Consider the following 50478-nt stretch of genomic DNA (forward strand, 5'->3'; position numbering starts at 1 on the left):
CTTTCCTCTGGCTCTTTCAATCTTTCTTTCTCTCTCTGTCTTTTATCGTGGTTTCAGTTTTTCACTCTTTGTTTGTGTCTTTTTTCTTTCTTGTTACTGTTATCGTAATTTATGCTAAGTGTTTAGTAAAAAACCGACCTTTGTTCAAACAGTTTTTGGTCAGTTTTGTGACAACAACATTCTACGTAATACATTATGATTATCCCTCTATCCACCTGTTGTAACGTACATTTGTATATCGTTTTTGCATGCAAATTTACGCTGAACACTTTTAAAACAAAATACAGTATGAGCTTTACCAGGACATAAAGCTGAATCCGTGTTTGCGTGTGTCAAATCAACGCAAGGTAGGCAATTTTTCGTCAGTTAGGACTGTGGTAGACCTGTCACAAAAGCCTAACGTTTCATCTTGCCACTAGCACACTACAGGCTGAACAGGGTAACCTCATTCCTATGAGGTAAATCGTGCAATTTCATGTCGTAACTTCTATGCCTCCTCCCCGCGGCACATTTTGATATTGCCTAATGGGGTAATAATTAGAGGGTAACAACAGTGACAAAGTCATAGAAGAAAATCCCAGGTAAGCCGAGATAAACGATCTTCCTTCAAGTCTTACAGTTGGTACTATCACACTTTCAGAAATGACGGCCACTGATTGGTCGATTGCAAAAGAAAGAAAAGTTCCAGTGACTCGGAAAAAGACGTTCTAAAACCGCTGACAGTGATCACAGTAAAATGACGTCATTGGAAAGAAGAAGGAAAATCAGAACACCTCAGTGAATGCTGGGAGAGGCGTGTGTTTCAATGGTTCGACCGAATACTGCCATCGTATAGCTTGGATACAAGCAACAGACGATCAGTTTGTGTGTAGGAGCCTATGCCGGCGGCTTGCGAGCTATGAATTTTTGTGATTCATGTCAGTGCCCAATAATTTTTTTTCGTATCATTTGGTTATGCATGTATATCGATTGTACATACTACTTTGATATTGGTTTATGTTACCAAACCCAATCAGCAAATCACGATGAACTGACATGCTATGTATGACCTTTGACTCCGCCTCGGATGTCACAATGTGTCTGCTGGAATCATCTTGGGTTAAAGGAGTGTACTACATGCCCCTCACAGCGGTAGATATTTTGTATGCAGTCCCCCCCCCCCCCCATTCTGAAAGAAAAAAAAAGACAAATCTCTGTGTTCCCGAGCAGAAATATACTAGAAAATTGACTCTTCCTCTACATAGGTATTCTTTATTTCATGGCTATTTCACCACTGCGAGATTGGGCCATTAACATTTTCTTCAAGACATGGGCTTCTCATATAACAATTTTTTTTTCTTTAAATAAAGAAAATGGGTTGTAACATGGTAAAGAGCCAAGTTCTCCGAGCATTCTAGCTAGGAATGATGATGATGATAATAATAATAATCATCATCATCATCATCATAATCATAATGATAATACTAATGATGATGATAATAATGATAATAATAATACTAATGATGTGTATAATAATAATGATAATAATGATAATAATAACAATGATGATAATAATAATAATAATAATAATAATAATAATAATAATAATAATAATAATAATATAATAATAATGGTAATAATGATAATAATAATAATAATGATAATGATAATAATATGGCATCATCATCTCCCACTCACTCCTGTCTTTCCCTCTGCCCCTCCACCCCCCCTTTTTTTTTTTTCTCTCTCTCTCTCTCTCTCTCTGTAAATGTCTACAAAACATTATACAACTGTATTTGAACACAGTATAATCCAAGATCTGTTTTGTTTCTTTGGGGATTTTTTTTTTCCAAAATCAAAATTTTGTATATAATAATTACATTTGCTCCAAGAACATTTTAGGATATATCTTACATGCACTGGAATTGAAGCAAAACATCTTAAGCTGTACATGGTCTAGACTGGACAATTCACACGATGGCATATCTTATACAACGTGTCACAAGCCTGCCATTGTAAGGCATGTTTTGTACATGTATTACACTTTTACAGCTATATCATCAATTTCATAATTTTGTACACAACCACAACAAGAACAATGTATTTCAAAAATGGTTCAATAACAATATATTGCACATGTTTAATTACATGTCTTACATGCTAGAGTTACAGCATTTTTTTTAGTCTCTGAACTGTGCTGAAATAAGATATTATTACATTGATATGTTCATGCATATGATATTACAACAGGTACTTACAATATTGAAGTGGGGGTTTTTCGAGCTGTTAATTAGCATAGAAACTGAACATATTGTATTAGAGAAAGAATTATATATAGTATCAAGCATTGTATTGGCATTATACTGGAATAAGAAACTAGCATTCCATTCATACTGTGATTTCTAGATGGTATTTGTAGCTTTTGAACGTGTATTCAAGAGGAAATTTGAAGTTCGCAGTTGTACCATGTGCTTCATGATTTTTAAAAAAAAATGCCTATTAAGTATTCTTTGCTTGAAAAGTTCTAAAGAAAGAGAAGTATAGAATGAACACCATTCCACTCTACTATTTTTCTTTTTGTTTTCATGCTATTCGTTTGGCAACAGTTTCAATGAATAAATGGTTCAACAATCTTCCCCCCCCCCCCAAAAAAAAAAAAAAAAAAAAAACTATGCCAAATGGCGCCATTGCAAACTCAAAATTTTGCATGATAGCTGATAATTCCAAGTTCATGTAATATTGTATAGCAAAGCTCTTTGACTGATGTGATGTACACTCTGGTACTAGAATGCAATACATAAATTCTAGATGCAAACATCCCCTTGTGTAACTGTGAAATACATGTTCTTCTCATTTCAAAGTGTGAAAAAGTGTGCACTGTAAGTTGTGTGATGCAGACAGCCGGAACATTTCAAAGGCAGATGATGATTCATCTTTGAAGCCTTACATTTCTGTGAGACAGACCACTTCGCTGATGGTCTACATCTCAAATCTGAGAGTCAACCCCCATGTTCAAGTCAATTTTCATTCCCCCGCCCCCATTTTCAAACTGCACATGTTCACATGGCACAACAATGTAAATGATGATCAAATTACACACACATCAAATGAGGAGATCATAATATACAGTGCCCTCCTGTTATAACGAACACAGTTATAACAAAATTCCGGTTATAACGAAGTAAGAATTCAGGCTGCAACATTATCCGCTCTTTGTTTTTTATTGTTTTTTGTTCGGTTACTATGAAATTACAATATAATGAAAGAAAACCGCCGGTTCCGAGGACTTCCTTATAACGGGAGTCCACTGTACTACAGTATATCATCATCTCAGGAGTCACCCATTGACCTGCTGCCAGTTCTCCAAAGTCCTGGGGTTTGTTTGTTGGTTCTCAATTTTTTTTTAACTCTTTTCAAAGAAATCCAAAGACTTAATCGTACCCTGTACATCAATGTAATTTATGCTTTCAAGTCGAACAGTGAGAGATTGATTGAAATTGGACAGAAATAAAGTAATGGAACTCAGAAGCTTGTTTGCATGTTTCCATGAAATACAAGTATCGCTGACAATCACATCTACATAACTTTGGTGAAGTCCTGATGTCTACCCTCAATGGTGTCCCAGCTGCTTATGGATAAAATATCTTCACTTAACTTTCTTCTTTGAAATGAATCCAAAAAAAAAAATAAAATTGTGTCTTTAACAGTTTATAAGGTCTATACAATGTAGAAAAAATGATTCGGCAATAGCATGAATACAATTCTTTTAATGGAAGTTATAATATGCTCAGTGTAATCATCAAAGTGTGAGAAAAAAAGTATGTTATGTTATCTTGTGAAAAGCAATGAGAAAAGTTTGAGACAATGACATCATTACCTATGCTTTTGTGACACTGAAAAAAAATATCACCAATTGGTGAAAGTGTGAAGCTATTGTATTCCAGGACTTTGTGGATCACCACTGACCCTAGGATTACCTTTCCTTGGTGTTTGTTCAATCTATTACTTCAATCTCCCTTCCATACTTGATCCCCCCCCCTTCTTATGACACACAACCTACCCCTTTTAAAGCCCCCCCCCCCAAAAAAAAAAAAAAAGAAGTTCTATGTTATGTCTTTGTATCAAAGCTCATGCCCCCTTTAATTCAATCTTACTCCACTAGTTTGCTGTAACTGGTAGAGCAGTTTTCAGCAGCCCTTTTTCTTTTCTTTCTTTCTTTTCAGTCCATAACTTTCTTATATTTTGTCCAATCATACTTACAGTATTAATGGTCTGTTTGTTTGACTCCCCATATAATTTAGGCCAACTTGAACTTAGAGTGAAATTTCAATTTAAATCTATTCCCCATTTCACCATTTCACATGGGTCTCCACAGCTTACAGTTGTTCATAGATATTGTACTACACCAGACATGCAAATAACCATACACAATGTCCAAAGAAAGATAGTATCAATTATGTCATACTGACATCAACTAGAAAGTATGTAAGGCACAAATCATGGAGCTTGCCTGTACATGTACAACTCCAGTTTAAAACTGCCTTTTGGCACACATTGCATACAACCGTGAATAACAGGACGTGTTGCAAGATTTATTACCCGCACTTCCTTCAGTGCATGGAGGACAATCATTAAAGGACAAGTTCACCTTCCTATACATGTGGATTGAGAGAATGTACATAGCAATATTAGCAGGACACATTAGTGAAAGTTTGAGGAAAATCGGACAATCGGTTCAAAACTTGTATGGATTTTTAAAGTTTCAGTGCCGCCATCACTGAATAAGAAGACTAATGCAGCTTGTAAAGTCATATGTGTAGAATGATATAAAGAAACTATAAAGAAAATTCAACATTTTCACTTTTCTCACATAATAAGAGAGTACTTGACTTGCCTCTCTCAGAAGCAGCAGAAATAATATTACCTTTAATATACGTCAGCAACATGTTGAGGAAATGTGTACTTTTTCAAAGGTGAAATTTTGTGGAATTCTCTTTATATTCCTGATATAGTTCTACGAATGTGACATCATAAACTGTAGTAGTCTTTCCGCCCACCAGTGACTGCACCAAAACTTTTAAAGATTCATAAATTATGAACAGATCATCTGATTTTCCTCAAACTTTCACTGATTTGTTCTACTAATATTGCAGCATGAACTCAATCCAAATGTATATTAAGGTGAATTTGTCCTTTCACCACTACCCTCCCCCCCCCCCCAAAAAAAAAAAAAAAAAAAATTATACAGATATGACAATAGCACAGCTCACTTCCTTATCTCAACTATAAACCAAAGGCTTTAGCCAGGTTACTTTAACAAATTATTATTTTTGTTTGATGCAGGTTTGAAACCCATCAGTGGTTAAGTCTACTTCTTCATGTTATATATTCATCAAATTGGGCTTTAAAAAACAACAAAAAATCAGTACTGGGGAGAACTTTATGAATTCATATGATTGTGCAAAAAAAGAAGAAGGGGAAAACAGCTTCAAATGACCTCACACCATTCAAGAAAAAATAAATGTTCATGCTTTTTGTTCAATCTCCATTCATATTTGCTGCAGAATATATGAAATTTGTTTGAGAAGTTGAAGCTTAACTTCATCAGCTTCTAAAAACAGGAACCCTTGTCACCTGTGATGTAGTACTTTACAGACTCTACACTTGGCACATATGAGAGATACAGCTAACACCGACAGCCAACAAGTTCTGTTCATTTCCGTGATGGTTTGAAGGTTTTTACCTCGTGGCTCTCAATACCATAGTCCCTGTGTCCTTCCCTGTAGAAAAGAAACAGCAAAATGTTGCAATACATGATATTATGGATTGATCAAATACCACAGTGATTGGATGAACATAATCATGTGATAGTGGACTGTTTGTAATGGACAGAACATTCTGGTATGTTCTACTGTGAGAGAACAATTTTATATGACAAATGGTGAATGATCTCACACAACAGAATAGCAATGTGTTATGAATTATCACACTCAATTATTGTGCTCCATGCAATTTACACCAATGAACAGTGATCAATATGTACAGAGATGCAACTTGGGTAGGCAGCTTATTACAAAATTGGATACACACTGCATGTACGAGGCACAAACGTTATCCATCACATGCTGTGTCTAAGCTTGGGGATGATGCTGATAAGATACCTTACACAGAAAATTCAAGTTGAAGGCACAGGCATGCATTGATCAAAAAGTGTTTTGACAAAAATCCCTCCCATGCAATAGAACTAATGGTGATCCCTGTTTTGGGAAACATACACATATTCATATTCCGTTTTCTAGGAAATCTTGGGGGAACGGGCTTTCGCTCACGCTGGACCAACACTGTGGAATTCACTTCCTTGTGAGCTGAAAGACTCAAGCTCCATAACATCTTTTAGGAGTAATTTAAAATCCTATTTGTTTAGTAGTGTATTTTGAAGACAGACTTTCATGTCTTCTTTTTCATCTTCTTCTATTACTGTGTATGTACTTGTATTTTCAGTCTTTTTGCTTGATGTAAAGCGCCTTGAGCATTTAATCAGAGTGGAGAATGGCGCTATAGAAATCATATGTATTATTATTATTATTAATGATCTAACCTCAAGCTTTAAAATGCTAGTTTAGGGCAGTTTCAAGCCCCTCGACTTCCTCTCAGAACTCCTTATCTCCGTAATCGACATCTTGAACTCTTTGGGTGAGCTGGATCATTCTAAATTTGTAAACACGTACAGTGGACTCCAATTAAAATGAAGTCCTCTGGATCGGTAGTTTTCTTTTGTTATAGCAAAATTTCATTATAACCTAACAAATAAACAATAAAAATGCATTGAGCCGATAATGTTTAGGCCTGTATCTTTATTTTGTTATAACCGTGTTCATTATAACGGGAGTGCACTGTATTTGATTAAATATATAGTGAAACCACCCAATTATTTAGCATGAATATTCAGATCATTTGTGATTCTGGAAGCGCCAACATCTTGTGGACAGGAGGGTGAAGAAAGTGAAAGATTGGAAAGTTATACTGGTTTCCAACGACCCCTTGCAGCAAAACTGACTTGAAGTAGAGGGATAATTTCCCCAATTGTGTGTAGGTCAGGAAACTTTACTGAAGCCTGAGCCAGTTTTGAAGACAATTGCGGCTTTTGGGGTTGGGAGGGGAGGAGGGGAAAGATTAAATTTCTTGTCAGACGTACGAGAACAGCCCATTTAACCCGTTGAGGACAAGTCCCAAGTTTACTTGGGCAAGTGTCTATGGGAAATGCATGTTGAAGCAAAATCAGTCCGTCCTCGATGGGTTAAAGACCCGTAGTGTGGGGATTCATGGAGTGGGAAGGCGGGCCCCGCTTGGGCATATTCGAGAATCCCAATATCGAATTGTGTAATATATTTATCACTGATCTCTACACACAACTGATGAATTTAGACTGGAGTCGACCGTTACCAATGAGCATGCGCTTTGATGCACACATTCACTGACACATGGTTGACAGTTGCTATTTGTGGTTTCAAAGGTACCTCAGTGGACAGTGAATGAAGACCAACATGATTGGACCACCCATGTTTCCCCACACTACCGGATCATTAACCCGTTGAGGATGAGTCCCAAGTATACTCAGGCAGGAGTCTATGGAAAATGCGTGTTGTAGCAATATCAGTTCGTCCTCAATGGGTCAAAAAGGCACAAGGAAAAAAAAATGCTCAGTCTTTACAGATAAGGTCTTCAGCCCAAGACAGTCGACTTGACTCACAGGCTGCAAGGTACATCTCCACTGCCCCCTCCCCACCCCTCCTCCTCTTCTCTCTCTCTCTCTCTCTCACCTGAAGCAACGCTTGCAGTAGAGATCACCATCGCAGTCAAGGCAACGCAATGTGGCGTCCTCGTTACAAATGCAACACCAAGGGAGCTCATCCGGATCTGCTGCTGGTTGTGACCTGTCTGGGTCGGAGTCTACCATTTTGGACTCGGGGACATGGGAAACAGTAGTCTGTAGCATAACAGTGATAATAAAAAAAAAACCAACAACATCAAGCCATCCCTTGGTGCTTTGAGAGGCAAGCACATGCTCGCATAAATTCCTGTAAAAGTGTCATGAGATGATGCATACATGTAGTCAATATGAGTTTATGACTTATAAGCTGTTACTCTCAAAAGTAAATAAGGTTTTCAAGTGAGTGACAAAGCATGAAAGCTTTAAAGTCAGGCGGATATACTGTTTTGGGTATGATTTTTAGACAAATTTGCAATAGAGGAGGTATGCTCTGTTTACCATGGGAATCAAATCTAGGTTACAACTTGATATTGCATAAACAGATGAAGTGAGCAATCACTTTAAAAAAGTAGACTACAAAACATTACGATACTTCAGCATGTTACTTGTTTCTCTACTTTGTATCCAGTTAAGAACAGAGATGCTGCCTGCAGTGCTCTCTAAAACGACATGATGGCTACTTATATTTTATTTTCTACATAACAACAGCTTTTTTAACAGTAGTAAACAACTAAAACTCACATTCTGGCTGCTTTTATTGCTATCTTTTGGTTTCCTCGTAGGCACATCAAAGCCATCAGCTGCTACATTGTTATCCAACTTGCTCTCCTCAAGGAGCTGGGGGTGTGAAAGTTTGGAGAAATATGAAAATGCAACACCAACAATTGAGAGCAATGCAAGATCAGACATCAAAACATTCAAACAACTATTTCATGGAAAACTGATAGTGGAATCACAATGCCAAAAAACTCCAAATACAAATACACTGCTTAACAAATAGATATACAGATCACTCCTTATAAAGCCATGTACGGTATATTCCATTTTCAGAAATGCACTGGGATGGATCTATTTTACATTTTGCATAAAATGAATATATCAAAAATACCCCCCCCCCAAAAAAAAAAAAAAAAGAAGACATAAAATAAAGGTGCCATTCATATGCTGATATCTACTTACATGCATGACATGGTATTACTCTCCTTTTTTCTTTTTTTTTCTTTTTTTTGGTTATATTGTAGATACTGTTCACAAATCTGTAAGTCTTAAAATCTACATTTTTACACATTAATCATCATCAGTATTGACTTGATGTTGACTCACGATAACTAGTCCTGTGACAGCGTTTGTATACAATATTGTGTGAGAATTCCAATACTGTATCAATTCAATTTTTACAACTAATTGATCCCCCCACAGGAGATAGTTACCTGTTTGATGAGCCTTTGTGAGGCTTGCTCTTCATCTTCATCATCCATCAAGCCAGCATCATCTGGTAAACAGAATGGATGCAAACGGTATAGATATTCATGATGGTTTGTCATCACACTGTCATAGAGCTTGTAGAGGACGTTACCATAAGAGATACTATATACTTTATACTATACCATAAGAGTTATTTGTATCATAAGGTTGTCTCTCCAAGCTCACTCCAACACAAGGGATGCAATATTGGAGTGGTGTTCCCATAATGCATACTACATTTTCAACACTTCTAATGCTTCTTGCAACCTACGTCATTTTCACAGTGAGAGTAAATGCACACATCATGTAGTAAGTACATGTACATGCCTCAAACAAGTCAATGTTAGTTACAAATGTGTACAAAACAGCAACAGAATATTACATCAAAATTTTCTGTGACAAGAACTAACCAAATACACAAAATGTTTATGTTCTGGCACTGATTGAGTCAACCTAACTATGTACATTGGGGCAGAGGATAACACAGACGTTCCAGAAGACTTCCCCGTTACTATATTATAACAGAGGTTTGAATTCACAAACATTTGACTGGCCAGTCTAATACTTTAATGAGACAACCTTTAACACTGCCCCTCACTGTACTTTATGCAATATCGCCCTCTGTTGGTCAATCTCGCACAGAAAGAGACAGTGTCTCATAGAGCAGCAAAACATGAAGCAATAATAAATGACCATTCTAGATGACATTTACAATCCTGACTATATAATCACTAATACAAAGCATTTACTCTACACCAAGACTGAAAAAAAAAAAAATGCATGCTTGGAAAGATAATCAAAATATTTCAACAATTTGTCAATCCATAGAATTGAATGAATTAAAGTACAGGTAGATGAATTGTGACCCATCATCCTACTGTTAGTTTCACAGATTCTTTTGAATAGACCAATGCAACAAAGAATAAAGGAGGAAAATGAGGGGAAGAAAAATCCCCCATAGGACTATAGGCCAAGGAGGCCAGACGACTCACAAGAGGCTTCCGATGATTTGTTGGATGACGGGTCTCGCTGCTGGAGCTGTGCAAGTCTGTCGGAGATTGCCGCATCCTTCTTGGCACTCTCCTCCTCCTGGGCAATCTCCATCTTCGCCTCCTCCATCAGTTTCTTGGCCTCCTCCGCAAGTCTCTTGGCATCCTCCTCTGGATCTCTCTTCTCACCTCCTCCTCCTCCTCCTCCTCTTGCCTCATCATCTCCATTTGCAGGCTGTGACCATGGCTCTGAATTGTCTAGTGATTGGTCATGAACACACAATACACAGATTCTCAGAACGAGTTGATAAAAAAAAAACACAACTTCAATCTTTCATACCTGCACTGATTCAAAACTCAAAGCCAAATCTCCCTCTCATCTGCATGCAAAACATTGCAATTCCTTCAGGACACAGTCCTGACTATGAGGGACTACTAGTATACATCTATGACGGAACATCCCATTGAGCAGGAAAACAAAATCCAGCATAAGAATCAAACAGACTAGCCTAGATTAAACTGTCAACAACTTTTCCTCTGTCATCATACAATGATTTGCAGCAAGTAGCAAAGATCTTGGTTGTAGTTCTGGGAATAGCTCAGTGTAATCTGCTCAGGAATATATGTAGACAAAATCATTTAATTCATGCAATTCAAAAATTCAAAGATCTAAAGACTTATAACTGGACGAAACATGATCACAGGTTTGTGATACAATTACATGATTTGTTTTTATTTTGGAAGAGTAAAGAAACAATTATACTAGTATTCAATGATGATTATCAATATACTTTCTTGAACAAATTTATTTTGCCTTCTACATATTGCTCATTCTACAGGCAAAAGAATAATGTCTTGACAAACTGGACAAACACCTATAACATGTTTCTTCATATACATTCTATCATAGCAGAGATACCACACACTTGATTCAACATTAGTTATGCATTCAATAACATTGGACAAAAGACAGTTACTGTAAAACATGATATATTCGCGGCATGAATTTTTCGCGAATTGGAGCCGACGGCCTTTTTAGCGGCATGAAATTTTCGCGAACTGGAACTGGTATTCAATGCATATAGTGTAGAAAAGAACTTTCGCGTGCATTTTAATTTCGCAAATCTTCGCGCTCGCGAAATTCGCGAAATTAAAATGCACGTGAACATTTCTCGTTTTACAGTACACTGCAAGAGCTTGGTAAATATAATGTCCTTGCTGGCATGTCATGTTTAATTGTTTGCTTTCTTGTTTTCTGCAACTACATTTTGAGATGACTCTGCAATAATCCATTCACCTTCCAAGGCTGGCAAGGGCATTTCATATGTTTGGCAAACATTCCAAACATAAAACAGACATCTGTTCTATCTTCCCTTTGAGCCATGGCTCTGAGCCAAGGAATATCTTAAAGCTGCAAGGACATCAAACTTCAAGGAAGTTTACCAACAAATTTCAATCGATGAGGCCAAACATGGCATGATAATGACATTTTCAACCTCGTCAGACTTGCAACTGAGAAAATCCAACCTCTCTGAAGCAGGCATCACGCTGTCCCAAATTTGAGCAAAGGTGGACACAGGATAAAAGTAATTTTCCAAATTCAGCTCTTATAAACATAGCATACAAATACATAATATGTAAACAGTGGGTCATTCATTAGGGCATCTTGAGCCATTGTACGACTGCCAGTGGAGTTTTCCAGGCTCCAACAGCAACTTCGTGAGTGATGGCAAAATCTTGGTGTAGCCATTGCATTTTTTTTTTCTTGTGTCCTTTTGGTAAACTTCTAATAATAAAGATTCAAATATTTGTGTAGCCTTTGTGTGTGGTGCAGATGCCATTGTGTGACTTTCTGTGCTTGCTTCGGCTGCTGATTGGCTTTTTGACCATGTGTGGGGGGCCAACTTCATATTCAGGGCCAGTGCGATGGGGGGGGGGGGGGGGGGCTTGGCCTCCCCTTTTTTTTGCATAATACATAGAAATGCATAGAGTCTAATCACTTCGGGGCCCCTCCCCCACTGTTTTTACCTTGGAAGTGGCACAAGAATTTTTTTCTTGCTTTAACCCTGGAAGTAACAGAAAATTGTGCTGATGCCCTTTTCTGTTTTGTTTGTTTGTTTTGTTTAATTGTTGTTGTTGGTTTTGTTTTGTCTTGCTTTGTTTTTTGCTTGTGAGCTGATGAAACCCAGAAGCAGCAGCAGCAGAAAATGCAAAGGAATCGACACCAAAAATCAAAAGTGGGTCCCCACTTTTAAAAACGCAGCACCTACACTGCCATTGCCATGTTGTGTCAACTTTGGGACAGCGTGACACCATCTTCAAGAATGAAAAGAAGCCATGCATCCTACCAGGGTGACCTCCAAGCAGCTTCTTGGCATCCTCACTCAGCTGTTGCAACTCCTCCTGGGATGGGATGAGGGGATCCTGTGACAGGTGGGAGTGACCTGGATTGGGGGCGTGAGATGACGCCATGGGCCCTGGACAGATGTTGATGACAAGGTTGCAGGCGAAAGAATACATATGAAATTGTGAGACTGTGACTGAACATTGTAATATCATTTAAGTAAAAAACACACAACCAAGCAGAAATTGTAGTCATTTTAACAAATGAATCATCTTAAAATTATTAGTGATAACCATTGTTACGAGTAAAACTCTTCAAAATGCTAATTGGTTTTTGCTGTAACAATGGCAACAACCTGTTAATTTCTCTTGTATTAACGTGACATTCCACTCTGTGTGCATGTTGTCTTGAATGAATATTGTACAATTGCCCCAACAGAATAGTAGGAGCTTTATCAGCATTGGACAAAAAGACAAAGAAAGTTATGGAACAGTGAAATTTCATATATTCGTAACAAAATATCCATAATAAAATTTATGATTTTCATACTTTCATCTAATTTTGATGAAACTTTCAGATTTGAATGCATGATTGCACATTTGATCCCATCTGGTCAAAAAAAAAACAAACTACATTTCTGTTGTTTGGTGCAGTATCTTTTTTATTCTAACATTTTGCTATTCATTGTTTATGTTTCATACAGTAAAGAAACAGGTCCCTTTCATTTGAGTGCCCTGTAGTTGATGTATCGGAAATCACTAATTTGTTTCTGCTGCAGGATTGTCATAAACCTCTCAATCAATCACTACAATGATAAGAGATACCTAGATTGACAGCACATTTTAGAAGATTGGAGTTCCTGTCTAACTGTACATGCATTACAATAAATGACATATATAGAACATTTGTGTAAACTTCTTCCAGATTCTGAGTGGATTAAATGAAGAAAAAAAAATCAATTTCCTCTAATCTTTCTCCAAGATACATATAACTTTTAAAACATGGTGCAAATTTAACAAAATGATCCCCCCCCCCCCCCCCCGAAAACACCCCTAGGGCTGGATGTGTTATTCAAAAGTCAACTTAAACGATGGAGTGGAGTTTCCTTTCAATCTTATGCATGTCCACGCATGAAAACAAGCGCCAAAATTCTAACTGCCAACAATTATGTCAAATTTTTCTGCACACTTTCACTCTGACAAGAAAAAAAAAAAGGTCTTTCATGTACAACAAGATTGTACATTTGAAGACATAAACCAGTTCATACATAAACAGATTCATTTCCAGACAGAGAGGCTACAGATAAGTTTAATATATCCACAGTTATGACAATGTGCTAACCAAAGAATGATCAAAAACAGGAAGTAAAAGAACCCACAGACACTCGACGGATAAAAGAAAACCTATGGATGCACCTTATTTACATGACAATTTACAAGACGACGTGAATGCTGGTAAGATCTGGGCATAACAAAGGTTGAGCCAAGAACACATTGTAAGGCATGGTCTGCAAATATTCAGAGTAAACACCCTTGCATTCTAGCCTTGGCTAGCTTTCTGTTAGATGGTATCTGACATTTCTTTTCAAACTGAAGATCCTTGTTTGTTTTAGCTGCTGCATTGAAATAAATTCATATCAAACATAATATCATCCATAGATATGTTTTTCATAATTTGCTGTCACTGAACACACTCCAATATATTGCATTTTTACACAATGCCATGGCTCCTCTCACGATGTGAGTGCGTACTCAATTGCTAGCATCAGTACATCGTTCAAACGATGATGATATTCACTGTGACACGACATTTGCTCCTGCGACAGCTGCTCTAGTCTTACTATCTCCAAGGAATTTAATAGGGTTAGGGTTGTGACAGGGTTTCAGGTTTAGCTTGATGTGAGGATTAGGATTAGGGTTAGGGTTGTGTTTGTGGGTAGAATACATTTTTGGCTTATCGTGCAGGTATTTCATGGAAGCAATAAATTGTCATAGGAGCAAATGTCACAGAACTGATATTGAAGGACACAATTTCTGATATGACGGGACAGCATGCCTAGGCTGTCTCCTCCAGCATGCTTGAAATGTGTGAAGCTTCTGTCGAGCATACGCTGTTGATAATAAACATGTGATATTTGCATAAACTTGTACATGAATAGGCAATTTCAATGCCATACACATATCATACCCACACAAAGGTGACACAATAGCTTTTGTGTTCAATGCACTCTTTAGAGTATAGAGTGAGAGACTTCATTGTTCAGCACATGCAACTCATTTCTCACATCAGTGGGTAGGAATAAGGGTAGGCATTATTTTGGTGATCATTGTTGCAATGATTAAACAAATACACTATTCAGAGCTTTTCATACTATTTTGCTACTTCATCGTACTGAATTTATATGTAGTTACAACATACAAGTTGTAATAGCGTAGAGTATTCAAGACATGCATAGTTTTTTCTTCGCCTTTGAGGAGAAAGAAACTAGCAATTCAATAGACCACTACATATGGATTTCCACATTTGGATCCAGCATGCCAGCATTAATTGTTGGGGTATCATGTGAGTTAGGTCAATTCTTTTTTTTTTTCAGTTGCAAAGGAACAAAGGTATGCATTGAATCTATCAGTGTACTCATCTACCTGGTATTTAAATACATTTAAACTTGTCTTGGCAGCCATTTTTAACATATTGCCACTATTACCCACCATCAAATGATAAATAAAAAAAATGCATGAATAAGTAAAGCCAATATTCTAATGAATAATGAAATGGAAGAAAAAAAAATCAAAATATACCATAAATATTGATAATAATAGTCAACTGTCTTTATTGGCCAGCAGCCACCCAATATGTCTCTCATTGTCAAGACTGTATGAGTATAATTCAGGAATTGGGGCTTGTAAGACAATTTTGGGGTGGTTGAATTTACAATCAGGAACTACTGTGACTAAATGCAGGTTCAGTATCATTTCCTTTTAAGCAGAAAAGTTGGTGACTTCTAACCACAACAACGATATGTTGCGCATTTGTGTTACAAAAGTATATATTTTCACAAGATCCTAATTTTGCGAAGATGAATCAACTCACTAAATCTGAACTGATAAAAACATTGCAAGGTATAAAACATATACAGTATTTCAACATTTGTATATCAGCACAACTGATCTGGACTATAAGCCTTTAGTGCTAGTGCTGTGTGCTAATATCTCTGTGCTGAAGAAACTGAATCTCACATAATGTCATTTTCATGTTTAACAAAAGCACATGAAAATGAAATGAAATTACATTTCTAGCCCTACTCCTGTACCTGGCTGGGGGATTTCCCTCCCTTCCAGTTTGGCATCCAGGGCAGCCTCCTCTGTCATCTGGTCCAGCAGGTCATCGTACTGCTCCTCCATTGTCTTGGCTGCCCTGTGCTGGAAAGCCTTCAGGGCATGAGAAACAGGCACATAGAGGTTCATAACCTTGGTGGCCCATTTCATGAAGAAATTTGCGATCATCATTTCGGTGCAATAACACAGCTATCATGGTTGCATCACATACAATGTAAGCTCTACATAGGTTTAAAAGAGTCATGTTTAATCCAGCATTCTATGATTACAATCATAACATCTTTATCATGGCCACATGAGAGCCACATTCTCTGAAAGAAATGTCAAATCCATTTTACAATTTGTCTGCAATGTCAGTTCAACACGCACACTTTCATAATCATAACAGTTTATCTTTGACCCACGTACATCTTAAAGCACTCTACAACCCAAAGTAACAACATATTGGTTACAGGGTCTATGCACTGCAAATTCATGGTGATTTGTGTTGATTCATGATACTCTCATCACATCACATATGTTGCAAAACAAATATCTAGATACATCCATACATCTTATAATAATTTTTCTACTATTTTTTCTTCATACTGCTTAGATACACCACAAAAACCCTTCCAAACCAATATTCTGCCAGCGACCTCATCTGTCAATCATTGCTGAAGTACCATCATGTTTAAGTAACAAAAGACATTGGAATGTACCTTCATTCCACAGAGCATAACTTGCATGTTTCTGTGTTACTAATGTGACTAACAAAAGACATTGCAGGGGAACATACAAGTTATGCTCGGTCTAGGGGAAGGTGCATTCCAATGTCTTTTGTTAATCGTACCAGTACCTTAGCAACTTCAAAGATTATTATAGAATATATGGACTATATCTATATGGTGTTTTGCCACATAAGGATCTTGAGGGTATCATGAATCAACACCACCGAAGTCAACATGCTTTTTAATCTAAGTGTCACATTTTTTAACCGTGACTGCTGAATGTCCTGTACTCACTCGTGCTGTCCTGTCTGGAAGCTGGGGGAAGGCCTTTAAGCTTTCTTAGTCTCTCTTCTATTTCAGACTCGGAAAGCACGGGTCCTTTGAGCAAAGCAGTGGAAGACACAATTAATGTGGCATATTTGCAAGATTTCCAACAAGCGGACATCGCTTCAGCATGACACATGCAGGTTTTTGGTTGAATCAGATGCTCTGACAGCTACATGTTCAACCTGATTAAAATAAACTATGCTGCTTCTCCTAACTCAATCTGGCATTATACTATTATCTATGTCCTCTCAACTTGTTATATTCATTCATACCAATAGATATCACCAGCAATTATGATTGCTATAACAATCAAAAGAATAGTATATATTCATAACATATTGCATTTAGCTGTATAAAGTTGCTGTAAAACATACCTGTATGTGAGCGAAAAATCAAAGTAGAAAACCCTTATCAGAAGTGGAGATTTTTCAAACTCTGTGATCTTTTTGGATCACACACACACATACACACACACACACACACACACACACACACACACACAAAGGTTTTTCCCATTCCCAGTGGAAACATTATCAGGCACAAAAATTACAATTATATAACCAATTAGTTACCTGAAATGACAGCGTGGTGAAATGTCAAAAGTGAACGTCAATTTAAATCAGATGCCATTTTTGGAAATTACTTTCCTTTAAGTCAACAATCGAGAGTCTTACTGGTCTTATAAATGTGGACCCCTCCCCCAACATTTGCACCATAATTATGCAACGCGCAAAGATTTTGCCACACCATTTCATGACTTTTTTCATATAAACAAGCAAATGAAACAAATGAGTGATAAAGACGTCCAGTCAAGCTTTCATAGCTTATGACGATCCACACAAATGTATTATAACATATTCCGTGTACAAACTGTGTGCATATTTGTGAATAAAATAATGCATACGCCATATATTTCGCGAGTCTAAATGTTTGCGAATCGGGAATTCACGACAGATTTCGCGATGTGGTTAAATTTGCGATAGTGGAGTCTTGTAATGAATGGCGAAATGTACATGTGCACGTCACATCCACATCAGGTGATCAGAGTCAATATTGTTCGCGTGTCTTTAATTTTGCGAATAGCACCTGACTCGCGAAAATAATAAAACCTCGCGAAATATTCGGACGCATACAGTATGTACAGTGTATATATGCACTTTGTGAATAAATCATATCAAATCATGATAGATAACGATAATGATGACTGATATATTCACACTTCCTCACTTTCTTTCTTTTTCCTGTCTTCCTGAAGCTTTTCCAGCTCATGGCAATTTCTCGGTCCTGGGGAGACAAGTTCTTGTAGCTTTGCGGCAGGTTTTCCCTTGGGAGGATGACAAGTGGGGCTGGATCTGACCCTTGACCATTGATGACTTGCCCCCAGTTCCTGTCTGCTCTCTCTCTGCTGCAGAGCGCTGCCACCCTCCTACGTACATTAAAGAGAAATGCTAATATTCAAGGGAGACTGAATAAAGATGTTTTAAAAAATTACAAATTATATTCACAACTATCCATGCTTTTACATCACAAAGACATTTCAAGAAAGATTTGTCCATACTCATATTGGTATTCACCTTTAATATTGTATGATAACACATGTTCGCTACAATGATATAGTTTGTTCGAGAGAAAAACACAAGTTAGACCCAATATTTTTTTTAGACAAACAGGCCAGACCAAGTACACATTCTGGATAATGGAAATAGAATATCAAATCAGATCTCAAAGGATGTTTGATATTAAAATTCAAAGCATAAAACACAAAATCTTAATCTGATCACTTGTACATGCCTGTATTGTAGTTGTAAACATTGTACTTTTCACAAACGTACGACCTCACAGCTAAAAGCAAGCTCAATCATATTGTCCATCAAAAGGGTATGTATTAACTTTTTTTTTTTAGCTAGCTCTGCATATATTAGGTTGAAGCTGCTTGCTTGTGCATGATCTCCATTTTTCATCAGTTGCTTCAATAATGAATTACTATTTTATCCTTCAATTTGGAGGGATTGTTCCAACTAAAAGCAGTGATGCAATTAAAATGTTTTTTGAAATACACACACACACACACAAATCAACGTGAAACACAGAAGAAAGTCATCTACATGAAGGCATACTTCTTGAAGTTCTCTGGAGGAGAATATCTGGCTTCGTTGTGCCTGTTTTCTTTCTGCGGATCAGGCTCGGTGTTTTGGAGTAACTTGTAACAATCCCGGCAGACATTTTGCTTCTGAGTTGGATCCCGCTTGGGAATGACAGCTTTGTGTGGCAAGCAATTCTTACAGTAGATATGACCACAGTTGTGACATGAATGCTGAAAAAGAAAAGAATATATATTTGTGTAAAGGTGAGGAAGTAGTTTCACATGGAAATTTTCAACATTCTGACTTCTGCCCATCGATTAGTTTGATACTTTTGCCAACTGGTTGACATAGAGCAAAATTACAGTGGAATACATCCTTTTCACAGAAGTGTTTCATCAGCGCTCACTGGATACAATGTACATCTCATGACTCAAGAGGAACATTTGGGAAGGGGGGGGGGTGAGAATTAAAAAATCACTGGAGACATTTGCCTGTTATTTTTCAAATGATGTTAAGCAAGGGAATTTTTGTTGTTGATGTTGTTTTCAGAGAGAGTATAGTTACAGCGATTTCCTATTTTTGCTGTTACTTTCTGTGAATAAGACCTTGTACTCGGCCATACTGTATGCTTCTAATCCCAGGCTAGTTCCTTCTCTTTCCCTTGGTGTTCATAGCAGTACAGAATGAGCAGATCGTCTCATTCATGGAACTCTTGCGCCCCCCTCTGGATCCGCCACTGGTATCTGACATCACTCAAATTTGCTTAAAAAATCAACACCAGCCATCTCTGGCAAGAAGAAAATGAAGTTCTAAGCTTCAGTGCATGAAAAAACTGAGTAAAAAATCCTTGTAAACTTCATCTAGATGAAATAACATACACTGATGCTTGACATCATGGACATGCATACATGTACATGTACATGCATGTAGAAGCATACAACATTTTTCACATACATTATATACAATGTATCTGCTGTAGGCTTTATTCACTGGACACTTTCTCTACTGATTCTCTCTTACCATAGACACTATACCTTATATGTGAGCCAAGTCAATTGTCGAATATATTTATTTCTGCCCAAAGTCCTTGCCCCCATTCGGTGCTTTTAATATCTACCTGTATATCATTTATGACAATCTTACCTCAGATTTACGTAATGTGACAGCGAGAATAGCAAGCAGTCATATTAGTTACCCTTTGAGGTTTAAGCTCTTGTGCCAAAATTTGATCGAGCACAAAAGCATAGGTTTCTACACATGTAGGGGGCGGTCAAATTTTGGACGCCATTATGGTCGAATTACTATGTATGGGCAGCTTGCTTTACAGTGTACATTGTATGCTGCTTCATCATTTCATAATGGCTCACAATGACATCTCACAAGATGCAATGATACTATCGATATTGACCGAAAGATCGGTCTGTATCTGGTCATCGGGGAAAAGTTCTGCGGAGACTGCATCTGGCTTCATGGATCCTCTACGGAAGAGAGCGATAATGTCAAAAAAATAAAAGACTCCTCCGGACAGACAGATCTTTCTGTCTACTATAATTGATAATAGTCATCAATACCATGCATTAGTAGAGAATTACAATCTCTACAACTATGTCAATCCCAAATAACCCTCCCCACCACCACTGCCCCCCCCCCCCCACACACACACACAATATGCAGGGCTCCATGCTAACTTTTATTTTTTGTGGCCCAAAGGCAAACATCCAGCCTTTTTGGGTGGAACGATCAGGCCATCAAATTCTTTATTTCTGAAATTTTGGTGGCCCGACGTGCGTTTATGGTGGCCCCGGGCCACCGGGCCACCGTTAGTGTCGAGCCCTGCAATATGTGTCATAATTATTATACAGGATACATGCACATTGTACATGTAAGACCTACACACTGTGTGTAGCTGGAAATTACATTATTATTACATTAACCCCTGGGCGCTGTGGATGTAAACATTCGTGTTGGGGTCGCTGGTGTGGTTAGACATGACATTGTATCAAACCGTGTACATAGAAATTCTTCTTTTGCTAATTAGGGTGAGCATAAGGGAAATTCTATGGAAAAGGGAATTCTTTCCTTAAACTTATAAAAAATTATGTGGATTTACAAATCAAATGAATGCAATGAATGTAGCTAATGGCAAAATAGAGTACCGGTACCGGTACTAAAAGTAAAATTTACTACAAGTTACAACTCAAGTTAGGTTTAGCTAGTCGATGGCATTTACAAATATATAGGAATGGTGTGAGAGGCTGGCAAGGAAGTCTCACCATTAATCAGTACTTAATACGCTGCTAATATGACACAGAGTCTAGAAAATGAAATCTAGTGCAGAGGGTTGTCTAGATCTCTTACTTAGTCTATTAAACGTTAACCGCGACCGTTAATTGGAAATGAGAAAACGGCACAACAAACATTAGCATGAATATATGGGACTACATATCGCGTAAATTAACTGTTTCAAGCAGTAACGTTTACCACGACTAAACATAACAAAATGAGACACTTTATCAGAACTACGCGTGAGCACTTGATGTTATACTAAATACGAGTTGAAACATCAGCAAAACACCAATGTCTTTACCTCCTTGGTGAAAAAGCCAAACTTCGTTGCACACCCAAAACAACGCCCGTCCATGATGTTTTGACGCAGCCGCTGATCGTGTACAAGAGGAGGTCATTCACCTCTACTGCCAATCCCAAGAAGCAAACATGTATAGCACGCAATGTTGTTTCGCAGACTTCTACTAGTGGTGACCGGTGACTGGTGGTGGTGGTGGTGGTGGTGGGGGGAGGGGCGAAAATGTTGTCTTTTCTTTGTCTAATACCAACAAAGCATGGTTATTTTTGCAAACAAAATTATTACTTCCCACCTCAAGCCGCCATGAGATATTCAATTTAACTTTCCTCAGTACATGTATATCGAAATGATGCTGGAAAGGAAACTCTATTGCATGCTAATCATGAAACCTCATTAAACTGTCAACCAATTGATATCAGTTCAAATGACAATACTAGTATGAATAAACAGAAATAGATATTGACTTTATTTCATTATTTTGTTTGTTTTTCTTTGGTTTTGTTGAATTTTTTGTTTGTTTGTTTGTTTGTTGATTGTTTTTTGTTTTTTTTTTGCTTTTTAGGTGGGGTGAGGCACCCAGCCAAAAAAAAAGAAGAAAAAAAAATCCTCCTCCTCCTCCTCCTCCTCCTCCTCCTCCTCCTGCTGCTACAACTATCATAATTTATTATCTTTGTCATCATCATCATCATCGTCATCATCATCATCTTCATCATTATCATCGTAATGAAGTGCAGTTATTGTCATTTTGTCCTACCATCATAACAATCTAAAGGCATATTCTAAAAGCATAGTTGATGTCAGTCATGATATCGCTGTTCGTATGTAGTTATGTATCTTTACTGTTTTTATGTATGGGTGTATTTATTTATTTATCCATTCATTCACTAAGTCATTCATTCATTGGTTTGTTTGTTTGTTTGTTTGTTTACTTTCTTTATAACATCCCACGGGGTTGGTCAGTTCAGTTTGACTTTAATAAGATTTATACAGCATATAAATAATACATGCAACATGAATTTATGTGCATGAGTTAATTCAATTAAATTCAATTCAATTCAATCATTTATTGTCTGATTTAAAAAATACAGAAAATCTTCCTCCACTGGCAAGATAACAGAGCATAACACGACAATAATAACAAACAGATCACATATATAAAAAGAAATGACTGATAATAATTCGACACATTATCAAACAATATATCGTAACTAATTAAAATGAAATACTTGTACTAATGAATTGAAAAGGTATGTTTGAGACTATAAAAATAGAACATTAGAATATACTATTGATGCATTGAATCTTTCCAACATGCTGACGTCTGACTATGACAAATATATATAAAAAATGCAAAGTCATAAATACAAAATTGCACAGGCCCTAAAAATATGTTGGGAGTGAAACATGTGTGATGTACATAATGTACATTATACAGAACCCAGGGATCACATGTCACATGTGTGCCCAAGAAGAGCAGGAATAAGAAGAAAAGAATAGAGGTGGAAAAGGATGGAGAGGGTTCCATAGAACAGCTGCCTCTATGGGCACACATTGTAATACAGTGTTGTTATGCAAATATGCATGCACACGTATGCGAAAACACAAATAAAGTTATATACAACTGGAGAGTGAATCAAACAATATGAATGTCCCATGCAGATGCAAAGTCAGAATATCAAATACATGTTTTGTGTAGTTGAAATGGGAAGAAAGCCAGCCAGTATCTGCATACACTCAACAAATGAACTAAAAGAGAAATGGCAAAAAAGAAGGCAAGAAACAGAAAAAAAAAGGATATAGTTTTTGAACATTGTTGAAGGTATGGACGGATGCATAATTTTGAACTTCACATAGAAGTGCATTACAAGATGTCGTCAACTATTTGAAATATGTTCTTTCCTTTTGTGCTTTTATGTTCCTTCTGTTATATTCTTTACATTAAAATGTCTTACATTGCAATAGTGGGCAAAACAGGACACAATTTTTATTTTAGTGGTAAACTGAAATTCATAAATAGAGCAAATTTACGTACATAGAATGTTGGTAGGCTTATAGTAGATTTCAGAAATTCCTAGGTTTAAAGACAACATTTTGGATCTTTGAAATTTCACATGATTTCATTTTCGCAAAACATTGATATTGTTGGAAACCGCAGGTGAGATTATAACTATTTGTGAAAAAAAAAAACCTGTATCCCACTTTAATGAGAAATAACGTTATCATTGCTCAGGTAGGCCTGCTATGATTCTACAATAAGGACGTCCTTATCATTTATCATCATTTTATCTTTTTGTTCATCAAGTGAAATAGTGAAGAGTATAATTTCTAGTGCTAGACTTGTGAGGACAAGAAGACCAGATCATCACCATCATTATTATTGTTATCATCACATCTATTATATTACTACCATGGCTGGCGCAGCCGTGGGGGCCGTGGGGGCGTGGGGGCCGTGGGGGCTCGGGCCCCCACACTTTCTGTGCACCATACAAAGGAATACATAATGTGTCATCACTTTGGGCCCCCACACTTTTCTTAACCCGGAAGTACGAAGTGGCGCTAAAATAGAAATAGATAGGGATCTTGAAGTATGGTGGCGGTAAGGTTATGTTTTTTCTCTGAAGACCCTTTTTTTTTTTTTTTTTTTTTTTTTTTTTTGCCTGTCATCTGAAGAAACCCGGAAGTGGACGGTGCTTGTTAGCTCATGAAACCCGGAAGTGGGCCCCCACACTTTTGAAAACACTTACTACTGCCTTGCATCATGAACATATCATTATTATCACCACCTCACCTAATTCGAATAGAACTTCTACCGTCATGGGCAGGTGATTAATATCATCAAAAGCATTCGATAAGACATGGAATTGTAGAAACTTTTCCACCTCATGTTAATATATAGCATGTGTTGATTTCACTTTATGTTTTCAATAATATAGTTTCCGTGAACATGCGTCGTGTTTCACCTTAACAAGTAATTGAGTGATACCCAGTAAATGAATGTTGATAACGTCGCGGATTCCTACATCAATCGAGCAACAATAAATACCAGTTTAGTCCACTCATGTGCCACTAAATATGGAAATCCTGAACACAGTAAAAAACTCGATGACGTCGCCAAACTTTGAACCAGTTTCTATGTTGACATTCTGCACAAGTATTACGCAACAACTGGAGGTGTGACGGAGGCTTGTATTCTCTGTTTACTGCCATAATTTCAGCGGTTCAGTGGTTCACGTGTATGCCCGCGCCCATATACTTTAGTACGTCGGAAGCGCACGGTCGCTATATTCATTGTCCAGCAAGCTGCACAACGAGTTCGTGCACCGCAGTTCATACGTTGTATATCATCGCATAGACCGCTAGATTCCTTCTCATCCAACTGCATCATTCGTTGTGTGCGCTTGAGTTCTGTGGTCGATCTTCGCTAGCTTCGATCATCATCCGTAGCTCGTGTAGTGTAGCGGTGTGGATCAACAATGGCGAGAAACATGCAAAGATACGTCAAAGGACTTACACAAGTGATAAGGCACTCGTTATCGCCATCATCTATGGCAGCTGCATCATCAGGCCGTGTATGGTGTAAACCATTTTCTTCCTCCACGCTGAGCGATGTTGGTATCCTTGGCGTTCCCATAAACAAGGGCCAGGTAGGTGTCTAATATCTTTTCTGTGTCCACGTAGATTCTAGGCTTATAAGCAGGTTAATGATAACGTTGCTTATCGGGAGATGATGAGATAGGTAGGTGAGTCTGTCATGGAACAGTTCATTTGAGTTTAATAGTAATTCAGTTCGGGAAACCCACTCACAAGGGGGGCCCCTCCTTATAAGTAACCCGTCCCCCTTATAAGTAACCCCGTCCCCCTTATAAGTAACCCCCGGGGCACCCCTTATAAGGAGTCTCCACGCTTTTTTGCAATGCAACACGAAAATGAAAGGACTGCGGCAATTCGCTTGATTATGTCCATGAAGCTTCACAAGTTTCCTAGTTACGAAATTTGAGCAAAATCGGTTTGAGGCATCATATCTAAAATCATGGATTTAAATGCGATGTCAAACGACCCATGCGAATGCTGAAATGCTTGAAATGAGCTGCACTGAACAACTTGCTGAATGCGGGAGCTGTTGGAAATTTCAAGCTTCATCGGCGAAACTTGCAAGTTTCAACTTAAAATTTTTGTTTAGGGACGACTTCAACTGGACAACCCTATGGGAATGTATCCTTTTGTATATATGCATACCAATTGCAAAGGTAGGTGGTTGACTATTTCGTTACTTTTGTTATTTTTCCTTCATTTAAAGCCACCTGAATGAACGAAAGTCTCCGTACTCAGTCGCCACGTCTGCACTCAAGCATTGCCGCGCCGCCGCGCCTGGCGACACTCACGCCAGTAATCGCTCGCATTTCAGCATTCGCATGGGTCGTTTGACATCGCATTTAAATCCATGATTTTAGATATGATGCCTCATCGCATTTAAATCCATGATTTTAGATATGATGCCTCAAACCGATTTTGCTCAAATTTCGTGAGTAACTAGGAAACTTGTGAAGCTTTATGGACATAATCAAGCGAATTGCCGCAGTCCTTTCATTTTCGCGTTGCATTGCAAAAAAGCGTGGAGACTTCTTATAAGGGGTGCCCCGGGGGTTACTTATAAGGGGGACGGGGTTACTTATAAGGGGGACGGGTTACTTATAAGGAGGGGCCACCCTTGTGAGTGGGTTTCCCGAACTGAATTGCATCATTACAGTGATATACAGTGGGTACAGGAACTACCATTTAACAAGTTAGTTAGACAACAAGTAACGTTAGTGTCAATATTTACTATCATAATGGTAATGGCAATGCTAGACTAGACTAACATTGTGTTAGAACCTAGTGGGATGGGGGGTTGGGTGTCCAGACACTTAAAAAGACTCTTGCGTACTGACTTGCTTATTTCACTTTGAATACGCATTTACGCACAGCTCCTCACTGACAAACAACTGTTTACATAGGCGCGTCATTGTCAAACCAGACGCACTTTACAGTACGCGTCCGGTCCCACAACCTGTCCGCACACCCAATGACTGGGTATACTAGTAGCCTAACAGTTAGATTTTATGTTACTTGTACCTGTTAAATCTGTAAGTAGGCCCTAACGTTAGATCTGGTGAGATGTATGCCTTTGAAGAAACGGAAGGCATTGCCGTGCACATTCTGTAGCTCGCTCTTTAACACATCGTCATCGAAGACGAACTGATTTATAGTATAACATGCATTTCCCATTCACCCAAGCCTGAGAATACTCTGGACTAGTCTTCACAATGGGTTACTGTACAACCATATGTGTGCAGACACTATGGTGTCGTGATAGCTGCATCATCTGAACTAACCCTGACGCGGGGCGCGGTTAACCAGTAACTTCGTACTTGTTGGGGTCACTGGTGCGGTTACATCTGCACTGACCATGACAGAGCGTCACAAGTGCTATTCGCATAGTCTTATGATAGTCATAATTTACTCCCTACACAATAATCCAATGTCATGTGTTTTGCTGGTTGCGACCTCACCAATTCATGGATGACAATATCTACGAAGAGATATTACGTACAGTAAACGGAGGAAGAAGAAGAACAACAACAACCAGGGAATGAGAATATGCAGTATGTACATGTAGATCTATCTATATCACTTGAATAGATCAAGATATTAAAGTGCACATACAGCTGTATAGACCCCCTATCTTGTGCAGAGACCATGTTACGTAGGTCACTAGCTACAGTGTAGTAGTAGTATTGTGAATCAACTGTGCTAGATGTTTCCCATCACTGTTATGAACCAGAGATAGTGTACAATCTATGGGAATGTCCCATCCCCTGGCCTTTCTAGACTACTTTTTCCCCCTGGATGTTATTGAGCATGCTCACCTAGACACCAGCAAACTGGTGGCAGAAAATGTCCATCATAGGGTGATAGCAGCAAGTTGTTGAAACATGGACAGCTGTCCTAAAGGGCTTTATTACTAGGGTCATCCCCTCTGTAAAACAGAATGTAAAAACAGAAGTTCTCTTTCAAACTTAATGTATGCTTCAGAATATCAACTACTACAAGAGCTCTCATCTGGATGTACATGTAATAGAACCTGTGTTATAGGTCCAGGTGTTCTGATTTATAACTGATTCACAGAAATACAATTGTACGTCAATAGTTCATGTTGTTCCAAACGATTGTCATATGAACCTCTGCATACATGTACAATGTATTTTGGGCTTCATACTGAAGATTAAAAAATCTTAAAGGCTATTTGTGCGAATGCTCTGGCTCGTTTACAACATGTACACATAGCTTGGTTGCTGCTTTCCCTTGTTTTAGTGTTTCCCCGAAAAATTGAATGTATTCTTTTACAACCTCTCACCCACCCCCGAATTCCCCTCCTCCTACTTACTATATTAAAGTAGGCTGCCTACAATCAAATTCCAGGAAATGCAGTCATGTAGTCTGTGTCAGGAAACCACAGCGTGTGAGAGTTGATTAGCCCTTTTTTTTTTTTTTTTGAGGGGGGGGGGGGGCGCTTGGGTTCTTTTAACGTGTTTTATATCAATGTAATCTTTTTGCTCAATAGGGTAGTTTCATAATGTTTCTGGTTCGTGAATGTACTTTTCAGTTGATCTGTGTAATTGACAATTCCTTCAACTTTAACATGCCTTGTAGCTGTTGTGGATCTTACTGTATGAATGTTTTACGTTAACCATAGTCCGGACCAGTTTGCAGTCATCATTTGCTGCTAGATAAACATAGATAATGCCTGATTTCATTCTGTCAAATTTCGATCCAATACTCAAACACACAGGACAAGGATGGCGTTGTCTATGGGCCAACAGTGATCAGAGATGCCGGGCTGGTGAATCAAATTCAAGGTTTAGGTAAGCATACACATTGATTTTACATGAAAATGTACTTGAATGTTTCAAACTCATCCATAAATGTAGAAAACCTGGGCAATATTGCATTTGTTTGTTTGTTTGTTTGTTTGTTTGTTTGTTTGTTTGTTTGTTTTTACCTAGTGACTTTCTGAACCTAATTACAAATTTGCCAATATCACAGTGAAACTGAAATATATGTCTAAACACTAGAGGATGATTGCAATTGTATGTAAATATGAAGAAATGATACATTGTACCATGCTGATATTATTTCTTTTTCAACAACTTCAGTGAGGTTAATAGCTTCTCCTGCAGAAAACTTTGTATGGCTGTGCTTGTAATGATTTGCTTTTTACAATATTAATGCTGTATTCTACCCTGTATAACAGGTACATTGTACAATGTACATGTACACTGTATATATTCGTACTTGAATCCTAGTGTGGGGCAACAGAGTTATCCCTTTTTCCCCCCAGATATTGCTTCTTCTAAACTTCTAAACCATGCTCCAAGCACCATTGATAATATTGGTTGATGTAATAGTACTAACACCGATGTTGTTTTACTATAGCAAGGCAAATATATTTCATGTCTTTTGTCTTTTTTTTTTTTTTACTGCAGTCTTTATGATTGGGTATCAAATGAAATGATATAAAATGAGAAGGTACTAATCACTGAATAATGGCTAAAAGGGTCATTCTCCTACCATACCTTCCGCAAGTATTTGATCATAAAAATGGGTTACGGGTCAACACAATTGGCTTTGAGTTTAAGAGCAGAGATCAGTGAACTTCATTTAAGCATGATAAGCCAATTCGTAATTAGCTCATGTGCACATTGGTGCAATGACCTTTCTTTTTTCTCATTTGGTTAGGAACTTCACTTGTTTTCAAAACAACATACATTGTAATGCGTACCGGTAAGCTTGCCCGGCGTAACAATTAATTAAATGGAATTCGTGTTGATAATTGCATAGCGAGACCAAGTGATTCAAACAACCCTCGAGGGAAGCATCCATTTCGTTCAAAGTGGAACTACGTGTACGAACTGGCTTATTGAAGGACCATCAAATGTAGGGCTTTCACGAGGGTTCAAGAGCATCAGGATAGACAATACGCTGCAGTTGAATGGCTGTAACTTGTGACAAGCAGTGCAACCTGGAACAAGTGGCAAAGAAAGCCATCACCTTTGATGCAATTTTTCATGCCTACATGAGCTTGCTTCCATTGTGCGTTTCCATTGTATCCATGCAGGAAGAACAGTCGTCGACCATGGAGACCTTGTCTTTCCCGCCCACGACAATGAGACGGAAACAGTCAATTGTGTCAAGAACGCTGCCTTCTTGGGAAAGGCTCTCAAAAAAGTAAGGAATTGGTTAAAGCAGTGCAACTGCATGCTGATATGCGTGTATAATTCCCCTTATCCGGGCAGTTACCCTGGCTAAATACTGGTTAGAGATAAGGTTAGAGTAAAGATTAGGGTTAGAGTTAGGTTTAGGGTTATCAGTTTGGGTTAGGATTAGGTTCAGGATTAGGATTAGGGTTAGGGTTAGGGTCGGGGGAAGGGTCTGAGGTAAGGGGTAATTGCCCTTGACCCATTATTCCCTTATCATCACTTATGTGGCCAAAAGAATATCTAAATACAAACGGGATGAGCTATGTATTTTATGGTAATTTTCCACGATTTTTCTTCAAGTGACATATTTGGATCTGCCAGCAAAAAGCCTCCAAAACAAAGCTTCTGTCAACAACATAATCTGTCTGTTGATCATATCATACTGATATGAATAACAGAAGATAATGGAATGCGCCTTCCCTAAACTGAGCATAACTTGCGTGTTTCCATTGATGATGATGCCCTTTGTATAATATTGAGAACATGGTTGATTTCACAAGCGAAGAATGTTGTCTCTAGATCATATACTGCATAGTAGTGCAGAAACTTACACTCCAGGTTGAACCAAAGTGACGACTTATTGGGAAACTTGGGATGTTGGAGGTGGTTTAAATTATGCAGTAGTGTATGCTAATACATTGTAATTATGTGTTATAAGTCATAGACAGTGCACAGGGAAAACGGTACTGTAAAAGAGGATATCTTCGCATGACTAATTTTTCGCGCTTGGCCGAGTCGGAAGAGTTTCGCGTGTTTTTAATTCCGTGGAATCAAGACATCACGCACAGGCGCTAGGCACATATGGCAAGCAAAAATCAGGGGCGGATCCAGGGAGGACCGCAACCGGCGCATGCCCCCCCCCCCCTTTATTTTTTGTTGAAACAAAAAAAAAGAAAAAGAAAAAAATGGGGGGAGGGGTGCGAGCGCCCCCCCTTTAATTTTGTAAACGCGCCCCCTCTTTATGGAATTCCTGGATCCGCCCCTGAAAATATTCGCATGCTTTTATTTTCGCGCGAGTTTCTGGTTGCGCGAAAAGCGCGAAAATTTGAACACCGCGAAAATTTCCACTTTTGCAGTATGCTTCTGTGAGAGGCAAGAGAATGAGTGTGTGTGTATGTTTCTGCACAATGTTTGTTTTTTGAAGCTTTTGATCACGTTATCTATGGTAATATCATCGAGATAGAGATAGCAGATGGATTTTTTCTTTGTTGTGTGTTCATCGAATTTTGCTCATGTACCGGTACCAAATAGCGTATTTGTATGCAAAGTGACCAGCCCAACTACACTCTGTCACATTGAGAATTGGAGTAGCCCTTTGGAAATAAATGTGTACTTAACATGCACTTAGGTCTCCTGTTGCCTCCTATTGATTGTATTTTTATGTCATCGTTATGACATACTTTTGCATACGGATATATGTACTGTCAATAAGTGTACTCCGAAATATATTAATACATGTGTACCTCAATGTTACAATTTGCCAGATCTCCGATGGCGTGGAGAAAATTACCAGGGAGGATCAGCTGTGTGTCACCCTGGGGGGTGACCATGGCATCACAATAGGCTCCCTCCATGGCCACACCCGCTCCAGACCGGACCTCTGCGTGCTGTGGATCGACGCCCACGCCGACATCAACGTGCCGCAGACGTCCCCCTCGATGCACATCCACGGCATGGTGCTGTCCTTCGTTTGCCACGAGTTGCGCCACTACATCCCGCGGCTGCCGAACTTTGAGTGGCTGGATACGTGCATATCGTGTCAAGATATTGCCTACATCGGTCTTCGTGATTTGGATAGTGGTGAACGGTAAGCACAGGAGGAAAAAAAATTTGAAGTTTATTAAGTCTCATTTATTTTACCCAACTGCAGTAATATGCTGCCTAGAGTTGTCCAATTCAAGCATTTCCAATTATATTATGCACTATGCTAGAATTATGCTATGAATAGGAAAGACAGACTTCAAATACTCTAGGTATTTGCAAGTCATTGTATCATTTCTGTTTAGTATCCTGACAACCATAACATAAGCTTCATGAGTAGCAAGACTGAAGAAATTCTTTCTCTTAGCAAGAGATTACTATAAAAGAGATAAAATGAAGTTTGAGGGATTTTTTTTTTCTGGTAGAATTTCTTTCCTTTTTTCATGCAGAATATCAAAAATCTCTGACAGACATTAATCCATTTTTGTATTAATTAAGTCTGCCCCCTCTGCTTTTCTATATTATTGTTCAAGAATTTGAAAAAAAAAAACCCAGAAGGCTCTGAAAGTTTGTGTTAGAATAGACAGAATAGATCTATGCTAAAGCTCTTTTTAAGCTACAAACATTTTTAGCACTATCAGGTTCACTTTGTCATTCTTTTTTTGGTAGGCAGCTTTAGTTGCAACTGATTGACAAATTGCCCTACATCGACGTAAATAAGCACTGAATTGATCAGAGTCTTCTAGTAGCCATGATAAAAAATTCATGGGCGTACATACTCGAGCAGGATTTGAACCTACGACCTCCTGATCACCGGACAGGCGTCATCTCCACTAGACCACCGAGCTTTCGCCCGAAAGCAAGTGTTGGTTCTAATCCTTATAGCATGCAGTGGGTACTGCTTTGTTATTCAAATTCATGATTTTCTTCCGTCGAGATGTTTTCATTGCAACTGATTGACAAATTGCCCTACATCGACGTAAATAAGCAAATCATGAATTTGAATAAGGCAGCTTTAGTTTGATATACACACAAATTACTCAAAAATTACTCCTGGCTAACAGGCATATGATAGCTTCTGTACAAAGTCTGAGGAGATTTGATAGTCTCGGATGGAACGAGTTATGATACATTCTGACTATCACGACATCTCTGTTTATCCTTTCATACCATTTGTGATGTAGACACATCATTGAGAAGTATGGAATCAACATATTCTCGATCCACGACGTCCAGAAATATGGCATATCAGAGGTGTTTGCCAGAGCAATGGAACGCATAAACCCAAAGTGAGTATACTATGTCCTGCCCATATAGGGATTAAATGATGAGTTCAGTTGATTACAAAGATCAACTGAAAAGTTCATTCACGAACCAGAAACATTATGAATCTCCCCTATTGAGCAGCAATGGTTCTTAATGGAGTGTTTGTTTGTTTGGTTTTTTTTTTCATAACATGATGTTTTTGTGAGTGGCAGCGTTACACATCACATCGCTGTGTCAGATCCTCGAAGACTAGAAGTTGAGTCGGGAATACAGTAGATCTTCCTTCTTTGTCAATTCAGAATGAAGCTTAGGTGTGCTGTGTAGCCCTTTCATCTCATATCAGATTTACAACTCTGCTCACATTATCGATTCATTGAACATGTATTATGTTACTGGGAATTCATTCGGATGTGTCATCTACTGTTATGTTGTAAAATAAGCTGCATTTTGCACTGCGTCTTGCACTTTTTCTTTGGCTGTTTCTCTATTTGTCCATTCTGTGTATGGAATGTGCTGCCCTTAATTACATGCACAATAGATGCATATATGATTGATAAATTAGATTTTATTACATAGAAGCCAAAGGTCAAAAAGTGGTTGAAAAAATGCATGAGGGCTAAATATGTGTGTATATTGCATACTCCATTAATTTATGAAAGTATAGTTAGAACATTAGGTTCTTCATGCAAGATTTCATGGTTTCCAAGCAGAATCATGCACTATAGTAAACTGTAGCAAATGCCATCTGATGTCAGTTCAGCCTATCTCACATCCTCTAATACTCTGTACATGATTCAGTCATGGACTGCCATATTACCATGGACTACCTGCATGTACTCAATGCCAGTGACAACTTGAGATGGTGAGAGGGTAAATGGAATCCATTCAAATATTAGTATACAATTATCTCTTTTGCCTTGAGGGTATCTGGTTTAATATCTGGTTAAAACTATTTTCAGATACCTTTCACCAGAAACTGGAAATCAGGCAGAGAATTTTTGTTTTATATTTTGGATTTTAAAAGAAAATTAATAAAAAGAAATGCGAAAAAAAAAGAATGACAGCTTACCTTTCATTTTGTTCTATTGCTATCTGGCCAGCGGCCACAGAGCTAGTGATCTGGAATTGAAAAATGTAGTAGTAGTGATGCTGCAAAATTCTAGAGTTACCCATTGATGGCAGGCCTTCAAGGTCTTGTCTGGCTGCTGAATACTCATATTGAAGAATTGATTGTTCATCACAAGTATAGCTTTGACATTATTTCTCAAATAGTATACCATGGGATGTCAAACATGCCAACATTCTGAAATGGTCAAAAATACAATAATCATGAAAGCCCTTTCAACCTACAGTGTACCACATGAGGATGATGATGTCTATTTGTGATTCTACACTCTTCAACATGCCTGTACATAGTGCATGTTTGGTTGTCCAGCATTGTTGGAATAGACCTGACCTTCAATGTGAGGCCAAGTAAAAAAAAGAAAGGATTTCGTTGTCTGTTTTGTTGTTGTTGTCGTTTTGTAGGAAAACACAGATAGGGGAGGTGTGTACTTTGTAATATCTTACTGTTTTTTCAAGGGTCTTTGTAATGAGAATTGTGTCTCTTTTTCAGTATTGCTGTGAAAGGCAACGAGGGAGGACTTAAATATTTACTTTATCCAATTTATCAAATGATACCACTTTGATAGATGTGTTATGAGAGACCCAGTGGCAGGTGTATTCCTGGTCTTCACACTGTGTACTTTGAACCATTATTAAATTTATGAATGTTATATGCATCATATTACAACCAAATACCAAGGTTTTAATACCTTGTTTTTCTGTTCTCATGCAAACACACACAAAGGTATATATTTTGTGGCTGTGGGGAATTCACTCTCTTCGCATATTTTAGGATAGATAGGCCTATGTGCCATTATCATGGACCAGACTGGACCAGTTCCCATGCTATATGATGCAGCAGAGCAGTGATTTTGAATTCTGTGAAGTGTTGCTCAATCAGGGTATTTCTACACTTAGTGGTGAATGTTTGTTATGTAGACTGACCAAAATGCGAGTTTCGTTCAGTCATGTAACATACATTCACCACTAAGTCTAGAATGGGACAACTATGTAATACATTGTTCAATATAATTTAAGAGCTGTTATTATCTGCTACTTAATGTCATGTCATTTAGTTAGTAACTTTAGCAACAAATTTTCAATTAATAATTACATGTCTGTATTATTTGACCATTATAATAGTTAGTATGTATACAAATTGTAGATGTCAGTCCGGCAATATGTGAATGTACGTTCCCCTCAAAAGTTTCATTTTGGCATAAATCTTAACAGATTGCTTGTTTGTAACAATTTGGGGGCAACGTCCCAAATAGTAAGTATCAAAAAATTGATTTTTCAACTCAAAAAGGATATGGATAGAGACATGAAACATGAATTTAGATATTTTCATTGGTTTTGTAATTGATAAGATGTAGTAAAGAAAACAATGTGCTGATCAAAATCGAATGTGCACAAGGACAAAAGAACTCTGCTTTTACTTTGCCTTATGTTTGTTTGTATACGATGTTTGCTTTTAATTTTTTACCATTATTATTATCGTCATTTATTATTATTATTGTTTTTTGTTACTTATTTATGTATATATATATATATATATATATATATATATATATATATATTCATTTATTTATTTAGCTGTTTATTTATTCATTCATTTATACATGTATACATATCTGTTTATTTATTTTAGTATTTATTTGCCCATCTTGATATTTACAGAGGAACCAGACCAGTACATCTCAGTTTTGACATTGATTCCATGGATCCAGGGGTCACAGCCAGCACAGGAACTCCAGGTAATATTATAGAGCCGAGGGGGCCTCCCAGGGCCCCCCTCCAGATTTCGACCGTCAACCGCGCGATCGCGACGAAATTTGGCACACACATTGCCTATGATGTAATCTAAACTACCATGAAGTTAATTTTTTTGAAAATTATCATTTTTGCTAAATTATGCTAATTTATGCATAATGATGCATGAAATCAGACAATTTGGTATGAATCACTAAATAAAGCTCAAAACAGGCACATTTTTTGTGTAAATATTCTTTTTAGTGTCCTTAGCAAATGTAAGAGAAAAAAATTGTGCAATCAGAAAAAGTTCTTAAGTATCTTATTGTTTTTTGAATTTCTTATGTATTTCTCTGTTTTTTCGACTTTATGTTTTTCATTGTTTTTTCTATGAAATTTGTCCGCGACATTCTTCCAAACAAGAAAATATATTAGGAATTGATTTTAATCAATAAAACCCCAAGATAATCATGCTTTTATGAAATTTGCCTGTAAACACAGTTTGCATTGAAATTTTACACGAATTCATGTTTTTGAGCAATTTTTGGTCTGACATGCACGTACATATTTATGCGCAACTTTGAAACCACGCGCCCGGGCATCACAAATTTGGTATCAAAAGTTGCGGGAGACTCGAAAGAAAGAAGTCATGAAACGTCACGGCGATATCTTTTCGCGATAGCGATACATCGCGCTAAACGTCGAGGGGGGGCCTCGGAGGCCCCCCCGGCCTAGTTAGGATTAAGAAAGGGGAAGGGGGGAGATAACCCCCCCAAAAAAATACCATTGAAAGAAACCTGACAAAGTTGTGTTGTTATAGTGCTCTGTATGGTTATGGTTCCCCCTTGACAATACTTTTTATCTACCTTTAGTGCCTTTGAACACACAAATGCATATTTACTCTGCTCTTCAGGATATTTACTCGACGAACAATATTCTGATGGCAAGTAATCCTGGCAGGAATAAGAGACCATTACAAATGTGGCCCAGATTATTGACATTTTATTTGCTATTATAATCTGATGTAAATAAGATACTAGGATGTTTATGAAGCACATCACATGCTAATCATTGGGTTTATGGACAAGGCAAACCATTTTTTTTTTCAACATCAGTATATACTTATCTGTAAGTGTAAGATTTCTAGTGCATTAAAAGAAAGAAAAAAAAACACATTCAAGTCCTGGGGTGTCAACACAAGATTTGATTTCGATTCTCAGTATCGCCAATACCAAGGTGTCGTGTGCAGAGTAGGGTTTTAGATGCATTATTGGATGCTCAGGGGACAAACTTGGCCCAGTTTTGGCTTCATATACACTTAGGTCACATTCTGTCCTTATCCAAGGGTATTTTTTGTTTAAGATTTCTGTGCTTTCTATCATGTGACCAACGCATTGAAGCCTTGTAGTAGTGAACCATGACTCTACTGATGGCAAATAAGTAAAATTTAGAAACTTTCAGCTTTTTTAAAGCTGAATTATAGCCAACGAAAAAGGAAATGGAAAAGCAGACAAATGACTCCATTGAATCGTATGAGACTGCGACACATGCAAGACAACTGGAGGCGACAATGACACAGAGGATTCCCATAGTGCATCTGTAACAGGGCTCTTCATCGTGCACTGAAGTTTTTTTGCGCATTGGCAATACAGGGAATTGAAATTTCTTGTTACTCTTATGTTTAGAATTTTGGTGGAGATAGTGTGGTAAAACTTTCTCTTTTTTTTTAATATAATAATAGTGCCATATATCATAAAATATATCAAAAATATCATATTGTTTCAGTGTGTTTTTCAGACAGATGGAAAAGTCTTGTTAGTTAGTTTGTTTGTATTTCATATGAAATTTTTAATTTTTCATGGAATTCAACTCTCACACTAGGAATGTGCAGGAATATTCTAAATGAGGAAGAGAGGTTTGTGCTAAAACCATGTGTGTCACCTCAAACCTTTCTTCCAGATAAGTGTGTTTATCTCTTTAATTTTTATGCATTTTGGGAGTATGTGTGTTTTTCTGTCCCCACTACTTAACCTTTTTTTTTGGATGTACCATATCTTACATCAAATTTCTTTTCCACTTCCCCATCCCTCTTCACCCCCCCCACCCATCACTTATTGTAAATTAAGAAGCATTCACGGCACAACATTTCCCAAATTTGAGCCAGCAGCCTTTTTCACAGCATGAAACATAATGAGTACAGTGCACTCCCCTTATAACAAACACAGTTATAACGAAATTCCGGCTACAACGAAGTAAAATTTAGCCTGAAACATTATCCGCTTAATGTATTTTTATTGTTTTGTCTGTTTGGTTATAAAGAAATTCCGAGGACTTAGTCCACTGTATCCTTGTGTAGACCCAAGCTTTTTCGTGCATATTACCTTCACAAAGCTTGGATCCTCGCAAAATTCGCAAAGGTTCCATGCACAAGAAAAATTCTGGTTTTAAAGTGTCTCTCTCTTCCTCTTTTTCTGTTGCAGTCCTTGGAGGCCTAACGTACAGGGAAGGCATATACATTGCAGAGGAGATTGCTGAAACTGGTATGATTCACTTTGTTGACGATGACATTTCAAGGATGAAAATGGCTTTAATTAGAATCTGCTGTCACAGCATTCAACTGCACTATGCATACTGGCCTTGCCAACATAATTAGTTCACGTTCACCTCACCAATTTTTATTATCTTCTTGCAGCAAGCCATTAAAATTAGTGATGTGCATGACGATCATGACACTGTCCAACCTGTTCAATCATTCAAACTTATACAATGTACGCCCACAGACATGCACATCAACCTCTATATCTATACCGGGAGGGCAATTGCACCCATCCCTGAAGGAGAACACTGAATTTCACTTTAGTTGGCATTGGTTTAGGCAAGTTGATGGTTTATCGGTGAAGATTACATTATTTGCAGATTCCCCGTCAAGCAGGGATGATAAGAGCTCGCATTATGAAATGTTCACTGGTTTCAGAGATCGGTGGCCACTGCCAGTTTAGGTACTTACAGGTTAAGGCTTACTTTTGACTCTATTAATTTTTCCTCATGAGATTTTAGCCACACGGAGTGTAAAATACAAATTGAAATTCCAATCTTATGACAGTCATGTGACAAATTCAAATCATGTGATGCATCTCAATCATGTGACAGTCATGTGACAAATGCCAATCATGTACTTGGGCACCCTCATAGCTACCAGCTTGTGTGTTTGCTCAGCCAGTCATGTTCAGTATTGTATCAGTCTGTTGCTAGGTATGAAATTGAGGCACATGTATTTCCTACTTTAACTTGTTTGTGTCCTGTATCACAGTACAAAAGTTAATTCAGGTCTAACATCCATGGTGTTGATAGTACCATGTCCATAAATAGACCACTATAATTTTCTAGCATCCAATATCTAAGCACATTTTGCCATTTCTCAAGCATATGTGACCCGCTACAACAAAAGGATCCGAAAGTCGTGGGAAGACAATTTTCTGAAAATGACATGATATTATTCCCTTGCTCTTCCACTTTAATTTCATATATAATACGACTCATGAAAGTACTCTTTTGCAGAGATATTGATGATTTCATTAGCGCATATCGAGTGGTGTAGGAAATCAGCGTTTCAAGAAAACCGCCTTCAAAGTTTTCCTTCCGACGCGATGATGATCAAGGGGAGGCAAGACAGTTTTCACCGCTTGACAATAGGAGGTATGCTCTTAGCGACCTCCACGATGTTCATCCAAGCTTAGCCCCAGCGGTCTACGCAGGACCAATCAATAACCAGGATGCCACGCACTAACCAATAAGATCACTCTTTCATTGCTAGGGGCGGAGTCTAGCTGCGGCGCGAAATCCAAATCTTCCATCACGTTTCTGTTCCGTTGAAAGTCGGAAAATCATGGTCCAGAAAAACGCTATTTTCTTGCCTTTTCTTTGACCATTTAGCTTTGAAATTTCGGCAGCTGATAGACGATACATTAGACTACAAAATTATGCAAAAAACAGAAAACCTATAGTTTTGACCGATTTTGATGATCTGACTTCAAACTCGATTTTCTTGGCTCAGCCATCAGCGACTTTAGGATCCTTTTGTTGTAGCGAGTCACATATGCACAGAAGTAATTAGCTTGTCAGGATGGACATTTTGGCTGGCCCCTGCAAGTTATATTTATTTGAAAAACGGAGACAGTCTACTATTGAAATATCACTGCATGAATTATAGTGGCACTACTGCTCACACATTGTTCTATATGATAAGGCAGCCCCTATTGACTCAATTTCTGCATTAGTGAATGCTAAAAAAAATGAAAGAAAAAAAAAATGGGATAAAAATGGTACATATCGTCCCATGAATGAAATATAATAATTATGATTTTACCCTTATGGTAAATAATAGCAGTTGTGATAATCATGATATCAAATGGCTCTTTTTAAGGGATGCTAGAATTTATTTCTGACGTAACCAGGGAATGTTTTGTGTTAAATTGAAGATGATATGTCAAATCATGGATTTTTTTTTTTACATTCTTGCCAGGCCTCCTGAGCTCGATGGACTTAGTGGAGGTCAACCCACAGCTGGGCAGCCAGAGCCAGCAGGAGTCTACCATCAATGCCGCCGTCGACGTCATCCTCGCCGCGCTGGGCAAGCGAAAGCAGGGCAACTGCCCGGCCGACTTCGAGATTCCCATACCGTGGAAGGAGGAAGACAGGCTGGAGGCCAAGGCTGCGTCACTGGCGGAACGGGAGCGGCTGAGGAGAGAGACCAATGTTCGTGGGTGACGTCTTTCACCCTTCCTCGCCTCTCACATTTGTATTGTGGATTATCTTCCTAGTGTTGAGAACAAATGGGAACTGGAGGGAAATGGGAACTAAAACTGGAGGGGTTTTTCGGGAGGTGGGGAATTGGCATTTTCAGAGTATGAGTGTGATTTTCATTAGTTCGAGATAGAAAGTGAAGGAAAGAGAGAGAGAGAAGAGGAGAGAGAGAAAGAACTCGGGTGAAATTGGAAAAGAAAAAGAATTCAGTCTGTTTTGATTTATGTTCCAAAAACTGTACATGCTTGATATGCTTTTTATAGACAGCAAAGTGTATGTGTATGAGTGTGAATGGCATTACTAGTTTAAGGCTTTGTGAGACAGAGAGAGAAGTTGAAAGTCTTGTTATCATTTGTATTTTTTTTTGGGGGGGGGGGGTTGGGGTGACAATTTTTCCCCCCACTGGGATATTTACTTTTCAATATCAAACATACATTCATCGGAACAGGTAATATATTGTGATATTTCAAACAAAGCACTTTGAAAAGACGGGCAATGAACTGTTGCGACTCAGAAGATCATTACATACGTATCAAGAAAACAGGTGTCTAAATAAACACCATTTTGTCTGAAACATGTGCAGCTTATGATTATTTCTAGCAATAGATTTTTCATTGTTATAATGATTATTCCCTAATGCTATCTGTACTTAAATTACAAGGAGGTATTACTCTTTGTGTTTTAAAGCCCTTGATTGACTTTCTTATAAGCCTATTAACACAATTAGATGCCGAATATTGCTGATACCAATGAAACCAAAATTATTTATTTTGCTGATACCAATGAAACCATATGATTTATTTTCCGTCATAAATGTTATTTCTAAACCTGTTATAGTATTCATTGCTTCAGCTTTTTTCTCTTTTTTTTTGACAATTATATTTAGAGCTAGACACTTTACATTGTATGCTGTGTTCATTGTTGACCTATGTAACTGTCACTTCAAGTTAACAGCAAGAGTGACTGAAATTTAATCAGATGGTCACAAATGGAGAGACATACAACTAGGTTCTCACATGACTTCTAACTTGTCAATATGTTGAGGACGGGAAAAGTGCCAAATAAGTTTAATTAGGTTAATAATGAATTTGATATTTACTGACATAGCTGACAGTTTACCTCTTGTTTGTATTCAAAGTCTTGTTGGATTTATAGTGCAGTTTGTTTCTGGATGATGTCTTCTTCCCCACTCTTTTTTGGTTTTGTTTTGTGTTTTAAATTTAGATTTTTTTTTCATTTTGTTTGTGTGTTTGTTTGTTTGCGGAGGGGGTAGGGGAGGGAGATGGGGAGGGGCTGTTTAGAAAAGATGACTGCTGTATAGTGGTGGGCACTGTAGCATGCAGGATTGACCCAATCATATCTCTTTATTGAAAGGAGTGTCAGAAAGAATTTCTTATAGTCTTGGCGTGTTCGTTTAAAGTTAGTATACTGTTGAGCAACATGTTGTAATGCCATCAGCACTTACTACATTGGGAAATTTTACCCAGTGGTTTCAATTTAGAAAGCTTTTCATCACTGGCGTACACTTGTTAGGGATATAGCAATTCTTGCCGGTATTCACTTCTCTCTTGCTTACTTTCTGAACTAGGATTTGCAAGATATACGAAAGTTTTCGTAGTGATATGTCCATTACTTCATCTGTCCTGTGCACAAGTTTTGTAGATTATGTAGAGCAGTGAAAATAGATAGAGATAGATTGATAGAGAGATGGAGAGAGGCAGAGAGAGTGGGAGAGAGAGAGAGAGAATTGGAAAATGACTAGAATCTGCAGCTGGGAATAGAAACCAAAATGGTGTTCATCATCAAAGATTGCTTTGATCAGTCTGCGAAAGATGGAATATTGGTACATATATACATATCCGTGACCTCACTGAAAATAAGTTTGGTATCACATCTAGATTGCATACAATGCTGTGTTATACTGCAAGCATTTCCTCGCACATTTTTTCCCCCTCATCATCATATTGACAGTTTTATTGGTTTTGCCCTAGCTACTCATCATCTTGCGGCATTTGTGTAATTATTTTGACCTCACTGCTGCACAGGAGTACAATTTTGTAGGTCTGCCATGAGAAATGTGCCTGCTAATTGTTCCAATGCATTTCATATTCTGTGTACAGTAATTGAAGGCAGTTTCATAGTTTGTAGAGAAAATGTTTATTGCTGTTTGTGACTCCCCTCCCCTTCCCCTACCCTCCCACCCCCTCCCCCCCCCCCGACTTCATAATATAAGATAGTTCTGTGATCACCTGTTTCAATAATCTTTACCCAGGGTAGCCCCATCAGTTGTTTATGCACTGTTATTCTTCGGAGCCCTGCAACAGAAAAACAAAGTGCAACAATTGATTCAAAATACACAAAGTAACAAATCAAGAACATCCTGTTGTACGTAACAGTAACAAAACCATGGCATTGCTGTGTGTATAGTGCAAAATAAGTCCTTGATGAGAAAACACAAAATCATTTGAAATAAGAGGATACCCTTTACACAATATAGGGATATCAAAACGACCAAAGTCGACTCCAAGATATATATATATATATATTGTTTTACAAATGTTTTAAGGGAGATGGTATTTTGGGCTGTTTAGCTTTATCAGCTTTCTTAAACACTCCAGGCCCAATTACTCACCAGGAGCTGTCTTTCAAGGGATAGAAAAGTTGACACAAATTTGTCAAAGGGGAAGTGTGTGTGAAAAGGCATCCCTTGATATATTTGTACCTGCCTGGATATTTCAACACCAAAATCAGAAATGCCATCTCTGCATTGTAGATGGAAGCCTTTTGGGAGGGTGTGGTCAGCAATATTTTGTACCTGTATCACTTTCTAGGTTGAACATAATTTCTCTGCACAGAATCGAAGGGATCATCATCAAGGTGAAATCTGTTCCTCCGTGTCATTTTTCATTTCTTAAAAAAAAAAGAAAACAAAGTAAAGTGTCAAACTCAACAATGAATAACCACTGTGGAAATAGATGAATTGTTCATATCTAATAATTCCCGTTCTATTCCTTCCCTCCTTTTTTTTCCCCTTTTTTATTGTTTTCTTTTGCTATTGTTAATGCCATCAATCATACCCTGAACGGGTGTGATGAGAGGGGAAATTGACAGTAGTAGCCTCTATTTAGATTGTTTTTGTTTTTTTGTTTTTTTTCATGGCTGACAGATGTAGAACCTTGATTTCACTCACTTAATGTCACAACAGGTTGATGTATCAACACCTGTGCACTTTAATTGAATATATTTGGGTGTTTTGGGTGGTGTTTTTCTTATGACTTTTTGTCTATATATGCACTGTGTGCATTCACACACACTGGAAATTTGTGTGTGTGTGTGTGTGTGTGTGTGTATGTGTCTGTGTGTTTGTGTGTGTCTGTATGTCTGTCCATCTGTGTGAAGGATGTGAGAATTGGTGTTATGAACAATACACATATTCTGTGGAGTCATGTTTGCTCTGAAATTTCAAATAAGATCAAATGATTCAGTTCCCCCTTCTTATTGCAGTACCAATTGGATTAGTATGTGTTCAAGAGATAAAGACAATATATATATATATATATACTTGTATATATATCTTACAGGTGTGTTGCCTAGTTGATTCTGGGGAAAAGAATTGTTTGGACTTCATGAAAACTAATTATGGTGCAGCTTTCGTGCAGTTTAACTGTGATATACAACATGATGTGTATATAGATATAGAACATATACATGTATTTTTTTTTCTTACAGTACATGCAATGCATGAATTGCTCGTACATTGATAGCCATTTCAGAATCAGTATTGAAGTGGCCAAGATTCATATTAAGTGTTTGTTATGTCCAGGTACATACAACAATACAAAGACATGTAAGCTCTCAAACTTGTAGCAGTTGACCCTTGCAAGTAGCCTTAATGAAGAGGTCACGTCCCTGTGAGAAAATGCCTTTTTTGACGGTCACTCTCCACGCGAGGTTTGCTCTGATTTTGCAGTCATCCCACAGTGACAAGAATGTAATCATTCCTCAATGTTGAGAATGTGATTCATCCCTCAATGTTGAGAATGTGATCATCCCTCAATGTTGAGAATGTGATCATCCCTCAATGTTGAGAATGTGATCATCCCTCAATGTTGAGAATGTGATCATCCCTCAATGTTGAGAATGTGATCATCCCTCAATGTTGAGAATGTAATCATCCCTCAATGTTGAGAATGTGATCATCCCTCAATGTTGAGAATGTGATCATCCCTCAATGTTGAGAATGTAATCATCCCTCGATGTTGAGAATGTGATTCATCCCTCGATGTTGAGAATGTGATCATCCCTCAATGTTGAGAATGTAATCATCCCTCGATGTTGAGAATGTGATCATCCCTCGATGTTGAGAATGTGATCATCCCTCGATGTTGAGAATGTGATCATCCCTCGATGTTGAGAATGTGGCCATCCCTTGGTGTTGAGAATGTAATCATCCCTCGGTGTTGAGAATGTGATCATCCCTCGATTTTGAGAATGTGGTGAACCTTTGATGTTGAGAATGTGATCATCCCTCGATGTTGAGAATGTGGTCAACCTTTGATGTTGAGAATGTGGCCATCCATTGGGATTGAGAATGTGGCCATGTACATTTGTACTGCTTGTTGAAGTTTGTGGAAAATAATGATTGATGCTGAGTTAACAATACTCCTGTACAGATTTGGCCATGAAATTGTAAAGTAACTACATTGTATACAGTTTGATTTAAATCAACAACACACAATTAAATTTGTTCAGCTGAACTTTCTTGTGAAATTCACAGAGAACAGTTGAACAGACGTAATTACGTGTTGTTATCACACTGTGTGGATGAATCAAAATCTACATCCCTATTTTGATTTGAAATTTTTATTCATATGTTTATGTATTCAAAGATCATGTGTAAGTGCAAATTTTACGCAAATTTACAGAAATGGGCTGTCAAATATGCTTGCGGTGATTTGTGCAAGTACTGTAAGTCATGTAGCCAGAATTCATTCATGTAACTTGCCAGTCGAGGGCTTAAATGTGGTGTCTCACAGCTTCTTTGTGCTTCCTGAAATTATGCTTTAAAAAAAAAAAATGTATACAACTGACGTTCAATGATATCTCCTGTTACAAAATATATGATCACTGAGTTTGATATTTTTGCGATTTCTCGATTTCAAGACTGAATGTTATACAGTAATATATTACTTTCTTGTTCTTATTTGTGGAGTTTGGGGCTGCCTTGTGGAAATATGTTCTGTGAATTCCAGAAATTTCTGTTCAACATTTATCCATGGAGCACTTGCTTTTCTTTTTTATCACATAATGGGCTGTTCTGAAGATTGTAACTGAAATCTGTGAAGGCTGTGGTCCGTGCTGAATATAAAGTCAGTGGCATCAATTAACCATGTAATTATCATCCCGATCATATGAGCAGCTTTGTTTGAGAGTATTCATCACCATTTTATTTCCTGTAATTAAAGTACACGTATTTATTAGATGTGTGTCAAAGTACATGTATTCTGTCTTCCTTGCAGGGTGACTTATGAACCTTTTTTTATAGCATGTTGTAGAATGCGGAACACTTAATATATTGACACTACACACCTACTATCTTTTTTTTTTTCATTATCATTATTATTGCATATTGTTGATCATGCTTTTTGCTAATGCTTCTTCATGTACTTGTATTTCGTTACCGAGATGTTGATGTATAGCCATAGGCCTACCTTTTAACATACAACGCACAAAAATACACATGGTAAACAGGTGAATATGGAGAGAGTTTGATGTGGTAAATTCTAGATATTATTTGAAGATGCACGTTTACCTTTTGTTTTCATCGTCCCTAATGATTTTATGAGGGGTGCAGGCTTCCTCTTTCCCAGAGTGTACCAGATAATGGTAATATATTTCCAAACTCCCTGAAATACCTTTACTGTTACTGCGTCAACTCTCTAACGAAGGATGCAGCGCTAGCGGGCAGCCTACTTTGATCTCTCGTATTATATTCCACTGCACTGACCATGACAGTAGTAGAGTCATGGTATTTGCCACAAAGTTCTCATAGGCCAAGATTGTTGGAATTGTAAAGTGACACCACGTGGGCGCCGAACGTAATGTCTCGCCGCTGGCTGAAAACAGCGCCAATAATTTTACAGAAGAGAATGGCCTGGCATTGCCTGGCAAAGAAATACCGGCAGCCTTCGTTATCAATACTGACGTCATTATCGATATCCTGTACCAGGTGTTTTGCATTTTATAGAGTTTTAGTAGGCATCATTGTATGATGCTTTCGCGAGGCATTCAAAGCGCTGTAATCGTAATCATGATTACACAGTAGTGATATGTGTATGATAACAATGATAATAATCATATTAACAATTTTAATAATAATATTTTTACTCCTACCACTACTACTGCTACTATTACTGCTACTAACGATGATAATGATATTATTGATGATGAGGAGGAGGATTATGGGGATAATGATAATAATAATTCATGAATGACGCCCTCTCATTTTCTTTGTAACCGCATTGGTGTATCCCACAGGGAAGATTTATGGAGCTGATGTCACCGTTTTTCATAAGAACTTTGCAATAATTGGTCAACCTTGCGTTACGTATTTTGTCAGCATTAGGCCTTCTTCAAATGATTGTTGATGAATATGGAAATGAGGAATTGTCCAAAATGTTATGACTTTGTTACGTGTCGCTGTAATGAGGCTAATTGAGGCAGAGATATCAATAAACTCGTGCAAGTGAGAAAGTTTATGTACACGATACGCAAGATGTTTTTATTGTCACTTCATGTGTATGTGTTCAACGTGAAGGGAGCACATCACTGTGTGTGTTTGTGTGCATGTGCGTGTGTGAGTGCGCCCGCAAATGCGTATGTGTATTTAGAAGGTTCAAAAGATTGCATGGGGAGGGATATGGACTTGCTAGCTTTGCTTTTGATAAACATAGATTCCCATTGTAATTATATTTATTCTTTTGAATATCGTTTTGATGTATTTTTACTCTCTTTCTTGTGGCAACAGTATGAATAATCAAAGAGTGTGGTTTTTTTTTCATATTTGCTTATTGCTACCTTACGTTAATGATCACATTTTGTTATTTTATTACTGTGAATGTAATATAGACAGTGTATCGTATTTTGCTATTGTTTTATGTATTAGTTGAATAGAACTCTCTGATAAACAGCCTTACCTGGCTGATCGAGGGCATTTTATCCCGTGATGAAATAAGATAGAACAAACAAACAAACTTGATTTAAAAAAATGCTTGGCAAAAAGTGCGTGAGTATAATGTGTGTGTATGAAATGTGTTGCGATTTTTTTAAAGTGTAATAATGCCGTGTCTAACGTATGTGATACGATGTACATGTATTTGTGCGTATTTCATGTGAGTGTTTTAGATTTACCAATATGGAATCTATTGGCATTTAGACCGTGTAAACACAGAATGGGGTCAGCAATGAAAATGGTGGAACAGTGACGATTCCAACATTAACAACAAAATGTCCTGCGGACGTTTCCAGTACATGACTTGTATGTTAGTGCCAAGGAGCTTCAGTATAACAAGAGCCCTCTCTCGAGTAGCATAGGTCAAGTTTCTGACTGAAGGCGTTTTGATGAAATGTATAATGATAATGACGATGATAATGACGAACAGCATTATATAGTGCCATTTACTCGCCGAACATTTACAGGCGCTCAGCTCCCACAATATGTGACCAGCTTCGACATCCAAGAGGATCCGAAACCCTTTTTCTTACTTTTTTTCTTCTCTTTAGTAGACTTGTTGAAACTGATTGATTTGATGTATTTCTTTATGTTATCGATTATCGGTTTATGATAACTATTGAAGCTTATCAACAACTGTAAAAATTTTTCTTTTTACCTTCCTTCTCAATCAATCTCTCTCTCTCTCTCTCTCTCTCTCTCTCTCTCTCTCATGGACACACACACTCACACACACACACACACACTCACACACTCACATACATACATACATACATACATACATACACAACATTCACTCTTTTAAATGTAAAAAAAAAATCCAGTCCATAGTATGTCCAACTTGACTGTACTGAAGACACGACATGGAAATCAAATGAATGTAGCATGTCAGAAACTCATCAAATCGGATTTAAAAATAGTCAGACATATACGAATGAAAAGTTGTGGAATTTTAAGGCTTCACATGCACGTTTTCATCGAGACAATGATGTTGCCTGCGACCGCATAAGTGAGGTGACATTGACATTCATACATGCATAAAAATGAAAGCGCTGCAGACGTGTACAATGATCTTTACGTCACATCGTATTATATGTATAATGTTTACACTTAATGTTTGTTATTTCTGTCATATACCTGTATGTCCAGCATACATAATGTTGTGAGTAAGTTTAATTCATTGATTTTGTGATGTGTATTGCCGTTGATCCATTACTTTTTTGTACAAGTGGACAAATTTAACAAACTGAAACTGAAACAGACATCGATTCGGAAGTAAATTGAATAGAGGTGATGAAATCGTCACCAGTGGATTTCATCACCAATGTCTCCGAAAGGGATGCGGAATGTGTATGCTAATCATCAACCAAAGCATGATTTTATGGAATCTTATTGTACGGTTTTGAAGCGATGACGTTATCACTTCACAATGTACGTGACTGATATACCAGTTTCATATGAAAACACTTCATAATTAAAAAAAAAATGCATAAAATGAATAACTATATTCTTGTTTTTGTGCAAGTTTGTGTCAATTTGAAGTTGGGTGCTTCATCTCAATCACCCCTTTGAATTAGACATTCCTGCTGTGATGGTCGTAGTAATCTCTTCATCGGGACTCCATTAATCTCTTCAGCAAATTGAGAGGTGTATAAAGCAGGCTACCCTATAAACGCCGGAGGGGGGGGGGGGGGGGGGGGGGGGCACAAACAAAAATGTCATCATAAGAATTTAGAGCCGTATCATAGACATAATATTTCATACATATTCATCCAAAGATAATCATAGGCAGATCCAAAGTTAAGCGATGTCTCGAATTAGCTTTAATTCAGGTGATATAATCTGATGGATAGATATATGGACATCTAAACAACCTTGGAACAGCTCGCTTTAGTAATCCACTTTATCAATCCATAACGCAAGATGCTGGTTAACGCGATGCCCTCATAATTCTTTGGTATTGTGACATGCAGTCAAAACGTGCTTCGGTGAACATTATTTTCATATGATGTATATATACACTCAGCAAAAAAAGAAAGTAAACACTTCTTCAAGTTCATATTTCTCATAGAAAATTAAGCTGAATATTAATGCTTTATATACCATGTCAAAGGTAGTTTGATTGGCTATCAACCTGGTAGGTCAATGAAAAGACAAACTTTACGCATGAGTGAACACATTCGTTTTTCTCTTTCCAAAGCACAAATGTAAAAATTGTAAAAATGGACAAGTTGTCATTCATGCGTATGTGCTCCTCGTGTGACAATGACAACAAAAGACAATTCAAAACAATGAAAAAATACAAATCAAGTTTCAAAAATCATCTTATGATCTCTATAATGGCTTCGTAGTCCGCAAAGATAAAGAAAGGCGAAAAAATAGTAGAGATAAATAAGAATCTTCTGTCAAATCCAAATTCAAATGGCATGAAAGAGGCAATTTAACAAAAATGGCAGAAATTTCAAATGTTATTTCAAATTAAGAACTTTGAAAATGATGTTTGGGTCTTGAATTTGTCTCATGAATTCTTAAATTCCTAGATCAAAAGAATGAAATAAAGAAAGTCTGACCGTTTTATCACCTTTATCACCTTTACTCCCTGTTTCATTTCGAAGTTAGATTCGACATCAAACTCTTATTTCCCCCTTTAGTTTCCCCATTTTGTTTGTGTTTAAGGATATAAAGAGATACAATGGGACGGAAACTTGTTTTTGCTATTACATTCATGTCTCTGATT

At 37.7% G+C, this 50478-nt stretch overlaps 2 protein-coding genes across 2 annotated transcripts; one reads left to right on the forward strand and one right to left on the reverse strand.

Moving 5' to 3' along the window:
* Positions 1 to 5692: 5692 nt before the first annotated feature.
* Positions 5693 to 21679, reverse strand: LOC139716621 (abscission/NoCut checkpoint regulator-like). The gene is given in 12 exon segments (XM_071628150.1): positions 5693 to 5759; positions 7800 to 7966; positions 8492 to 8587; positions 9181 to 9242; positions 10207 to 10461; positions 12552 to 12680; positions 15858 to 15961; positions 16883 to 16970; positions 18147 to 18185; positions 18188 to 18345; positions 19037 to 19233; positions 21591 to 21679. Coding segments are annotated over 12 exon segments (1416 nt in total). The 5' UTR covers positions 21645 to 21679.
* A 3314-nt stretch (positions 21680 to 24993) lies between these two features.
* LOC139717185 (arginase, hepatic-like) lies at positions 24994 to 40687 on the forward strand. Its single transcript, XM_071628688.1, has 8 exons — positions 24994 to 25231; positions 28417 to 28489; positions 29743 to 29852; positions 31369 to 31691; positions 32770 to 32874; positions 35636 to 35712; positions 38188 to 38247; positions 40230 to 40687. Exons 1-8 carry the CDS (start codon positions 25061 to 25063, stop codon positions 40472 to 40474), a joined length of 1164 nt encoding a protein of 387 aa, XP_071484789.1. The 5' UTR covers positions 24994 to 25060; the 3' UTR covers positions 40475 to 40687.
* Positions 40688 to 50478: the final 9791 nt, after the last annotated feature.

Source organism: Diadema antillarum, unplaced genomic scaffold (assembly GCF_040938485.1).
Source record: "Diadema antillarum isolate AM-2024a unplaced genomic scaffold, OU_Dant_1.0 scf00000007, whole genome shotgun sequence".
NCBI lineage: Eukaryota > Metazoa > Echinodermata > Echinoidea > Diadematoida > Diadematidae > Diadema > Diadema antillarum.

Bases quoted from the DNA above. Each gene is read 5' to 3' on its own strand.
- LOC139717185 (XM_071628688.1), top strand. From the start codon at position 25,061: ATGGCGAGAAACATGCAAAGATACGTCAAAGGACTTACACAAGTGATA. The intron at 25,232-28,416 runs GTAGGTGTCTAA...TCAAACACACAG, and splicing joins TTCCCATAAACAAGGGCCAG to GACAAGGATGGCGTTGTCTA. The intron at 31,692-32,769 runs GTAAGCACAGGA...TTTGTGATGTAG, and splicing joins GATTTGGATAGTGGTGAACG to ACACATCATTGAGAAGTATG.